Here is a 72,089-nt window from a genome sequence, read left to right as displayed (position 1 = left end):
ACTCATATTCCAGTGTTACTGGGAAATGTCACAAGGGAAGAAATAGAGTACTGATAAGAAAAAGGGGAGGAGGCCCCCTACAATTTTTTGTTTATTTGTTTCTGTAACAGCCCAGCCCTCTCTCTCTTACATACAACTTTAAGATGCATTTCCCATTGGCAAGTTCAGGCAACAGCATTCCAGCACTGTGGTTCACAGTTTAGAGAGCACTATATCAGAGTGTGCTTCAGGAATAAGAACATAAGAATGGCCATACTGGGTCAGACAAATGGGCCATCTAGTCCAAAATCCTGTGTTCTGACAGTGGCCAATGCCAGCTGCTTCAAAGGGAATGAACAGTACAGGGCAACTTATGATACTGATTAATCTTCTAGTTTTCAGGCCAAAGAGTCCATGTGGGAGGGGGTGGATGATTTTTTCTTGTATTTGGGATTTATTCTGATTGTGACTGTAATTTCTCATTTTTTATTTTGAAGTTTTTATTTCAATAAACATGAACAAACAGTTCATGAGTTCAACAACAATAACAGCAACAGTTCAACAATAAACATGAGTGCAAACAGGAGAATTTCTGAAATAACCAGCTAGAGGGAAAGAAAAACAGTAAACAGCCGAGTGAGATGAAGGAAAAATATTTCGGGGTAGCTATGAAGTTATATTATGTATTTACTTGAAAACTGAACAAACATCTACCAGTTTTCATGACTAAAATGGCTTAAATTAAGGAAATAATAAGGAGTCCAGTGGCACCTTAAAGACTAACAGATTTATTTGGGCATAAGCTTTCATGGGCTAGAACCCACTTCATCGGATGCATGGGTTCTAGCCCACAAAAGCTTATGCCCAAATAAAACTGTTAGTCTTTAAGGTGCCACTGGACTCCTTGTTGTTTTTGTGGATACAGACTAACACGGCTACCCCCAATACTTAAATTAAGGTAGTTTCATTGAATAAATGCTATTAAACTTTTATGTATTCTGCCTCTGAAAATAATATTTTAAGGTGGGAGGAAAAATATGTTAAATAAGTAATCCTGTGGGAATAGCATTTACATTACTGTAATTAAATGCAATCATAATGTTGGAAATTATGCACAGAGAGGTTGAGGGCTGATTTAATACTCAGGGCAGGGAGCATAGAATGTAATTTATGAATTAAGGGTGTTTGCAGTGATAACTTACTGAAAGGAAAGAGGTAAAAGGGATAACGGAATGGGGAGATAGGAACAAAGTTTACAGAGGAAAGGCTGGGAAAAGGCAGTTAGGAAGAGGGAAAATGGGGTGGGATGAAGAAAGAAAGAGGAAAAAAGCAGCAGAAGGAAGGAAAGTGAAGCAGTGGAAAAGCAAGAAGGGAAGGAGGGCAAGGCACTGAGGCAGCAAGGTGCTTAAATACATGCCTAACTTTAAGCATATGTGGGGGAAAGGGGAGTAGGAAGGCGAAGGGGTATTGCCAGATCTGTGAATGAGAGATGCGCAGGATTTCTGTGTATGAAGTTGGGAACAATCTATCAATGGAAGGACATTGTTACTCAGGATTCCTGTCTATAATGGGTCATTTATTGCACAAAATAAATCATGTGTTTTGGGAAAGGAAAAGACAGAATTAATCGGGGGTGGGGGTTGATTATGTGGAAATGTTGAACACATAGGGACATGGTGGTGGGTGTGCAGGGAGAACCCAAAGGTTCACCAGGGATGGAGAGACACAGAAGGAGGGGACCCAAAGAGAGGGGGGGAAACCAAAAACCTTCCCAACTCTCATGATACAGATGAACAGGAGAGAGGTATGGAGGCTCTCTGAGGGATAGAGTGGGGAAGATGCCCCACGACTCCCACCACAACCCTCCTGCTGCAGCTTCCCACATCCTGCCTTCCTCTTAGCATTGTTGCAAGAACTTCTGCATTTAAAATGGTAGTAACTTATGCAAACACCAGTTTTTCATGGGTGTAACTCATTGGATGTTTTCCTGATTTACACTAGGGTGTCTGAAGGGTGACTTGGGCTCAATCTTCCATGGATGTGTGATGGGAGATGCATGAAGACACAAGGTCTTATTGTTTTGGTGCAGATTTAGGGCAAATAACGTCCCTGTCTCATTGACTGTGGAAGATCTTCTGGCAGTGGAAAATGATGCATCATAGTAAGGTAGCACCTGATTTAGGGGAATGCACAGTGGGTATGCAGCTCTGGTGAGATGCAGGGGTTTGCTTTGCAATGGCTCACTGCACACCATGAGGGCAGGTGAGGGTAGAGCATGTGTGGGAGAAGGCAGGGCTGGAAAATATGCTGTTCTGGAGCATGTATGGGGGTGCTTTGAGAGCCATGGGAGCTCCTGCAGCTAGCTAAGACTGTACAGCAGGTCCCTGCACACTCCATGGCATAGGATCAGAGGGTTCCTTTCCCCACTTATCCTCCTAGCCCCAGCTCAAATGCTTGAGTTGGTCACTGGAAAATGGATTTGCCACCTTAACAAAATGTAACTCGCCATGCTGGCAAGTAGAGAATTCCAAATAAACACCAAGTGGACATTTTTGTTGTTGTTGCCATAAATGTTGAGTCGTGAAATGTTTTTAAATGTTCTAAAAAGCTACATATTGCACCTGAAATTTCAAACTGTTCCATCTCTAAGGAAGCTGCTGCTTAATCTGTTTTCAAAATCACATAAATGTGCCTATGGGCTTGCGCAGTACTGGATGCGTTCCTGATTGATTTGCATATGCACCTGACTAGATAGGTGTCTAGCTAACCATGTGCCTGGGCAGGCAGAAGATGTGGGTGTACACTTCTAGAAGTGTGTGCACCACACAGGACTGCATATCTATGCATGGCAATGTGTGCCTACAGATTGACTGAAAATACAATGTCCAAGAGACTAAGATAGATTAACAGGCTAAAAGCAATGAGCTCTGTTTATCCGCAGAACAGGTGCAGCATGGGAAATGGCAGTGTAAGATTCCTTATACCGACTCCTTGTGCAGAAACCACAACTTGGGGTCTGGGCATGTCAGTAATTCATTCTCTGTATTCCTTCGGTCCTTGGCTTCTATGCCAAACAGAGCTAATCATGTTGGTGGATTCAGTGAAGTGGAGTCCTGCCAAATAGGAAATAGATTGAAATCAACCCATTTTACATATGATATCCTCCAGCCATCAGATGATAATGACTTTCTGTCACTACCCAGGTTTAGTGGATTCACACCAGCAACTTAGAGGAGAAGAGCTCTAGACCTCATTATCAATGCCCTGAGCAACTCAGTCTACCACTGTTAAATTGTTTTCAAGATGAGTTTTGGCTTCAGAGCAAAATTCAAGTTTCCCCCTCTCTGAGCTGTATTGATTTATGGCACTAGATATTCAATTCTTTACTTGTGACTCAGAAACTGAATTTCCATAAATAAAAAGGGTTAGTGAAATATTGAAATAGATGGCTGTCTGAAAAATGCTTGCAACTCATTTTTCTTTATAAAAAAAACAAAAGCTCAGCTTGGCTTGCATTTATAGTGGAATGAAGAGAATCTGTAGCCATGTGAAATGGGGTTTCAGGAAAGGTTTTAAGGACCAATTACCTTAAAATAATGTGGCTTTCCTTTAAATGCAGGGATATCAATAACAGACTGTTGTTGTTCTTGAAGCCAATGATACTGGGGTAATGTAGCTACAGTGGTGCCTTTCAGCTTTTTGTTCAGCTATAAAAAGCAGCAGGGGCATCAAATATTGAAGAGCACCTCAGGCATCTCTCTGAATTTATGTATGTTTGCTCAAGGTCTGCAACATTGTAAATGCTACTGGGATTTCACTCAGGTAAAAGCCTTCAGCACATTGATGTAGGTCAAATTTGGGGGCAGCTTTTTACTAAGTCGTCCTAAGGGATTACTGGTAGAGAAACACTAGAGGGGACAAGTCCAGTTTTTTTATTTTTTTTTAATGCAGAGATCTCATCACTTTTCCATACCTCCAGGACATCTCAAAATAAGCATTCTGGGGGTAGGGGTGGGGATATCACTGAAGCAGAGTTTTAGGTGCTTAAGTTTTAGAAAGACTTAAGGATGTTAAACAAACAGTAACGTAGGGAGTCACATCATCATCTTCTGAGGACATCTGTAACACTGAATTGCTTTAGGGTATTCTCTCTTCACAGAGGGTTTTGCCATGATATTAATTTAACAGACTTTTCAGGAACTTTGCCCCCAAAGTCCTTTTTTGAAATCTTCAAAGCGCTCTGCAACTCAAACCAGATTTAAAGAAATAGACAAGAGTCTGATTTGAGAGGTAAGGGTTCATTGGGGTGAGTTTATATTTAACCACGTGCCTTCCGTTAGAATGCTAGAATTTTCCAGGTTGCCTGCTGAGTGAATGCTTCAATTGCGGGTGTGTGCGAGTGCACATTTTAACAAGCAGATTTAAACAAGAGGAGATGCTGCATAATATATCAGCCCATACAAAGAAACCTGTTACGGTTTTGAGCAAATACCAGCATATTGCATGATGAGCAAGTTAAAAACGTACAAAAATAAAAAAGTTACAAACCCAAGCAAATAAAGTTTAAGGTGCACTTCCACAACAAGACACAGTCACACTCAAATAACAACTGCATACCTCGCTCTCCTCCATTATGTTGGTAACCTTGTAGTAGTCTCAGAAAGAAGCAGAAAGTATTGTATTTTATTTTTTATAGTTAGATTCAGAAAGTGTATTTTCTTTTTCGTTGTAAAAGTGTATTCATTTGGATATCTTTACTTCTGATGACTCCATCTGCCACCTGTTAAAAAAAGGATGCATAAGCACCCTTTAAACATCCAACTCTGTAAAAAGCAACAAAGCATTTGTCTTTTTGAAAATGGCTTCCCCTATGACCACTAGGACCAAATAAACCTCGTTTTTTGGATTACTGAACGAAAACTGAATTTGTAATGGAATGCACTGGGAAGTTACATTTAACAGAGCCAGTAGCGTTGCAAACTCTTTAGCTACCTTTGATGATGACTGTTCTGTGTAATGAAATGGGTGCAAATCTGAGACTTTGTTTCTGATGCCTCTACTGATGTGTGGTATGTAGTAGATGGTGGTTGTGCAACTAATGAAGTCTTCATCTCTGGATGGAAGAGTAGAGGTTACGCAGAGATAGACAGGAAACTGGTTTGTTTCCTTTGCATTAGATCTGGTGGAATGGAGAGTCAGCTATTTTCAATGGATCTATGATGATTTACACCAGCCGAGGCTCTGACCTGTTTTGTGCAACCTACCTTAGCTGATACACCGTGTAGTGTTTGTATATATGGTTATATTGTGCACATACATCTGTCCTCAGTCTACAAATCGTTAAAGTGAAATTATAGTTAGAAAAGTGACTAAAAAGGGCATTGTGAAAATTCTATACTTATTCTTGTGCTGACTTCCCTATCAGGTACTGTGTGCTTAGTTTACAATGCTTGCAAAGTCTTAATTTTTGTAATGCATCAGCCTAACAAATTCAACTGGAGCCCTGAAGCTCAAATGGTTTTCTGTTTCTTACATCAAAACTTCTGCAATCATAATTGAACTGAAAGTTTCCCGGATGATTCACAAGACAGTCTAGACTCCAGTTCACAGTTGTATACCTTTGTTGGCTCTCCAATACTAAGAGGAGTAAATAGGGTCAAAATTTTCACACCTGGATGCCAGAAGTTAGGTTGCTAAACGCAAGTGACCTGATGTTCAGAATTGTTGAGCACCCACAAATCCCATTGAAAGAGGCACGTGGCTATCTCACCGTACACTGTCATTTTATCTCACGTGTATTTTAAGGTCATGGTTGTTGCAATCAAGATCTCTTCTGAACAAGGCATACTAATGTTCCTTACTTTTACTCATAAAGCCATATATATATACACACACACACACACACACACAATGATTCATAGTTTAGTTCTAGTCAAAAAATAACAGATTTGTCTCTGTGCAATACCTACATGTCCTGTAAATGTCCCTCTCTCAGGCACTGCCTCCTTTGTTAGCTTTTTTTTTTGTATCGGGAAGAGGGCAGGGGCTGCTTTTGAAGGGTTAGTGACATCGTATTATCATTTGATAAATGGTGTTACACTGACTTTTTGTGCTAGTGAGTGGCAAACAGAAACTTCATTTACCGCTCGTCACATCTGTACATAGAAATCATTTTGCAACTGTGGTATATGTCACTCTGCACAATGGGGACAAATGATGCTTAGAAATAGAGAAATTGAAATTGAAGAAATTTTTTAATTATTCTTTTGCTTCCTTATTCAACAAGTCCCTAATTTAAATAAGGCTAAAATCACATTGCAGCAGTGCACCAATACTCTGTTTTAAATACATTTTGGCTATTAATGGACTTGAAGTTTACATTGGCTGTTTCTGTTACCTTTACAGCATAAAATCATAAGTAATCGTTCTTTGCCCTTCCCTGCCTTTCAATCAAGCATCTCAAAGCACTTGACAAACATTAATTACACCTGGGAGCAAGCAGCTGTGGTAGTTAGTATTATGATGTCTAAGTAGGAAACCTGTTGTTGTCTCAAGCTCTGTGTGCAGCCACTGTTGCATTTTTTTACATTTACCATACTGGCATTTCGCGAGCAGTTAATGACCAGATAAGTACCAGTGGGAATGCAGGAGTTCATTCTCAACGTTTAGCTGAGGTTTTAATGAAAAAATGTCACATTCAGGAAGAATCCTGGGTAATGATTGGCTGAAAACAGCCATGTGATCAGTCTGTAGAAAGTGCATAATCCTAAAGTATGAAACAATGTTAACCAGTTAAATTTCATATCAAAATGATTGCAAACAATTGGCTGCAAACTTAGAACCTAACACTGCTCATAGTTTTATGTAGCTCTATTGATTTATTTGGAGCTATTCCTCATTAATCATAGTGCCAAACAAAATCAGGCTGTAAACTTTTTCTGGAGCTCCAGTTTCATCGCCTCCTTAGATCATTAGTTTAAAAATAACAGCACTTTCTGAGGTTTACATAGCTAGATGGATGTCTAAGCTAGGTGCTTGAATGACTGTAATAATGTGTATATGCAATAATATATACATTGTCTCTCAAAGTAAATTAGACCTCAATCAGACTTTAGCTTAAAAGGTTAAATCACTTACCCCAGCCTACACAGCGAAAGGGAGAAATAGAATAGAATCCAGGATGCTTCAATTCTTGACCTCTTCCTACTTATTCCAAAATTATTAAAATCTAGCACCGTTATAAATAAAATTAAATATGTATTTTACATTAGCAATGTGACCTCTGTTATTTCAGTAATGTGCCATTCCCTTGACAAAAGTATTCTCTATAAAGACAAAGACTGAATGAAGATAATCCTCACCCTTCAAAATTTCTGTGTGACAGCTTTTGTTTGACTGGACTCTTCGGTTTGGATTGCCAAATGGCAGAAGACACAAATACTACATTTGCCTGGCTCCAAGAGACTGAATACAAAAATGAAGCTGAAGATTATGCACTGCATGTCCTAGAAAGTAATTTGTCTTTTGCTGGCGCACTTTCGGGAAGAAGTGGTTTCTGGAGTAAGGCAGAGCATGGAGAAGTTTGGTTTAAAATATGCATCTGTTTCTACAGATCCAGATTGTGTAACTTGGTGAACATCACACTAAGGACACTGCAGTTATTGTACATTTTGTTTTTTAAATGAAGTGTTCTAAGTAAATTTTTAAGGTTGTACATGAGTGCTTTGTCGTCATATGCTTAACGTTTATGTACTTAAGTCTGGTTTATGTACTTAAGTCTGATTTTAGTTGACCAGGGCTCTGACACTAAGTGATAGAGTAGAGAATTGGGTCCCTGGGGTGGGATTTTTCAAAAGCAAAATTCCCAGTTACATCAATACTAGTCACTGCTGATGTCCACTATTCATTTTCTGTGTTGAATACACACACTATAAATGAGAAAACTGTTTAACATCCCAAACCTAGAGGAAAGGACAGTGCTGTAGAAAGCTCAGACAAATGGGTTTGAATAACAATTTCCAGTGATTCTAATAGATATTAACTGCATTATAATGCCTGAAGATGCTTTACATATTGTAACCACCACATGGCAGAATATCAGAGTAAGTGCTGTGGTATACAGTCCGCTGTAAGGGTACATCAACATTGGAGCTAGGGCTGTAATTTCCAGTCATACATATACTAGCTTTGATAGGGACAGCATGCTAAAATAGTAGTGTTAGCCATGGTGGTGCAGGTGGAGGAACAGGCTTGCCAACTCAAGTACAATCCCACCAGTACTCTAGGCATATATTCAAGTTGCTCAGGCTGCCCCGCTGCCCATGCTGCCCCACTTCTATGTTTAGCGCACTTGCTCGATGAAAGCTAGCATGCGTATGGCCACCTGAGCTGGGAATTATACCCTCAGCTCACCTGTAGACATATCCTAGATGTCTGGTTGTGCGCTCTGTGTATTATGAGCTCGAAGGCAAACGCTGTAGGTGCTGCAAACACTAGGCTCGACAGGCTCTAGGTCTCAGTGGATTCCTATAAATACACACTTTGAGTAATCGAGGACTGCTTTACTACAGCTTCCAGAAACATAAAGTGCAAACACCATAGGCCCAACTGCTTTTAACAGTTACAAGGAAAAGATCAACACAGATCATAACCCATCCCTAAGGACAGACGACACTAAACTGGGAGGAGCGGTAGATACGCTGGAAGGTAGGGAAAGGATACAGAGGGACCTAGACAAATTGGAGGATGGGGCCAAAAGAAATCTGATGAGGTTCAACAAGGACAAGTGCAGAGTCCTGCACTTAGGACGGAAGAATCCCATGCACCGCTACAGGCTGGGGACCAGCAGAGGAGCTAAGCAGCAGTTTTGCAGAAAAGGACCTAGGGGTTACAGTGGACGAGAAGCTGGATATGAGTCAACAGTGTGCTCTTGTTGCCAAGAAGGCTAATGGCATTTTGGGCTGTATAAGTAGGAGCATTGCCAGCAGATCGAGGGATGTGATCATTCCCCTCTATTTGGCATTGGTGAGGCCTCATCTGGAGTACTGTGTCCAGTTTTGGGCCCCACACTGCAAGAAGAATGTGGAAAAATTGGAAAGAGTCCAGTGAAGGGCAACAAAAATGATTAGGGGACTGGAACACATGACTTATGAGGAGAGGCTGAGGGAACTGGGATTTTTTAGTCTGCAGAAGTGAAGAATGAGGTGGGATTTGATAGTTGCTTTCAACTACCTGAAAGGGGGTTCCAAAGAGGATGGCTCTAGACTGTTCTCAGTGGTAGCAGATGACAGAACGAGGGGTAATGGTCTCACGTTGCAGTGGGGAGGTTTAGGTTGGAAATTAGGAAAAACTTTTTCACTAGGAGGGTGGTGAAGCACTGAAATGGGTTACCTAGGGAGGAGGTGGAATCTCCTTCCTTAAAGGTTTTTAAGGTCTGGTTTGACAAAGCCCTGGCTGGGATGATTTATTTGGGAATTGGTCCTACTTTCAGCAGGGGGTTGGACTAGGTGACCTCCTGAGGTCCCTTCCAACCCTGATATTCTATGATTCTATGACAGCCCAGTACAGGGAGCTAATGGCAAGCATCTAACTATCCTCTTGCCACCAACCCACTCCACTGTATCCTCTTGCTGCAGCTACTGCGAGCCATTGGGGATGGGGAGATGCCTTCCAAGTTCTTAGACTGCCTTGTCTTTGCACCACAGTCAGCTTCTCTAGTCTCTGCCCCTCCTCCCATGCAGCCTCTGGTTCTCTCCTGCACCTGCTCCCTTCTGACCTCAAGGAGTACTTCCCTTTCCTGTACTCTGGGGATTATGCAATCCTCTACTGGCCATCAGACTTGGGCATAGCACAGTGCAGGTTCATTATAAGACAAGTGCTTCTTACTTCATAGGATCCCAAAACTCTTGGAGACCTGGGTTAGGCAGAATCTGGCTGGGGGAGCCCAGGACTGGTACTGAACCTCTCACTTTCTGTCTCTGCCAGCATGCCCACCCCTGTTCCTTCTGCCACCATTGACACAGCCTCCCCATGCCTCTTTGCAGCAGCCAGGGGTGCCCCCGGAATTTTTTCACATGGTGCATACATGTATCACATGAGCCAGGGAGATCCCACAAATCACCCCTGTGGAGCCATCCCCACAGCAGCCACTGGCCCCAGCACCTCACCCACCAAGTCCGCGCATGCTCAGCTCCTGTTGGGTTGGAGAGCAAGCCTGCCACACACACACCTCGCAGTGGGAGCTCCTGGAGACAGAGGCGCGACCGGGCCAACCTGAGTGACACTGCAACCCCCATGCACCAGGTTCCAATGCCACTCGGTGTGGGAGCCTATCAAACCGGGGGCTTGGGGCAAAGTGCCCCTTTTGTTCCCCTCCCCACTCTGAGCATCCCTACTGCCAACGGTACATAGCGTGTACACAGCCGCAGGCACCATTTGTCACAGCTGCAGCTTCATGTGCCAGATAGCTAAAGAAAACGGGTCAGGAGAAAGTGCTGTGCAACTAATAACACCACAGGATCAAAGGCATTGTATTACGTGAACACCTGTAATCTATTCCTGACTAAAGTACCAGCGCAATACATAAAGGCCTTTTCAAATGATGTTGGCAGTGCTGTTGTAGCCGTGCTGATCCCAGGATATTAGCAAGACAAGATGAGGTAATATCTTTTACTGGCGCCAACCTATGGCTCTTGAAAGGAACCCGACAGACAACTATATACAAGAAACCCAGGGATCACCACATTTCCCTTTACAGAGCCAGGAACCACCCCAAACACACCAAGAAATCTGTAATCTACAGCCAGGCCCTCAGATACTACGGAATATACTTCGAGGAGAAAGTCTGGTATACATAACTTACCACACTCAAAACCACCTTCCCCAAATAAGTACACTCCGCCAGAGAAATAGATTGCATATTTGGGCCACCCAAATACCCTGAGAGAAACTGCTTCAATGTAGGGGCGGTGGTGGGGAGGACCACCAACCACACATGCCTAGTTGTCATCTAGCATCCCACACTTACTACCCCAAACAATCACAATGTATACTCAGTGTGGGGACCACAGCCTGAAAGAAATCTTTCCCAGACCCCGCTCTTCTGGCCTTTAAACAACCATCCAACCTTGCCAAGCTGAACATCAGAAGCAAACTACCCACAGACTAGGATGTACCAACACAAAGCTGTTATGCTTATACAAAGCACATGAGATCTTTTTATAGGGGAAAAGGCAACACCCCACATTTATTGAGAATACAGCAGTTAGCATATACTTTTCAGTCACACACACACACACCATGTACACAGTCCCGCCAGTCAATGTTTATAGTTACCAGTCCAGAGTCTGGATCAATTTAGTGGCCAGCCAGATTGGTCACAGAGGGGAGCCGGGCTCTGTCGGTCGTGATCTGATGCTCCTGGAGTTGTTGGCAAGACGAACCCAAAGCCCCATGGCAAAGCACCCTGTTCTTATAGTCTTTTTTTCTCCGTTGAAGTCTGTGGATTTTGCTGTGTCAGTTTATGACTGGCTACTCCTCAGTGAGTGTTATCTTTTGATGGTCCAAAACATCTCCAGGAGGGTCATTCTGTCTGGTTTCAATTTAATCAATTATCTTGTGTTTTAGGATGCCAGCCTTCACCTCAGGGTCGTCAGTCTGCCCCTCCTCAACCATGGATGTGCTTTGATGGTTCTCTGGTGTCTCTGAGTCTATTCACTCCTCCTCCCTTGGCCATCTGGCTTCAGAAATGGCCTTCACATCTTATCTTTCCCTGACGCATACATTCCTCATTCACACAAACAGTTCTTTGCAGAGACCTTCAAAAGGTAACAAATAGCAGTGTTTTATATTGAACAAGAAAGGCATCATAAATTAGACCTTACTAAATCTTGTAACTGTCCTTTCCCACACTGTGGTCTGGGCCTCCGAAATTAACATAGACACAGACAAAATCCTGTCTGTTACTTACAAGGCATGAAAAGAAAATGGCTAATACTAGTATCCACTATCCTATTCATTTATTCAAATACCTTAATTCTTACTAAAAAACATACAATGTATATAGCCAAAACATAATCAATTATATAACACAGTACCCATGGTACAACAAAGCGGCACCAGACCCTGCCAGAACAACAGATGCAAATGCTACAATGATCAATATCCCCACAACTTACCTGTCAAGATCCCTGGGTCCTACACATGCCTATCACAACATGTGGTATATCTCTAGTCCACTAAATGCCCCTATAACAACTATGTGGATGAAACGAGACAATCACTGTGCTCTAGAATGAGCTCACATAGAAAAATGATAAAAGACCAAAACACCCTGTCACCTGTGGGTGAACACTTTTCACAAAACAGTTACTCCATATCTGACCCCCTCAGTCCTTCTCCTCAAAGGAAACCTGCCCCACACCTTCAAAAGACGAGCCTGGGAGCTTAAATTCATAACTTTGCTAGACACTAGAAATCATGGCCTCAATGAAGACACAGAATTTGTGGTGCCTTACAGCAGTCAGTAACCCACTCACCCCCCCCCCCCCCCCCCCCCCCCACACACTTTGTCCAAGGACTCCAGGGATTTTAACTGCCCACTTCACCTTGAATGGTCTCTTGCGACATGTGTTAACCCCTTATGCTTAACAATCTGTTCCACCTTGTGACATTCTGAGTACGTTTGCCAGACCTGATGAAGTGCTCTGTGAAGCTTGTCTCTCTCACCAACAGCAGTTGGTCCACTAAGGGTATGTCTACACTATGAAATTAGGTTGAATTTATAGAAGTCGTTTTTTTAGAAATTGGTTTTATATATTCGAGTGTGTGTGTCCCCACAGCAAATGCTCTAAGTGTATTAAGTGCATTAACTCGGCAGAGTGCTTCCACAGTACCGACGCTAGAGTCGACTTCTGGAGTGTTGCACTGTGGGTAGCTATCCCACAGTTCCCGCAGTCTCCGCTGCCCATTGGAATTCTGGGTTGAGATCCCAATGCCTGATGGGGCTAAAACATTGTCGCTGGTGGTTCTGGGTACATATCGTCAGGCCCCCGTTCCCTCCCTCCCTCTGTGAAAGCAAGGGCAGACAATTGTTTCGCGCCTTTTTTCCTGAGTTACCTGTGCAGACGCCATACCACGGCAAGCATGGAGCCCGCTCAGGTAACTGTCACTGTATGTCTCCTGGGTGCTGGCAGACCCGGTACTGCATTGCTACACAGCAGCAGCAACCCATTGCCTTGTGGCAGCAGACGGTGCAATAGGACTGGTAGCCATCATCGTCATGTCCAAGGTGCTCCTGGTCGCCTCTGTGAGGTCGATCAGGAGCGCCTGGGCAGACATGGGCGCAGGGACTAAATTTGGAGTGACTTGATCAGGTCATTCTCTTTAGTCCTGCAGTCAGTCCTATTGAACCATCTTATGGTGAGCAGGCAGGTGATACGGATTGCTAGCAATCGTACTGTACCATCTTCTGCCAGGCAGGCAAGAGATGAGGATGGCTAGCAGTCCTATTGTACCATCTTCTGCCGAGCAGCCATGAGATGTGGATGGCATGCAGTCCTTCTGCACCGTCTGCTGCCAGCCAAAGATGTAAAAGATAGATGGAGTGGATCAAAACAAGAAATAGACCAGATTTGTTTTGTACTCATTTGCAAACTCCCCCCCCCGCCCCCCGTCTAGGGGACTCATTCCTCTAGGTCACACTGCAGTCACTCACAGAGAAGGTGCAGCGAGGTAAATCTAGCCATGTATCAATCAGAGGCCAGACTAACCTCCTTGTTCCAATAAGAACAATAACTTACGTGCACCATTTCTTATTGGAACCCTCCGTGAAGTCCTGCCTGAAATACTCCTTGATGTAAAGCCACCCCCTTTGTTGATTTTAGCTCCCTGTAAGCCAACCCTGTAAACTGTGTCGTCAGTCGCCCCTCCCTGTGTCAGAGCAACGGCAAACAATCGTGCATCTGAGTTGAGAGTGCTGTCCAGAGCAGTCACAATGGAGCACTCTGGGATAGCTCCCGGAGGCCAATACCGTCGAATTGTGTCCACAGTACCCCAAATTCGACCCAGCAAGGCCGATTTAAGCGCTAATCCACTTGTCGGGGTGGAGTAAGGAAATCAATTTTAAGAGCCCTTTAAGTCGAAATAAAGGGCTTCATTGTGTGGACAGGTGTAGGTTTACATCGATTTAACACTGCTAAATTCGACCTAAAGTCCTAGTGTAGACCAGGGATAAGAGATATTAGCTTACCCACCTTGTTTTTTCAAATGATGCAATGGATCCAGCTCTGAAGGGTTTTTACCTATTCAAATAATAAAAGCACTTAAATATCTCAATGCATAATCCTGCAAATCCTAATTTAAATGAACAATTGGAACACAAATTGGGGTGGGGGGAGGGGTCATCAAAGGGACTCATCATGTGAGTAAGAACTACTCTCATGAGTAAAGATTTTCAAGTGTGAGCTCTCATGTTTGTTGGAGAGACATAAGTTATTAAATCAGAACCATTTACCACAGTAACTGTTTTTTATAAATATACCTCTCCTAGGATGATATGCTCATTGCTGGGATGGGCACCATAATCTCCTCCTACATCTATCAACACAGAAAGAGGCTCTGGGTAAGCTCTGTGTGGTAATAGGCAGACTGAAAAAATGACACTCCATTTACTTCTTATACATCTTCTGATGTGTATCTTTTCTTTTTTAAGTGCTCATATGTCCCCTCAGTACTGTAGTGTCTGAGCACCTCACCATCTATGCCGGTATCCTCACAGGGATGCTGTGGTTAATAGTGTTAGCCCCATTTTACAGATGGGAAATTGAGGCACAAAGAACAGGAGTGACTTACTCAAGGTCGTGCAACTAACGAATTTGCCAGCTACACACTATAGCTTCCTCTCACCTCTCTGCTCTCGTATGCTCCATTGTATGGAGGATGGTTATAGGTACCATAGCAAAGAAAAAACGTTAATCCTCAAGATGTGTGCACCAACATCTTCGGCACCCCACATTACCTTGTCACTGTTGCTTTTCTCCTTCTCTCCCCTAATCTCCCCCATATGTTTGTTCACATCTTTCATGCATCTTGACTCTGTAGGCTTGGCAAAAGTGTTATGGTAATTACTGAAGTGCAGTAAATATGAAGCTGCTGTGGGACATCTTTTATTTATCTGTAATGCGTAATTTATCAGGCCACAGAAATAATAATAAAATAAATGCAGCGGATGAGTTATGAACATTATTAGTGTACGTTGAATATGCAACTCCGATGTGTGTAAGCCTTCTGCCAGATGGTATTGGCAGCAACAAGGGGTTTAATATGCAGGGGTTCCTTTTAACCAGGGCCGGCCTTACAGGTGGGCGACCGCCCTGGGCGCTGTGGTCAAGGGGCTGCAGAAGGGCTGTGCCCACCCGGAAGGCAGGGGGGAGGGGATAAACAGGGCTGCAATGTGGGAGCCACACACTCACACACCTCCCCACTCCACCATCCTGGCAGCATGACACCTGCAGCACCATCGTGGTTCCACCTGCTGCTGTTCTGCCTGCTGAGTGGCCTCATTTCCCCTAAGGCTGGCCCTGCTCTTTTCCCTAAGACCAGGGCCTGCTCTTAACAGAACCAACTCCTGCCCCCACCCAGAGATCAGGGAAAACTAACCATCACCTCTGGGTACCTTTAAGAGTACATCTACATGGGGATAAAAACCAACAGCTGCCCCGGGTCAGCTGACTCGAGCTCACGGGGTTTAGGCACCAGGGCTGAAAAATTGCTGTGTAGACATTTGGACTCAGGCAACACTGTCCCTCCACCAGGTCTAAACTTCAGCCCCTGGACTAGTGATTTCAGCTCCAGTAATCACTGAGATGAAAGGACGTTTTTTTTTTTCATAGATATTTAGGTCAGAAGGGACCATTATGATCATCTAGTCTGTCCTCCTGCACAACGCAGGCCACAGAATTTCACCCACCACTCCTGCAAAAACCTTCACACCTATATCTGTGCTATTGAAGTCCTCAAATCGTAGTTTAAAGACTTCAAGGAGCAGAGAATCCTCCAGCAAGTGACCCGGGCCCCATGCTACAGAGGAAGGCAGAAAAACCTCCAGGGCTTCTTCCAATCTGCCCTGGAGGAAAATTCGTTCCCGACCCCAAATATGGTGATCAGCTAAACCCTGAGCATATGGGCAAGATTCACCAGCCAGATATACAGAAAATTCTTTCCTGGGTAACTCAGATCCCACCCCATCTAATATCCCATCACAGGCCATTGGGCCTATTTACCATGAATATTTAATTACCAAAACCATGTTATCCCATCATACCGTCTCCTCCATAAACTTATCAAGTTTAATCTTAAAGCTAGATAGATCTTTTGCCCCCACTGCTTCCCTTGGTTAGACTTCACTCCTCTGATGGTTAGAAACCTTCGTCTAATTTCAAGTCTAAACTTCCTGGTGGCCAGTTTATATCCATTTGTTCTTGTGTCCACATTGGTACTGAGCTTAAATAATTCCTCTCCCTCTCCAGTATTTATCCCTCTGACATATTTATAGAGAGCAATCATATCTCCCCTCAACCTTCTTTTAGTTAGGCTAAACAAGCCAAGCTCCTTGAGTCTCCTTTCATAAGACAAGTTTTCCATTCCTTGGATCATCCTAGTAGCCCTTCTCTGTACCTGTTCCAGTTTGAATTCATCCTTCTTAAACATGGGAGACCAGAACTGCACACAGTATTCCAGGTGAGGTCTCACCAGTGCCTTGTATAATGGTACTAAAACCTCCTTATTCCTACTGGAAATACCTCTCCTGATGCATCCCAAGACCGCATTAGCTTTTTTCACAGCCATATCACATTGGCGGCTCATAGTAATCCTATGATCAACCAATACTCCAAGGTCCTTCTCCTCCTCCGTTACTTCTAACTGATGCGTCCCCAGCTTATAACTAAAATTCTTGTTATTAATCCCTAAATGCATGACCTTACACTTCTCACTATTAAATTTCATCCTATTATTATTACTCCAGTTTACAAGGTCATCCAGATCCTCCTGTAGGATATCCCTGTCCTTCTCTAAATTAGCAGTACCTCCCAGCTTTGTATAATCCGCAATCTTTATTAGCACACTCCCACTTTTTGTGCCAAGGTCAGTAATAAAAAGATTAAATAAGATTGGTCCCAAAACCGATCCTTGAGGAACTCCACTGGTAACCTCCCTCCAGCCTGACAGTTCACCTTTCAGTAGGACCCGCTGTAGTCTCCCCTTTAACCAATTGCTTATCCTCCTTTCAATTTTCCTATTGATCCCCATCTTATCCAATTTAACTAATGATTCCCCACGGTATCAAACGCCTTACTGAAATCTAGGTAAATTAGATCCACTGCATTTCCTTTGTCTAAAAAATCTGTTACTTTCTCAAAGCAGGAGATCAGGTTGGTTTGGCATGATCTACCTTTTGTAAAACCATGTTGTATTTTGTCCCATTTACCATTGACTTCAATGTCCTTAACTACCTTCTCCTTCAAAATTTTTTCCAAGACCTTTCATACTACAGATGTCAAACTAACAGGCCTATAGTTACCCAGATCACTTTTTTTTCCCTTTCTTAAAAATAGGAACTATGTTAGCAATTCTCCAATCATACGGTACAACCCCTGAGTTTACAGATTCATTAAAAATTCTTGCTAATGGGCTTGCAATTTCATGTGCCAATTCCTTTAACATTCTTGGATGAAGATTATCTGGGCCCCCTGATTTAGTCCCATTAAGCTGTTTGAGTTTCGCTTTTACCTCAGATATGGTAATATCTACCTCCATATCCTCATTCCCATTTGTCATGCTACCAATACCCCTAAGATCCTCATTAGCCTTATTAAAGACTGAGGCAAAATATTTGTTTAGATATTGGGCCAAATTGGGTTCTTAATTGAGTCTGATCCGCTCTGTCTTTAAACACTGAAGAGACAGGTCACGCAGTATGGTGGACTCTTTAAATAGCAGCCACACCCCCACATAAGTGTATATGTTCCCACCCCCTCTGACTTCCACTTGGACATGGCATTACTACACCCTGCTTAGCGAGTGAGGCTGAATTTAGGGTTACCCTGCTCAATCAGGGTATATTACGTATAGTTCAGCCCTTTAGTCAGACGATAAGGATAACAACATTTCATTGCCCCTGCAGCCAAGACTAAAGTGAATTTTAACCCCAAACAGCCAAGATCGATCACTTTCTCAAAGCAGCTCTATCCCCGATCACCTAGGAAAAGTATGTGTGTCTATGCAACTACAGTCACCTCCCTGAGGTCTTCCTCTGCCCCAGTTCATCCATAGCTGGCAGGGGAGAGCTCATTCACACCCTGGCTCACACATGTCAGTTTTAGGTAACTGCCTAACCATAACCACCCTGGAAGTAAGGCACTGGAACCCTCTATAAGGGTAAAAGTGACCATAAATTACATGAGGACAATCTTTAGCTATATTCCTCCTAAGCTGTTACCATCCATATGGATGTTGTATCCCTCTTTGGATTTTTAGTGTGTTCCTTAAATTACTGTTCATGAGACTGATTCTCTTTTTCAGGTCTTTCTGTGTTTGAAAAGTTATAAGGGATCTGTTTCATAGGGGCAACTACATATGCTTTGTCATATATAAGTGAATTGTTCAGCCTCACTTGCATATAATCTTCATAGTTTTTTCTTTTTAATGTCATGGCTAAAAGAGTGATATTCAGGTATGAATTTAAATGTTTCCCTAGATACTTTGTCTTTTCGTAGTGACTATGATTCTTTAATAAATCTGAAATCCTATGTTCTCATTAATTAACAAAAAAAGTGATTAAACAAATTTGTTTGAAGGAGTAGGTTTATATCTATAGATGGCACACTCTTATTTTCCACAGTTTCCCTGCAAAGCAGAAAACCAGAATCTGAATATACTAGCGGTGAATAGATTTCAGAGTAGCAGCCGCGTTAGTTTGTATCCGCAAAAAGAACAGGAGTACTTGTGGCACCTTAGAGACAAACCAATTTATTTGAGCATAAGCTTTCGTGGTCTACAAGCTTATGCTCAAATAAATTGGTTAGTCTCTAAGGTGCCACAAGTACTCCTGTTCTTTTAGTGGTGAATAGTTTCTTATCAACTGCCTTAGGAACCACAAAAAGAACATGAACGTCAGGGAAGGGAAAATAAATCTTTTATGTACTTCTGCTGAAATTGATGGTATTACATAGGGGTGAATTTAGTAGCCCATTGCTTATCTTTGCACAGGCAAAACTCCATTGTGGGCTTGGGGATGATGGAACAGAGAACAAACAGGGTTAAAGATGATCATGTTTCTTGTGTCTGCCGTGGTCTGTCTTTTGCTGTCCTCTTCTAATCTGTGCTGTGAGACACTGAGCCTGAAATGAAGCAAAATTAAAGTGTTTCATTATGACTAGGGAAAGCCCGTTCACTTACTGTATCAGCATGGCCTATTGCTTCTAAAGATCACAAGTGCCAAGAATTATTATGAATACTTGAGGTCGTGTCTGTCAGACTTTGGAATCAGAATGGTACCTTTCGTAGCAATGAATAAAGCTGATGTAATAGTTCATACATGTATATTCTGCTTTTTAGGAACAGGAGAGATACAAACTTAGGGTCTAGTCTTGCAAACAGTTACTACTGGGAGCAGACTTCTCATGGTAGTAGAGCTTATTCACAATAGAAAATAGTTGTAGGATATTGTGCCTTTAAGATATGGGTAAATGAAGACTGCCGGTGGTAGTTTCTATTATTAATTTTTTGTTGAAAAAGCTTAATTTGTGACCTGAGAAACAGTGAAGTGTGTCGCCATCCATTGCAATGCTCAGTTTTTATGCCACCACTTTTTAGTTAGCAGATTTTGAGGAGTATTTCGGGGAGACTTTAACGTTGGGCTCAGTCCTGTTCCCACTGAATTTCATGGCAAAACTCCTACTGATTGTTCCCCAGAGCAGAACCGGGTCCATTGTATCACTGTCTAACTTGAAGAATAAGAGAAACCTATGTAAATACACACAGCACCTGTAACTCTGATACAAAGCAGAGTAAAGAGAGATCAGAATCTATACCCAGATATGGAGTACCCTTTGCTATAATTAGCAAATAGTAGAAACATGCAGTTCTTCGTCTTAAATTGCTACATCAGGACCTGGAATATTGTCTTGCATCTCTCTCTGTGCAGCTGTCTTCAAAAAGAGAGAACAGTGATTCTGAAAATGTTTGGCTCATATGGTCACCCATAGTACAAATAATAATGAACTAATAAAATAATAAGCTAAAATAGAGAATCCAGAAATGTATTAAACTTTTTTTTAAATTATTCTGGGTTTGATTCATTTTGATTTTCATGAGTTGGTTCCATTAGATTGAACTGAAGCTAATTTGTTCAACACTATTTAGAAAATCGCGCTAGAGCATGTTTCATTGGGTGTCTTTGCTGGTCCTTTCCTGTGTGCAAGTATTTAGTAATCTGATTGTTGTCAAGTACTATACGGCAAACTCCATCCAACTTTCCTGATTTAGGTTCCCCACCACCACCTTTAGTTCCCCCAGAAAGTACATAATCTGCTCCAAAGTCGATAGCTGGATAGATAAGCAAATGAGTGAATCTTTATTTTCCCCCTGACATATGCCACCTCTACAGATCTAATGCCAGCTGATAGAGTGATATGGTTATGCACCATAATCAAGTAGGTTATGCACAGACTTGATTAGCACCAAGAATATTTTAATAGACAAGTCAAAAGCAATCTGGAAATGTTTATTGATAAAAATAATTGGGAAGATAAATTCAAGCATGACTAGGGAGAACATATAAATATCAAAATTACGCTTCATTTAGTCAGTTTTAAATGAGTTCATTCCAAATATACTTCTGAAACTAATCAGAGCTGAGTAATGCCCAGATCAGGTTTACACGCATGACCTATGAATCCACAAGCATCTACAATAGGGTGACCAAACAGCAAGTATGAAAAATCGGGACAAGGGATGCGGCGGTAATAGGAACCTATAGAAGAAAAAGACCCAAAAATCGGGACTGTCCCTATAAAATAGGGACTTCTGGTCACCCTAATCTACAGTAAGTTTCATCCTCTAGTTAGGGGACTGTCATTTGAAAATGCCTGGAGAATGGGAAGTTGGCTGCCTGAAGTAAAGCCTGGTACATAGCTGACATAAACTTTTAGTGCTCCACTGCCTTTGTAAATCTACTCAACTGCATGACAATATAGTTTTGATCGTATTCATTTGCTGTCCAGGCTACTGCTAAATGAACACCAGTCTTACACAACACACTTTACAGAAGTTCCCAGGGGTAGCAGAAAGTGGACCATTGTGTGCTCCAGAAAACCATGCTCTACCCAAGAAAGTGAAAATCTACTTCTCAACCTCTGCTAAGCTCCATGTTAATACCTTTGTTGGATCACGTGCTGTTTGTTCCCCATTTAGGTATTCTTGCAGGCTGGCAGGGTACAGAATCCACATTTTACAGTCTCTCGCTCCCAGGATCCATTATTAGCCTCCCTCTTGTCACCGGGAGTGGGCAGGTATGTGAAAAGTTCCATTTATAGAGCTGCTTTCAGTTGTTGTTGCAAACTGCTTTACAGTAATTAATGAAGCTTCACAACACTCCTGACTGGTAGGTAAATATTGTTAAACCCATTCTACAACTGTGAAAACTGACAAATGACGAGGTTCAGAGACTTGATGAAGGTCATTTAAACAGCAAATCAGCAGCAGAACTAATCATACAACACAGCAACTAGAGTTTAAAGAACAGGAGACTAAAATTAAGGGTTTAATTCTGTATTTCGGCACCTAAATAAATGACCTGATTTTCAGAGGTGCTGCTGAGGTCCAGCTGCTCCCATTGATTTAAATGGGAGCTGTTGGGCACTCAGCACTTTTGAAAACTCAGGCAGGTGCCTAAATAAGACAGCAACTTTAGCCTCCTGGGCTGGGTTTTGGGGATTTGTGTGCCTCACTCCCCTAGGCTCCTTTGAAAATCCCAACCCTATTTTAAAAAAAATTCTTGCCTCAGAAGTCCTGTCTCCCCATCCCTTGTTCTAAGCTTTAGTCATCACTTTCTCTCTCAAAATCCACACAAACCTCTCAAACAACACATATCTCTAAAGTTCAGAAAAATGTTTAAACAGAATTCGTTCTCAAACAATTTCCTTTTTTTAGGGGAAAAAAACACTGGGGATTTTCATTATTGCCAAGTTCAGGACAAAACAAAGCAAAAATACAAGTCTTGTCACTTGAAATTTTTAGCTCCCCCCGCTTCCTTTTTCTTTTTCAAAGAACTGTCTGAAATGCCAGGGATGGCTGAAAGAATAAGTCAAGTAGACATCTGGAAAAAATATCTTTACTTCAGTGCCAAAATGGGGGAAACTACCTTAGCACTGGGTGGCATATGGATGCATTAATGGAAGTGTGATATAGCATGGTTTATACATAATTTATAAAATTGTTTTGGTCAATGACATTGCTGCCAACTTACCCTTTAAAACAGCAATATTTAAACAATTTGGGGCTGATTCTTCTCTCGCTTGCATTAGTGTAAATCAGGACTGACTTCACTGAAGACAATGAAGTGATACTGGTGAAAGTGAAAGGAGAATTACGCCAGTTGGTCACAGGAATGTATTAGTTAATGCATCCTGAGTAGAAGCTGGGAGGCATTTCACACTATAACAAACCCTTCATTAACTACAGATCTGGAGGCTGTTAATACTTCAGTAAAATATTTTCAGCTGTTTATCTCAGCAGTATTATTTCATTCTGAAAGGAAAAAAGTTATGGCTTTAGGTAAATATATTGTGATCTCCATCTGAATGTGATTACAAAGCGTCTTTAATGGATAAAGGTAAAATCGGAAAGTAAGTAATGACCTATTTAAAACCACTAATCAAAATGAAAGATAACTTGAGTCAAAAGAGAAGAGCACAAGTATTTGTTACATTGTCTGACTTATGAATTGAGTCCATGGATCTATAATTTTTTGCAATATGTCTCATCCAGGCATAGCTCTAGTGGTTCTAAGGACACATCTCTTCCCTCAACACAAGAACAAACATCAATTCAAACATCCATTGTTGAGGTAGTGGCTGACTATGATTTTTGTGCAGGAGCTCCTCATTTCCATTAACCCTCAGAGAGCTGACAGTTGGCAAATATCTATCTGGGTTTTCAGGAGCCTGGCTGGGGTCACTTGATGAGCAGTTGAGGAGAGTTTCCTGTAGCAGTGATATTAGACACACTGGACCTCTTGCAGTCTCAAACTGCTTCTCAGCTCTTGGCTGCCAGCACCTCTCCTTGACTCCCATGTTGCACAGCACACCACATACCTCTCCACTGTCAGTTATCAGTATGACCCACAAGCTGGTAATCAGCAGGGTGGAAAATGGGAGTGCACACCTGGGGCGAGAGAGACAACTGGCTACAAGCCAGAACAGGTGCTGATGGCAACAGGAACAGCAGCATGGGTGAGATGGGGGAGTGACATGCGTGCAGACACCATGGAGAGAGGCATTTATTGTACAAAACCCTATCCTGGGGTGAAGTCTCAAGGAGCCGAAAGGTGCCAGGAAGGTCATTTTAACAACAAAACCATAAAGCAAAACTCCTGTTGAAAGAAAGCACAGAACAGAACCAAAGAAAAGATGCAAACTGAGTTTAGCCTAAAGGATGAAGATTGATTAGAGCTTTCTAGGGTACAGTGTTGTTTTAGTAACAGACTACAATGTCCCTAGGCTGAGAGAAAGCACCCAAATGTGGGCCATTGGAAATTATTCTTGAGCTATTAAGTTGGACATATCTTTTCAAGGAGCACATGGCAACTTCCTCATCAGAGTGAGGAAGCGAGCGGTGAGCATAGCAGGGCACGTTAGTCAGCTTCATCTGGAGCTCAAGCTGTTGGTTTTGACCTATAGAGCCCTAAGGGAAGGGTGATATTTTCTAAAGCACCTATGTGACCTAGCAGCCTAAGTCCCATTCCCAAAAGTGAGTTAGGCAATTAGGACTGGGCAACTTAAGTCACTTCGGTGCCTTTTAAATATTTACCCCAAATGTAAATCACAAGTGAGGCAAGGCAAGGGAGCATCTGGGTATGTCTACATGGCAAAAAAAAAAGAACAAAAAACCCCCCACCCTGTGGTAGCGAGTCTATAGCCTGGGTCTACAGACTTGGGCTCGCACTACAGTGCTAAAAATAGCCATGGAGGGTATGTCTACTCAGGGATAAAAGCCCAGTGGCATGGCTGCAGCTGGCCTTGGTCAGCCCACTCAGGCTCACAGGGCTAAAATTTGCAGTGTAGATGTTCAGGCTCGGGATGGAGCTTGGGCTCTGAGACCTTCCATCCTTGTAGGGTCCCAGAGCTTGGGCTCCAGCCTGAGCCTAAATGTCTACACAGCAATTCTTCAGCCCCGCAGCCCAAGCCCTGCAAGCCCAAGTCAGCTGACCCAGGCCAGCCATGGGGTTTTTTATCCCCATGTAGACATATCCATAGACTCCCAGACTCGGGCTCTGAAGCCTGAGAAAGGGGGGAGGTTTCAGATCCCAAGCTCCAGTCTAATCACAAATGTCTACTCAGCTGCTTTTAGTGCCATAGCACAAACCCTGAAGCCTGGGTCTGTAGATCCAGGCTCTGGGACTCACTGCCATGTTTGTCTGTTTGTTTGTTTTTGCCATGTAGCTATACCCTCTAGGGTCAGCTGCTGGAACCCCTGGGTACAGCAAATAGTGGGCACACTCAAAATATTTACTTAGGTGCTAGAGAAATTATCAGTTCTAGCATTATTCTCTGTTTTAACTACAAGGAATATTTCTGAGACCTTTTCAAAATCTGGCCCTTAGGCACTTTAGAAAATGTTACCTAGCTGACCACTGTATTTACCTGTCAGTGTGTCCACGAACAGAGGAGTAAAGGGTGCTCCCCACCATTGAGCATCTGAAGAGACTCAATGTGAAGTTTCTAAGCTTTTGGGAGGAATCATTTAAATTGAAAAGAGAGAGAGAAAGAGATTAATTGAAAATATGTACAGATATGAGTCAGCGCTTATGCAACTGCTTAACAGCAGAGTCAGCAATACAGCTATGGCATAATCTTTGATACATTGTACAGTATATACCATTATCCATGGATAATTAGTAAATCTTTAGTTCCTAAAGAGCTTCTTTTTAACACTTTAATAGTTGTGACTATTTCATAGCGTAGAGAGTAACAATTACTTCTACACAATGAGAATAGAAAATATTACCTGTGGGACTTCAAACAGAAATTTAATTACAAACTAAACAAGCGTATCACTTCATACCTGAAAAAGATAACATTAGGTCTGGTCTACCCACACATTTTGTACTAATATAGCTATGTCTGCAAGGGGTATGATTTTTCACCAAAATAGTTATACCAGGACAACTCCTAGTGTCGGTAGAGTTATATAAGTACAAAGTTGCCTTATATCCATGCAGCTTTATCCCTCTTCCCATAAAGGAAAAAGTTATAATAGGCTAAGTACCATTGTACCAGTATAACCGTGTAACCAGGGAGATTGTAGTGTACGCTACTGGTACAGTTAAAAAGATACAACTTACGTTGTACACAAGACCTGAATGACATTGGAAAGCAGAATCAAATTGTCTCTGGTAACAAATCAGGGTTTCACTAGTGCAGCTTTTCTATATATTTAATACACTTTTGTCATTTGTGCTGCATTTATGGGGCTTAGAGGAGTTTTTAACATATGGATTTTTCCATTCTGCTGAATTTCAAATAACTATTGTTTGCCAAGGGTCAAAAGTGGAAGGAGAAACTTTATGCGGCTCTTGATCCTTGCCATCCAAAAGTTATATGGCACATCAGTTCTTGTTCATCCCACAACAGCATGCTAAACTGTGTGCTGGCAACTGTGTGAGCCTGTCATATATTGTGCATAGCCAGAGTAAGCATGTGGTCATATTTTTCCCTGCCTGATGCCTAGTTTCTCATCTGCCTGCAACTGTAACACTGGCAGTGAGGCAAAAGAGTTGGAAATGTATGGGTGCAAACATGTATTCCACTACATTCATTTTGTCTGTATGTGACTGAATATATTTTGAAGGTTTCTTTCTTGGCCAGAATTAATTCACTGATAGATTCTGTTCTAAGGGAAGGAAGGACAGACCCTAGCACACCTCCTGTCCGTTACTTTTTACCTCCAAAAAGGAGGTGAAGTTTGGAGGTGAAGAACTGGTAGGAAAGCTCCACAAACTTTTTCTTCATTTCTGGTATAATGACAAGATTCCAGAAGATTTGAGAAACACTAACATTGTTACAATCTTTAAGGAAGGAGATAACCCAGAGTGTGGAAACTATCGAGGCAGTGCCTTGCGATCTACAGCAGGGAAAATTCTTGCCTGTATCCCCTTAAACCGATTACTTTCCCTTGCTGAGGAAATATTGCTGGAACCTCAGTGAAGTTTTAGACCATCCCACGGGACAACTGACATGATCTGTGTTGCCCGCCAAATCTAGGAAAAGTCTAAGGAGCAAAATCAGGACCTGTACATGGCTTCCATCGATTTGACAAAAGCCTTTGATTCTGTCAATCGCAAAGCCCTGTGGAAGGTGCTGGCCAGATTTGGCTTCCCTCCAAAATTTAGTAAGGTCCTAAGGCTTCTCCATAATCAGATGACGGCCACGGTTCTCTGTAATGACCTTGAGACAGAACCTTTCATCATCAAAACTGGGGTTAAGCAAGGATACCTTATTGTCCCAACCCTGTTCTCCATCTATTTAGCAGTCATTTTGGTACTCGTTAAAGACCACCTCCCCAATGCAGTTGACATTCAATACAGAACGGATGGGCAGCTCTTTAATCTTCAACGTCTCTGCTCAAAGTCTAAAGTCCTCAGGGCATCCATTACTGAGCTTCAGTATGCTGATGATTGTGTCATCCTCATGCACACTGAGAATGACATTCAGTCCATGCTGGATTTTTTTGCACAAGCTTACCAAAGCCTAGGACTCTCACTCAATATTGAGAAGACTAAATTGCTCAATCCACCTTCTTCAGGCCTTGCACATGACCCACCACAAATCACCATCGAGGGACAGACTTTGGAGACTGTGGAGCACTTTTGCTACCTCTGTGCCAACTTTCTCAAAATACAAAAATTGACAGTGAGATCCAGCACAGGATCCGGTGTGCAAGTGCTTTCTTTGGGAGATTCCTCCAATGCATTTTCATGGGCTGTGACCTATGGCAGGACACCAAGATCCAGGTCTATAAGACAATTGTTCCTACACGCCTCTATGGATGTGAAACCTGGGTGACCTATCGACAGCACCTCAAGAGTTTGGAGAGGTACCACCAACGATGCATCCGGAAGATCCTTCGCGTCAAGTGGCAAGATCGCCGCACTAACACCAGCATCCTTGCTGAAGCCAATGTCACCAGCATTGAAGCAATGATCCTCATGCACCGACTTTGCTGGGCTGGACATTATGTGCAGATGCCAGAGTCTTGCCTCCCAAAACAAGTCCTCTACTCTCAGCTCACCCACGTTCAGAGATCCTGTGGTGGTCAGAGGAAATACTACAAAGACACACTGAAAGCATATCTTAAGAAAACTGAAGTGGACATCACAAGCTGGGAAGATCAAGCCACCAACCGCCCTCAATGGCACCACATCCTCCACCAGGCAGTAGCCTGCTTTGAGGAGAAGTGCCTTACCCTCGAAGCTGAAAAGAGAGAGATGATAGAAAAAGAAAGAACTTTCTCCCAGCAGGCTGCTGGCCTGCCACAAAATGTCTGTATCTACTGTGGGCGGATTTCCAGTACCAGGATCGGACTCCTGAGTCATCTCAGGACCCATATGTAAATCCAGGATAGAGATCATCTTCAAATCAAGGGATTCCCCAATCAATCACTTTTTACCTGAGATATATGTGTACGCATTGTGTTGTATGTGAACGAGCAAGCCACAACATTCAATAAATTGCAATTGAGTGTATTAGTTTTCAACTGGATTTTTAAATGATGGTATGACTGAGGCAGTGGAATGCAGACATAGTGTAGCTCACACATGTTTGTGCAATATATTTGCAGAAGAATGATGATTGCACTCAGGTGTGTGCATTATCACCAATACCACATCACACCCCTCTTGTCAGGAGTAACGTTTTGTATATACAGGCCACTTGTGACCTTCCTTTGAAAATTCTCAGTTGGCACATGCGCCACTGATGCCTGTTGCTGTATATGCTAAAGCCTGACGTAGTGCTCCAAACACTTTGAAAAGGTAGCCCCTGGTGATGGTTCCAGCTTTTAATATCCACTCTTTGATCAAGTCATGGTTTTTTTGTTTCTGGCTTTGTGGTATGAGGTTTTTTTTATGGGGCAAGGATGTGTGTGCATAGGGATTCTATTGACAATCAGACAGCAAACGTGAGCTGGAGGAAAATGGTCATATATAGCTAGTTCTTACTTGTATAACCTGTTTGTTGTCCAAAAAATTAATAGAATCTTATTTAAACCCTTCAACGTTTACTAGCACTGTAGTTCAACCTAATTCCAGTCTAAGCAAGTGTGCCTCTAGTTTCCAAGCAATAATGTCAGTATGACACAATAGAACAAAAGTGTAAGTCACTTCCACAGCAGTCTCCTTAGTTTAGATTGATTTAGTCAATACTTACACCATGCACTAAGAGGTATAACTAGGTTCAAAAAGAAATCTGGAGAATAGGTCCATCAATAGCTATTTGGTCAGGGACACAACATGCTCCAGATATCCCTAAACGTCCACCTGCCAGAAGCTGGGACGGGATGGATCACTCGAAATTGCCCTGTTCTGTACACTCGCTCTGAAGCATCCGGCACTGGCCACTGTCAGAGACAAGATAATAGGCTAAATAGACCATTGGTCTAACTCAGTATGGCCATTCTTATGTCCAAAAGGAATATTGAGAGGAAAAGGGCAGGAATAAAATTCTAGAAAGAGAAACTTTTTTTGTCTTCAGAGGATACTTCCGATGAGGGTGAAATGCCTAATTTTGATAATTCTGGCAGGACTATCAGACCCAACCACTTAAACTGAAATCTGGAGCAAGCAATAGCTCACTCAGACACTGGAGTTTCTGAGGTCTGGTTCTATGCATCTCACTGACTGAGCTGATGTGATATAACCAGGGCATGTTAGATGAAACTCACGTCATTAGAAGTGATGGCCCCCATCACTGGGTGCAGAATTATTAGGCACTGACAGAAAGTGCTATGAAGAACATCTAGTTGACTCAAAGCATCATAAATTCTTTGTCTCCCTTTTCTTTTCTTCTGGTGTGGGATTGAAAGCAGTTTTCTCTGGACCATTTAATTAGCCTGTCAGTATATGTTTGGAGGCCTGCTAATTCATGAGCCTATAAGACTGATTTACGGTGTGTGATGTCAGTACTCTCAGATGGAAGAAGAGAATGAAGAGAAGCTTCAAATCAAAATCACACCATAGCAGAACCATAGGAATATAAGGCTGGAAGGGACCTCTAGTCCTTCCCCCGCCATGCTGAGGCAAGATTGAGTCTATCTAGATCATCCCTGTCAAAATTAATACTGAGATGTTTCTTTGTATAAGTTTTTTTTATTGTACTGCCATGATAGTGTGACTTCTTTGTTTTGTACAGGACCAAAAGAAAAAAAAAGCCAAAAGATTGGAGAAAGAGTAGAAACACATGCCACTGCCCTGTGGTCATAGTACTACAGGTGTCTCCTGCTCTAGTTATAGGAAGAGATCACAGAATTATTGCAGAATTCTGAGTCAGTGAATTTTCATTGAGTCAAAGATATTAAGGTCAAAAGAGGCCATTACAATTATCTACCCTGACTTCTTGCATAACCCAGTCGATAGACTTTCAGCCAATAATTCTTGCCTGGAGAGCATAACTTCTGGTTGAGCTAAAGCATCTCTTTAGAAAACAAAACAAAACATATATTTTAGTAATCTTTTAATTGGGCCCACACTCTGCCTTGCAAAAAAAAAATTGCTATTCAAAAATCCCCATTAGCCAAGTTTTGCTTTTTAAAACTAGAAGCTTAAAGTTGGGCTCCAAAGAGGGAAATCTTCAAAACACCTAAAGGATTTAGGAACCACAGGTGCCAGCTTCCTCCTTGCCCTGAGGGTGCTCAGCAACACCCAGGCCACGCCCCCAATCCACCCCTTCCCCAAACCCCCCACCCCACTTCTTCCCCCCCAGTTCTGCCCTCTCCCCCAAGCATGCCCCATCCCTGCTCCTCCCCTCCTGCCCAGCACCTCCTGCATGCCGCGAAACAGATGATTGCGGCAGGCAGGACGCACTGGAACGGAGGGGGAGCAGTTGCTTGGCAAGGCTGCTGGAGGGGTAGGGAAGGAGCTGGCTGCCTGTGGGTGCTAAGCACCCACTAATTTTTTTCCGTGGAGCAGGCTTGGAGCACCCACAGAGTTGGCATCTGTGTTAGGAACCCAAGACCCACTGCAAGTCAATGGAACTTGCACCCTCAGTTCATTACACATCTAAAAATCAACCCAACATTCATATTTAGGGGTGGGATCTTAACACATGCGCACACACACACACACACACACACACACACACACACACACACACAGAGGCACCTAGCTCACATTAGTTTTCAATGGAAATTGGGTGTCTACCTCCTTTAGGCACTTCTGAAAATCCCACATTAGGCTCCTAAGTGACCAGATTTTCGAAAGTGTTGAGTACCCTAGAGCTCCCATTGAACTCAATAGGTGTTGGAAAACCAGACCCCTTATTTAGAAGCCAACTTCAAGGTCCTATGTTTGATTACTGTTTTCCCTGTAAACGGCACTTGCAATAAGTACTTTGTAAATGTGTTTTAACCTTTTGCAATGTGGAGAGCCCAGATGTCTGTGGCTTCTTCCTCATCTACCTTTCCAGTTAGCAAAAGAAACTGTGCCAATAACTTCTGGAGGTGCTCCACTCCTGCAGCTGTGTTCTACATGCAGGGAATGCAGGAGATTATTTTCCTACGGTTAGTTTGTTGGCTCCCAGACACTATTCCAGCAAACTGAAGTTTTAGTCTTCCTTTGACATTCCCAGCTCCCTGCCAATCTCAGGACAAGAGAAGAAGAGACCGGGACCCTCCTACCACTTCCAGCTGAGCTCCCAGGTTTTAGGGTTACAAGTCCTCCTTTGCTTTTTGCGGATACAGACTAACACGGCTGCTACTCTGAAACCTGTCATTTTCCAAGGAGCCGTCATTATGCCCAAGCAACTGCTTTGCATGCTATCCCTTGCACACAAATAACAATGTATGAATTCCTACTCCCAGCTAGGCCTGTGGTGTAATGTGCTTTGAGATCTACTGATGAGAAAAGCTAAATATTATTATTACAAAAAGCATGGGTGGCTTGCCTACAGAAATGTTTGTGTGCAACAGATAGGCATCGATACAGCAAGAGAGGCCACATTTTGAAAATCTGACTCTTAACATCAACAGGATTAATTTCCTAGTGTCACAGTTGTATAATTCCTTTTATGAAGTGATACCCCTTTCACCAGCTGGGACAGAGTCAAAAATCCTGAGAGCTCAGGACAGTGCATTTGGCACTTAAACACCAGAGCAATAAGCACTTTAGAAATAGTAGTGGAAGATTAGATTAAGGAAAAAATACAGCTGCATGGAGAGTTTTAAAAAAGTGAATAGGAGGTGAGCACACTTAGAAACTTGAAGGAGGCACTCACCACCTCACGTTACCAGGCCTTTTATCAGAGTTTAACAGAAAATTTACTGGTTTCAGAGTAGCAGCCATGTTAGTCTCTAAGGTGCCACAAGTACTCCTTTTCTTTTTGCGAATACAGACTAACAAATTTATTTGAGCATAAGCTTTCATGAGCATCCGATGAAGTGAGCCGTAGTGCACGAAAACTTATGCTCAAATAAATTTGTTAGTCTCTAAGGTGCCACAAGTACTCCTTTTCTTTTTCGAAAATTTACTGTGTATTTAGTACACCCAGATTATCTGCACCTGAGTACAAACATAATGGACTTTTGGTGACCTTATCAGACTTTTGTATATTTCCTCTTACTTATTACATATCTAGCACTATGCATGTGCATGGTGTTATCTCTGTATCCTTGACTGTGCTGTTTTACCCCATATCCATGCCATTGTACTACATCCCTACATTAAGTGTATTTACAAGATCCCTCCAGTGCTCAGATCTAAACTATGTAAAGAGGACCAATATTGTGTAGAACTCCTCCTCAGCATGTCTACATATAGCAGACAGGATGAAAGAATACATACAATTTAATGTGTCAAAATGCATTCGGTACTTATTTAACAATAAGTTATCAAGGAATCGAAGGATAGGGTCCTGGAGTTGGGGGCTCTTTTTTTAGGGTTTACTATATGTATTATAAAATCTGGTGCTGTCTATAATCTTCCCTCAGCTCACTCCTCCTCTCCTGTTTTCAGAAATATTTCTTCACTACTGAGCACCATTGAAAGAACCATGTACGACCTCCCACAGAGTAATGGGGCCCACTTATTTTATATACACACACATACACACACAGGTTCCGCGAAAGGGTAGTTATCTTACCCAGATAATCTGTCAGTGATCTGGAAATATAATGGCCTTTTCCAGCTACCTTTAATTCCACATTAACAAACTGTATGGAATAACTAGAAGTGTTCCTGTATCTCAGTGGCATTCAAAGCTAGGGATGGGTTCTGACCCTTATTGAAAGAGGGAGTCCGATTTTATCCAGGATCTTTTACAAAATGGTGAAGTGCACCCTAATACAGAGCCCATTGTGCTCTTGGATGTTTCTTTAACAGATCTGCTCTAGGAATTATTTTGGGGGGGTTCTATGGCCTGTGTTTATAGGAGGTCAGACTAGATGACCACAATGGTTCCTTCTGGCCTACCAATTCTCTCTTTTACATTGGGTTGGAGGGAGTTCTATTTTTCTCCCTCCCTAGGGGGCTTAATATTTTCCATGCAGTCCCAGTACATCCAGGAAATGTGCTCATCCATAGGGATGCTTCTGGTACATTCTGATGGAAACTGTGGCCCGAGCACTTACAGAATCCAGCGGGAGACCTGAGGAAAAACAAGGCTTCTTCCTTGGGAATAAATACTTGAATATACTATAACATTTTCTGAAAAATTCATATCAAATAATAGAGTTGAAAACTGGGAGCCCAGCTTTTAGCATCACGTGTGTAGGACCATTTCACAAGGATTTAACTTCTATTTATGGTGTTAGGCACAGAAGTTCTGCTCAATTTTATGCCACAGCAACTTTACCCAGTACGGGTGTTCAGCTTTTGTTAATATTCTGAACCAGTCTGTCCACGTAAAAACCCATTCCATAAAATATGTATGCCCCTTTAATGTCTGGTTAGCGTTACATGTACAGCAGCCAAGAAGATGCTGCACTTCAATTATTTAGAACCCCCCTTCTCCCATACTGTACAAGTCACTATTTTCCCCCATAAGTTTGCCCAACTCAGAAAGGGACAAGAGGTTGTGAAGACACACCACAATGCTTCACTGTGAAATATGCCACTGAAACAAAACGTAATTGAAAAGGTAGACAAGTAAATCAAATGAATCAATTGCAGCAGCCTGAAGATGATCCTATCAGGTCCTCAGTGCCAATTTTGGAAGTCAGCAGTGCTGCACATTAGGAATACAGTGTATTGTGACATTACTCAGGGTACAATCTGGACTGTTGAACTATATCTCCTTAATTCTCTAGCCTGGGGTGCCTTTTACACTGCTATGCTGTCAGAATATCCATTCCCGGCTTGCTCAGCTTTCAGCATGCAAATTCACTCCCAGCTAAAACCATGAGCACTCTGACCAGTCACTCATGAATTACATACAGTATGACACCTGGAAGTTCGTAGTCCCAGCCTTGTTCCCCCAGAAATGTGTGTCTTGTTCAGTAGTGTGCTGGACAGTACAATGCAAGCTCAGAGAAAGTCCATCATTTCCGATGAAAAAGATAATGCACTAGTTTTGTTATCCCAAATGGAGTTTCCCCACACACTTTAATCCAAATACACTGGTTAAGATAAGATAAAATAAGTTTATTAACTACAGAAAGATAGATTTTAAGTGATTACAAGTGATGATGCATGAAAGTCAGGATTTGGGTACAAAAAATAAAAAAAGAGTAATACACATGCTAATACCTAATTTAACAAGCTAAGTGAACCTAAAAGCAAAGGTTTTGTCTCACCATATGCTGCTGTAAATTTCATAGGCTGGCTCTCCTTTCAGCCTGGGACCACTCCCCCTAGTTCAAGTTCTTTCAGAGTCCTTGATGTTCCTCCTGCTTTATAATTCAGTTCTTTGTATTAGAAACATCCTTGCTGAGTCACGGTGACACACAATCCATTGTGGATGTGAGGTTTGAATTGTCCCTGTGAGGAAATGTAAATTTCTTGTTTACACCTTCCCCCTGCTGGAGGATGGCCACTTAAATGGGTAATGGCCTGTGAAAACCTGTCTGGGATGCTAGTATGTCTTTGTCTCTGAAAAAGGTATTATCCAGAATTACTCATATTTCAGTAATAATACAGTAGAATCTTATAACTTGGCATACAATGTTGCTACACATCTTAACAGGTTAATGGTATTCAGCAAATTCTGATTTTTCAAATGATATTTTGTACAAAATATGTATCAGTCTTGTAAAAGGGGTGACCATAATAGTATAGACTGTCACATATATATTTGGGCTTTGTAGAAGGGGGAAAGGCTGAAAGACTCATGGCTATTATAAACTCACTTCTGGGAACAACAGTGTGTGAGAGAGACACTAACCATTTCCTGATAACCATTAGTAATAATAAAAGTCAGATCCTCAGATGATGTATTCTGGCACAGTTCCATAGATTTTTAATGGAAGTATGCTGATTTACACAAGCGGAGGACCTGGCCCTTGGACCTTACATAGCACTGTGGATGCTTTAGATGGGCAGGAATCACTCTTCCACCACTAAAACACAATCACCTGTGGGGCAGGATCTGGCAGTTGTTTCACAGCTCATGGTAATGTTACAAAATAGTTTTGAGCAGGATATTAAGAAAAATATCACATGCCATTGAAACTGCTGTGGAAATTTAGATACAGAATATAATTATTTCCTGATTGGGATCACCAGCTGCACGGCCACCTTTTTCTATAGTCATGTTGCCAGTGACCAGTCTGCTTCAGCAAATATTTGCTTAGGCCCTCAGCCCAACTCTTCTCTCACACTCATTTTACAGATGTATAAATCCACTGAACTCCATCCTGTTTGTGGAAGTAGATCCAAGACCAGCGAGAAGGGTGTCCTATTAGACACATCATGTCGTCTTCCTCAGAAACAACCAGAACACAAAATCCTTCTCAAAAGTAACCAGATAACCATTTAATAGCCTCTAGAACACATCTCCTTACAAGGGGGAAAAACACTAAAAGAAACTGGTAATCACAGTACTAAATTATAACCGGATAGAATGCTCCTTGCTTGCTGAAATCTGGTAGTGCACATATTGCAAGCGCTGAATTAGACTTCTAGGAAAAATCTTAAAAGCATTGTTCTTTCTCTCTATAGAGTCAAGCTGTCCTTCGTGACCCATCTCTTAAGAATAAAGAGTGGTGTTTTGTCAGCTCTTCAGCTCCATCCAATGTAGAGGGTAATTCTTTTCTCTCTGGGTGGTAGATATAGGAAGATTTTTTTTCCCCGTAACAATTTACTTTTAATTAAAATGCGTATTTCTGGACAATCCAATTAGCTTGGAGTTTTTCTTGTGTTTTCAAACTAATTTCCTTCACACTTTTAGCACTTCTAAAAATATACACTGCCTTCTCTATTTCCATTAGCCATAAGGGTACGGACTCCAGGTCAGGGACAGTGTTAATTTTGTGCCATGTACAAAGCAACGTGTATGCTCTATGCTTAGCAAACAATTATAATAAGTCCCATTCCTTCATTTGATTTTTGGGAATGCAACAAGAATGTGGGTGTTATCGATGCAGTATGGAACACAATAAGCCCACCCCACACCAATGTATACTTTTCATTTGGAACCACACTTCTTTGTACTACTCCTTCCAACTCCTGCATTAAAGACTCTCAGCACTGAAACTGTTTCCTCTATCCATCATTCAGAACAGTAGCACAGGTAAGACTGACAAAGAATACAGAATTATTTTATAACCAGCTGGAGTTGGAAACCATTTCTAACTAAATTAAAGATTAGCCACTGGGAATCACTCCCATTATTTACAATCTCTAGCTAAATTAAAATGAGCTGTGGTTTTGCAAGGACCTTCAGCTAACCTGCCATTGCTCTCTTTCTGACTATAAAGCTCAGAATTTTCTTTAGATATGATGTGGGGGGGGGAGTTAATCTTGAACTAAAGAAGGATTTTTTTGTGCAGTGTGGAGGAAGCATCTGTTAAATTTATTAACTGAAGTCTACAGTTGTCAATTGAAATGATTGCAGAATATCTATCCTCGCAGCTGGAGAATGTTTACTTTAACAACTTCATCCCCAGAACCAGCTATGCAAATGTTGACTTATTCAGGAGAAAGGGAGACTTACAAAAATCTCAGAGAAAGTCCTCTCCACAGGAAAACCTCAGAAACCACACTTAAATTCTAATTACCTCATTTCACAGATCCTCTTCTGGGCCAGTGACCCTTCATAATTTCACCTGCCAGTCTACTCAGCACAGAAGGAAAAGAAAAGCTGTTATCAAAATACAACACTCCTTCAAAAACTAAGGATTTGTCTACATGGGGGAATTAATCTGGAATTAAGTAGGGTGTGACGTTTAAACAGAATAGCCACCCTTGATTAGCTCCCTGTGTACATGTCCTTATTCCAAAATAAGAGTACATTATCCTGAATTAGCTTAATCTACTTCCAAAATAGATTAAACTCATTCAGAATAAGGCACTTTTATCCCAGAATAAGAATGTCCACACATGGAGCTAATCAGGAATAGTTAATTAGGAACAGCTATTCTGGAATAACTCTCCATGCAGACAATCCTTACCTTGTAATTTACACACCAATTCCTGCACTCAGTATGATGCAGGCTGTTCTTTGGAGGCTGCTTCAGAGATTAAAGGTGTTGTTGCAGAGTTAAAACATGGGACTATTTCACCAAAAGATATACATAATTGTACAGACACATATACACAGAGTTTATATACAAGTGATGATAGGAATTTTCTTCAATTTCTTAAGATGTCTCCTAAAAGCAATCCACACAGCAGTGGATGTTGGGATACTGCAGTCATAAGAAATATTAATTTAGTGTCCTTCTCTATGATGGAGCACTTATAGCTGTTTCATAAAGTCCTTAAGGCTGAAGCTAGATTCCCTCCAGGATCCATGATGGATTTGAAAAACAAGGATGTGAAAACACTAGCTACAAGCTGACACCCATGTAAAAAACATTTTCTGGCCTTTGCCAGAATCAGCTCCTTAGGGGCAGCACACTGGGATATTTCCCAAAGAGAAAGTCTTAGATATATTACAATTACTTTTAGCAATGCTTCCCAAAAGGCAAAGGTTACTTGAACAGATGAGGGAGGGAGAGACACCTCATGCACAGAGACAGACTTTCATGTGTTTTTCTTTTTACCATTCCTCATATTCTGTCATATGCCTTCAGTGAAATTTTAGTAACATTTTTCCTCTGCTGGTGAGCTGTAACAATACAGTCCTTGGGACTCTGACATTGTAATTTGTTGCCATGACAATGACAGTGATATAATAAATTAAGCTACTGCAAGGTCTCTATGCCTCCAGACAGAGGCTGCAGGAGAGGGGGGGCATAGAAATTTGATTTAAAACTTATGAGAAAATGTCCCCCGTCCCTCCCCCAGCAGCAAATATAGAGTATCTGCTGCTCCCATTGAAATTAATGGCAGTTCTTCCATGTACATCAATAGGAGCAGCATAAGGCAGAGTTTGTCGTGGAGATTATTGTGCAGAAACAAGAGCCTGTGAGAAATAAAAGCTGCTTTGCAATCCCATATTAAAAATCCATTCTTGCTTTTTGGATTTTTTCTCTCCATGAAAATAAGAGTTAAACGTCTGAGCAGTGAGATTGGGTGGTAATCTCTAAAGTATAACACTTTGTTTTTTAAAAGGACGTGTTTGGCTATTTTCCTTGCTCAGGGAAGACAAACCCTCCTAAATAGGCTTTGCCAGTGATTACGGACCCAGTGGTCATGACACAGTGATATATAAGATGAGTGTCAAGTCAAACTGATCACTTAATGAGCGAAGGCCTTAAGACAGGATCCTTCAGCCCTCACTCACATGCATAGTCTTTAATCACCTGAATAGGTCCATTGAAATCAAGGATTAATATAAGTGAGAACTGATTCCATGGCTAAGGGTTGAGGATTGGGCCCTAAAAGAGACTAATTTTGATCTATGTCACCAACTATTTTCCTTTTCTATGATAGTAATAAAAGCCACATCTGTCATCGGTTATCTAGGTATGACAAATGGATGGTCTTGGTCCAAATATCAAGAGACAGCAATCTACATGCATGAATGATCGTCAGAATCAACACTAATGATCATTCTTCATAGCAGTTTCAGTGGAGAGACTGAAGGCTACATATCTAAGGAGACTACCATTTCATTCTTAGATGTGAGCCCCTCTCTCTCTCTCCAGTTCAGGATTCAGTCACACTGCCAGGGTGGGTAGAGAAACTTGCAAGAACAAGACTGGCTTCACCCTGCAAACTCAAACAGCAGCAACATTTTCAAAAGTGCTTAAGAGACATGTAGGCACTTCTGAAAAGTTTTCCATTGCTTGTGTTTGCAGGGCTAGCTAGTTTTGTGTCCCTGTAAGCTGAGCACATTTGATACAGAAAGAATTCAGGCCCAGATCCACAAAGGTACTTAGGCCCCTAAATCCCCGTTTTAGGCTTCACTGTGGTCTGCAGAACTTCTGTTCAGCTGCTTTCTCATCTTGTAAGCACCTAAACTCACTCAGCAGCTAAACTGTCAGGGTAAAAGTTCCCTAGGTGCCTATGTCTGACTCTGGCCATGCATACTGCTGCCTCTCTCTAGGCACCCAGATGCCGATCTTCTGCCTTAGCCCCAACACAATCCACAAACTGAGGAAAGCTAGGCAGAGGAGCACCTCTCTCACCTGCCGGGCCTGATCTGGTAAGAATGCTCAGAGGCTGCCTACTGCCTCAGACTCCATTCAAAATCTGCCCATGGAAGAGATGGTGGTGATGGTGCCCATCTTATAACTTTTAGCCCTGTGGTTAAAGCACGCACCTGGCATATGGGAAAGCCAGGTTTCATTCTCCCCTCTGTCTGATGGGGAGAAGGATTTGAACGGGAGTCTTGCCACCTCTCAGGAGAATGCCATAACCTTTGGAATGTGTGATATTCTCATGTGGGGTTCCCTGTCACTCCTGTTGAAGTTGTTCCACTTTGGATGAACATTTTAATAGCCAGAGAAAGAATCAGAATCACTCTATGGTCTGATAGTTAAGGCTCCCATCTAGGATGGGGGAGATCCAGGGTGCAGTCCCTGTGCTTCAATGGCTCTCTAATTAGTTATACAAAGTGGAACAGCTTCAGCGGGAGACACTGACTGAACCCACATCAGACCATCCCATAGCTCAATAGTTAGAACACTCCCCTGTAGAGGTGGCAGATCCCTGTTCAAATCCTCTCTCCCCCTCAAGCAGGAGGAATTGAACCTGGCTCTCCCACATCCCAGGTGAGTGGTTTAACCACTGGCTAAAAATTAAGGAGGGCATCACCACTGGCCACTTTGCATGGAATGGGGCAGGTGCCTAACTCACTCTCACAAGAAACAACTTAGGTGCCCAAGCTGTCTTATCTGCAGATGGCCGATTCCCAGTGGTGGATCATTAAGCAGGGCTAGGCTCCTCCCCTCAGCCTAGATTTAGGTGCTGAACTCTGTGAGAGAGGCAGGGCACTTTTCTCTTGGTAAATCAAGACTAAAGTATATTGTTTCTCAAATTATTGTGAAGTAAGTTTTAGAATCTTATCAGACAATTGAAACTCCTTTAAGTGTGGGCAAAACAATTTATTTAAGGGCAAGTCAAGTCTGTTTATTATTAATAATATCCAGGCAAAATAGGCAATCTTAATTAAATCCAATGGAATCAAAGAAAATATTTAAATCAGTTACTTAAAAAAGCCATTTACAGAATGGTTTTAAAAACAGGCTAATTATGAATATTAATAACCCTAAATCCAAGTAAAATCCCACTATCATTCTTTTCCCCCAGAGTTTAGCCCTGTCTCTTCTCCAGGAATACATGGTCTGACCACTTGGTGATTCACAGCAGAAACATTCAGTAAATTAAGTTACAACAGCCTTTCAATATTCCAATAAAATCTTTACAGGAGTTTTAAACCTAATTCCCTGGCAGTGTTAGTTAACTTTCTCTCAATCCATTTTGAAGTTTACGGGAGGTTTTACTTGAGCTGGTTTCTTGTGGAGACTTCTGTTTTCTTAGCTGTTTGAGGCAGCTTGCTTCTAGAGTGCTGTGTTTAAGCAAGGTAGCAGAGGGTGGGAGGGAAGTGATGCTTACTTCAGAGTCTTTAGGCCCTTCTCCTTCCTAGTGTCATGAAAGGAAAGAAAAACACCTCCTTCCAGCATGTTTAGATTCAGAATTTGTTGCTGTCACCCATTCATTGGCTTTATGCCTTCAGGGTTGGCTTAGTTGCCTGCTGAATATGAAGTTTGTTTAATGAATATGCCACATTTCTTTAATTGCCTTTGTTTTTTCTTGGGGGGCAGGAAAGCAAGAGCTAAATATAACTTTGAAAGTTCTTTTGTTCATCCATTCTCTGAGATATTCTTTCAATTGATTAGAGTTTGACAGGAAATGAAATTCTGTTTTCAAAGAGTCCAAACAGTCCTGTTCTTTATAGAAAAGTTCTTAGTTCTCAGAACAGTCTTTTAAAACTAAGTCAGTCTTACAAAGCCTTTAGCTTAAATAATTAAAAATCTTATAACAATTTTTGGAAAGATGAATCTTGTCTTTCAGAGTTGGTTTAGGGTAGCCTGAGCACTGCCAGTAATTAATCAATTTCCTATTAGTATACATATTCTATAATTAAATGGCTTCTTACACTAGTAATTAGTTTAGCATCAAATGACCTTGTGATATTTGTACATAAAACATCTTACTATTCACATAACAATGTTATCAGACAGTTACTATATGAAGACTTGCATTTAGATAAAAATATAAATTTTAAAAGACATTTATGCTATCTTCAGCATTTGAAAAAAACCAAAGTTTTCAAATTTCAGTGGACACATGAGTTGGAAGTAACCAATATCTTCTATAAAAGATTTCCCACCATAAATATTCTCCAAGTTTGAATAAGGAAGACGTTAGTGTGTTTACAAAAGAAATCAATTTCAATAATGATATTTCTAGAATCCTTTGGTGAGTTTAAACTAAGGTTTCTCTTTGCAAAGATGAGGGCTAAAACCACTTTGACGTGGTTTATAGGTTTGATAACACACCCTAGGCCTGCCTCTTCTTGGAGTTTTCTAAATAAAAATAAAAACATCCTCACATTTTGACACAACCAGAACTCTTTCTCAAACACAAATAATTTACAAAATCTGTTTAGACTAAGATATCCCAATTGGTATAGATATGATCTTTTACAAGAGGGATGATCCTATCCTTTGATAAGACTGTAATAGGTTTGGTTGCCTTTTGTCCAAATGGTTTCCCGATTTACTACCTACCATTTATAACTATATTGCAATTTGTAGTTGTCACAGATCAGTGTAACTGCACCTATATTTCCTCTCTGTAGTCTCTGGGCTCCCAGCCCCTCAGCTGTCACCTCTCTTGAGTGGAGACCTGTATCTCTCTCCCTCCTGACTGGGTTTGTTTCAGGCTTTACAGTTCCCAGCCGACACTGTGATATCCTCAGGAAGCCAGGCTGCCTAAACAGGCCAGTGTCTGCACTTTGCTTTCTCTACGAAGGGTACAAACAGCTTTTGCCAGATACCACAAAGAAAGCACGTTTCAGGTGAAAGAATTACGAGGAAACATAAAAACAACAACATTTCCTATGTGCTTGCTAAAAGCTTATCAGAGGTCACTCATCACTCTTATGGTGCCTCAGTAGGCCAAAGTCCTTCCAAGCGGTGATGAGTGGTGTTGTGTGTTACCTTCCTGTTCTGCTTCCTGAACTCAGTTTAAAAATCAGGCTACTTATCCAAAAGTCCTTTCCTTGTCTGTTGGTCTCTGGAGAATTCAGACTAAACTAGTATATACAAGCCTCTCCAGGTGATGATTCTGGAGGTGTTACAACATGAGTGAATTTGCCTAATCACCCACACTGTTCTTAGTTCTTGGAAAATCCATGGTCACCTCCACCTTAGAATTACATGCAATCCCTGTCCCACAATGATACATTAACTCAATATAGTAAGATCTCCTAAAAATATTTCAGGGAAATTGCCATATCTGCCCCAGTAATTACAAACTCATATAGAGTATTCTATACAAAGGACAGATCACAATAACTAACACTTACATACATCTTTAAAAACACACTATAAAAGAAAGTAGTATAGAACATTAAAGCAAAACAGGAGTTATAATGTTGGATTCCAAAATATGCGTAAACACACTTGAAGGTAATAAAGGCCATAAAGCCATGTTTAACTTTGACATTTGCTTGTCCTTTGAAGATAAGGTAGAAACCTCCTAAGACTCCTTTGGTCAGCTTCAATATTTCCTATAATTAAGCAAATAGATATGCATATGAGGTGCTTTCCTCCAAGCACATATATATGAAAGTAATGATAAATATATTGTGAGCTTCAGTAAAGGTACAGTCATTTTTAATGAGCTGGTATTAAAATTATAATAATTTTAATACAATTTTGCATCAATATTGAGATATCTCACTGACAGTGCCTAGGTGCCTAACTCAGGCTTTGTGGATCACACTGTTGTTCCAGTGATTTCTAGGTGCCTAGAAGTTAAGCACCACAATGCTGAGCACTGCAATCCCTAAGTCCTTTTGTGGACCTGGGCCTCAAAGCCAATAAACATGGAATCCAAAAAGCCTATTTTTGCAGCTACTTTTCAGAGTGATTTGCACCCAGATCAACCCCTGCTTTTCCCACTAAGTACTGCGAATACACAGATGTCCATGGGAAAAACATGGGTGTCTGTCAAGGTTCCTTCTTCACTCTGAACTCTAGGGTACAGATGTGGGGACCTGCACGAAAAACCCCCTAAGCTTATTTTTACCAGCTTAGGTTAAAACTTCCCCAAGGTACAAACTATTTTACCTTTTGCCCCGGACTCTATTGCTACCACCATCAAGCGTCTAACAGATATATAACCAGGAAAGAGCCCACTTGGAAACGTCTTTCCCCCCAAAAATCCTCCCAAACCCTACACCCTTTTTCCTGGGGAAGGATTGATAAAAATCCTCACCAATTTGCATAGATGAACACAGACCCAAACCCTTGATCTTAAGAACAATGAAAAAGCAATCAGGTTCTTAAAAGAAGAATTTTAATTAAAGTAAAAGAATCACCTCTGTAAAATCAGGATGGTAAATACCTTACAGGGTAATCAGATTCAAAACAGAGAATCCCTCTAGGTAAAACTTTAAGTTACAAAAAGACACAAAAACAGGACTATACATTCCATTCAGCACAACTTATTTTATCAGCCATTTAAACAAAACAGAATCTAACGCATATCTAACTAGATTGCTTATTAGCCCTTTATAGGAGTTCTGACCTGCATTCCTGCTCTGGTCCCGGCAAAAGCAGCACACAGACGAGAGAGCCTTTGTTTCTCCCCCTTACAGCTTTGAAAGTATCTTGTCTCCTCATTGGTCATTTTGGTCAGGTGTCAGCGAGGTTATCCTAGCTTCTTAACCCTTTACAGGTGAAAGGGTTTTTCCTCTGGCCAGGAGGGATTTAAAGTTGTTTACCTTTCTCTTTATATTTATGACAGTGTCCTACTACAGCGTTGGAACGATGACTCTCTGACTGAGCTACAACCTGAAGACAAGATACTCTTTGGCTGCATCTACGCAATGCTGGAACCAGAACTAGCTGCTCTACATTCCTGTCTTCAGGAGAATCTGGGCAATGGGTTTAGCCCCTGTTCTTTTTGCCAAAAAAGGGGGATCCTGCATCTATGCTTGGATTACAGGACCCTTGGTCAAGTAACTTTCAGAAACCTGTACCCCTCTTGCTCAACCTGGAGTTGTCTGACCATGTGCAAACATCCCAGGTATTCACTAAGCTTGACCTGCAAGGAGCCTATAACTGGTCAGGATAGGAGCAGGAATGGAAGATGGCTTTTCAAACCAGGCATGGCCATTATAAAAACTTGGTAATACCACTTGGTCTCACATGCCTGCCTTTGAAGTGATGCCACTACCTAGAAGGGCCCCAGCACCCAATAAAGTGTACATGGATCATAAAAATTTATATCTTCTCAAGGCTAACATACTAAACCACAAACAACTCCGGGCCCTGTCCTGCACATGTTTTAACTTACCACCCCAGAACAAGGCCACCAAGGGTCACTCAGGGTGACTCTTGTACAGAACCACCATGCATCCTTACGCCCTGCAATTTTCTGGACACCACCATTTCCCAAGCCCTCATCTTTAATCTGGTCAGTGAAGGGGGAGGAGCATCCTCCCGGGAATTCAAGATTGGAAGCAAGAGGTAACATCAGATATGGGATGGCTTACTCTCAGCATACGGTCACCTGTATGTTCTGCTAGGACGCCCACAACTGAAGGTACTGAGATTCAGCCACAACTCCTGATAGCAGGCTTCAGCCACCTCAAGACCCTTCTCTGGATTGCCTGCTCCTTCTGGTGTCCCTGGATGTGTGCAATTGTTCATTCCTACGTAGATTATTTCAAGGTATGCACTCATACCAAGTGGCTGCACACAAGATCGCTCGGCACTCTGCAAGCCACCTGATAGACCTCGGGATGCCATCACCTTCAATTTTATAGTGGAGCTCCCTGTATCTGACAGTTATTCCATCATCTTCACCATGGTCAAACAGTTAAACAACATGGCCCACTTTTCCCCCATTGCATACCTTCCCACCAGAGAAGAGATGGCTCAGCTCCTGGTGGTGCATTGTCTCCATGGACTCCCCAAACTGGTCACATCTGACTGAGGTCTGCAATTTGTTTTGCAATTCTGGTTCAATACCCTGTGGCTGCTTGGGGTCTGTGCCTACACATGCTCCGCCTATTACCCCAGATCATTGGCCAGTCCAAGACAGTGAATCAGGTCTTAGAACAGTGTCTATGGCACTTTAAAAATTGTCATCAGAATGGCTGGTTAGCTTTCCTGCACCAGGCAGAATTTGTTGCAATAATGCTGACCATGTCTCCAGCAGGCAGAGTCCATTCTATTTGAACTTTGGGTTCCATCCCTGTCTCCATCTGGCTATACCTGCCATCTCCACAAACCCTGCAGCCACGAGCTGGGTCTGGCACATCCACAAAGTCCAGGAAGAGCTTAAAATGCAACTTGAAAATGCATAAAGGGAGTACTAGTGATACATTGACCAGAAAGGCCCAATGTTTGCAGTTGGACAGAAGGTCTGGCTCTCAGCACAACACATGGACTGGTTTTGTTGCAAACTAGCCAGGTGATCAACCTAGTAACTGTCAGGCTCCGACTGTCCAGATCCAGCAGGGTTCACTCAGTGTTCCATGTATTGCTGCTGAAACCGCATGTCAATAACTCCTTTGCTCACTGACAACTGCCACTTCCTCCAGTACAGGCCCAAGGTCATGATGAATATGAGGTCCATGAGATTTTTGGATTCTAAAAATCAAACACACTTCCCTCTGCTACCTCATTGATTGGTAAGGTTACAGCCCCAAGGAGCGCTCCTGATGATGGTCATACAGGTCCATGCGCCTGACTTTGTAACAGCCTTCCATGCATTCCACCCAGTTAAATCTGGCCTGGTATGTATGTGGGGTGCCCCTGGAGAAAGAAGTCACATAAGGAATGGCAGGACTCAAACCCAGGTCAGCAGAGCCACCAAGCAACAGGCACCTCCACACCACTACTTGACAACAGCAATGCACAAACCACTGCAGATGTACACTACAGGAAGTCCCTCCCATGAGATCTGATTAGCAGTTGCCTTGGAGGCTCCTGATTGGCCCCTTGACCTCATATAAGATCATGGAGCATACCAGGAAATGTCTAGGTAAGAATGTGGATCCATGCTGAACTGTCACAACCAATTCTGCTCCCAAACCTCTGGCATCAGCTTTGACTTGGACTCGGACCCTCTCTCTGGACCTGAAATCTTGACACAAGTTCTAACCTCTGGTAATGACCTCAGCCCAGAAATCTGACCTTGAGCAGCTCATGCCCTGACACCTGTCCCAGGACCCTGACTGTCCTTCCTGAACAAGCTATACCCCTTTATACCAATATTCCACCCATGAGATTTATCCCATCAAGTCTCAGTGATGAGAATTAAGTCACAATTTAGCTTGTATACTGACACTTCCAGTTCTTCCTATTTATTCCCCATGATCCTGGTATTTGTGTATGGACATCTATGATTCCTCCCTTGTTGCTTCTGTGACCCTTGTCATGCTGTCTGGCATGGCTTACAACTGAGTGTGCCAAAATCAGGGCAGACTGTCAGAAAACAAGGCAGACACCCTAAATTGGTGGTATTTCCATAATTAGATTTCACCAAGCCAGTAACAAATGTGTACTCCTGGATCACTACATTAGTCTTACCAGGGAGTCACAGACAGTCCCCTTAGGCTCTCCAGCCCCTCTTTACAGCCCAGACAAACTCAACTTTGTGATGAAAGGTTATTAAAACCAAAAATCATCTCACCATAGGTTACTCCCAACCCAGGGGTTGATCACTTACCCCAGGTCAGTAGATACTCTGGATCTCACCCCAAAGACAATGCTAAGAAAAAGAAATGAGAGTTATTGAGACATTAAACCAGGTAAAATACATTAACTGGTGATTCCAAGTTTGTAGGTCCAAAGTGCTAGCAGAGATGTAATGATCTGCTAGCTTTCCATAAGTCTCTCAGGGTTACCCAACATAATTTTGGAGTTCTCTGTCCAATCGCTCAGTGTTTCACCATGTCAGAATCCATCAGTCCAGAGATGCAGGATCGCTTATAGCTGTTTTCCCCAGAAAGCAGTCTGGCAAAGGTCCCTTACAGCATGAGTCTATAGATTTCCCATTGTTGAATACAATGACCTGTGCTTTGCAGTTTGCATGCTTCTCCATTTACAGTTCTAAGGCTTCAATCCCATTTCATGGGCAATTAGATTACAGATATATGCATAATGCATTTAGTTACAGTAATCCAAATAATCATTCATTAGTTTTCATGAATAATGTGATAGCCAGAAACAATCCTTCATTAGTTTTCATGCAGTTTTACGCATTAAGTAAATTCTCATCCCAATACAATCACACACTTTGATCTGGGGTTATCTAATTACAGGGTCTACATATATAACAAATTGTAATGCAATAGCATTCAACTGGTTACAGATAAATGAAGACAATACTATCACATTGCCTTTGAACTATGCCAACACACAAGTGAAGTGGCCTGATCACTTTACAATGCCTTTTTGATTTCTATTAGCATGCGAATGAGTTAGTGTGCTGCCTTGGTCTGAGCGCGCAACCTGCAAGCCTCACAACCTTATTATAATTGCTCTCCTAACATGTAGCCCTCTATTAAGGTCACCCTTTCTTGTACCCACCTGTGGACTTTTGTCAGCCTCTTTGAACCTAGTTTAAAGCTCTTCTCAGTAGGTTGAAGAGTCAGTCTCTGAAGATGCTGTTCTCCTTCCTGGTCAGGTAGACCCCATCTTTTCCTGTTATACCCATTCCCATCTCCTCACTCCAGTCTTTGCTTGTATGCCAGTGCCATGTACTGAGCACCCTTGCCTTCAGCTCCCCACCCATCTCAGCACTGGTGCCTGTGACATCCACCAGACCTGTTCATCCCCATCCCAGTCTTAGCACTCTGGAAACATGCTTTGACATGGAGACAGAAATGGGGGGTATGGAAGTGGTTGGGTTTGCGGGGCAGAGAAGATGCTCCCTACATTCCCCCACTGTACAGTTCTGACCCCTTCCTTTCCACACTCCCCTGCACTGCTCTGGCCTCCCCTCTTATCTGAGAAGTAGCACCAACTGGGGGAAGGGTAAGCACCACTTCCATTTCCTGAAAGTATGTTACTGGAGGGGAAGATGCCCAACTTTCCCCTTTATGGCTCTGCTCTGTCAGCACTTTTGAGCTCCCAGCCAGCAAAGGTCCCTTTGGGAATGACCCATATTTGGAGAGGGATCACAGAAAACTACTTTTGGAAACCCCATTCTTCATCAAAGCTTTAGTCAAACTGGGCTTTAAAACCAGCATTGGGATGTTCTGTCTTCTAGGGGTGTGCTGACACCTTAGTAGCTGTGCCAGAGCACAGTCTTAAGGGATGAAGGTTGGCAAGAAGGCAGAGGTCCCACTCTGCACCCTTGCAGCCTCCACACTCTGAACTGCTCTAACGACTTCCCCACCCCATTTCACCCTCACTGCTGTAACACACTCCCCACATTCCCTAGCTCTGCTCTAGAAAAGAGATATCAGGAGCCCCTTGACCAAATGATCCAGCCATTTGCTTTCATCTGATCACACTCAGTTCCATTGTTCAGGAAAATGTAGCTCACGAAAGCTCATGCTCAAATACATTTGTTAGTCTCTAAGATGCCACAAGTCCTCTTTCTTTTTGCGGATACAGACTAACACGGCTGCTACTCTGAAACCTATAATAATTATGACTCATGCTCTTCTTATACCCTAACTACTTACTAGAGTCAGTCATCTTCCCTTTATTTCATTAATGCGGATTTCCATGACAATACTTTTGGTCATAGGAAACAATTTCCAAAAGCAGCCCCTGTAGAAAGTAAGGACCATGCAGAACACATGTTCTCTGAAAGCTGCCAAGGGTAAGGCACATGAATGTAGCTCAGGTTCAATGACCACGGCATGTCTGCTTGAGCCACCCCAGTCACAGTTACGACAGACTGTCTGCAAAATTTTGGCTTCATCAGAACCCTAATCTTTGCTGCAGGTATACAATTCATTCTCTTAGCTGCATCAGTTTAACTTGTTCTTACCTGGAGTTCCAAACTTCACTCCAATATCTTTTTGTATATTACTTCCTCAAAGGAGCAATGGGGCTGTGCATTAGCTGAGATCAATCCCAAGTGGGTAGCTTACAGTGATAGTATGAGCACAAAAAATTACAAGAACCAAGTGATTTTGTAAAAATGATTTTTATGAGGGGGTTTTTCTTAGGAACCTCTTGCACAAGTGACCCTACATTGAGCCAACCTACTGTACCCTTCACCCCCAAGAGGCACAGCAAATTGCAAGACTATCTGAATCAGCATATGGATTTTAGAGCGCTTAGAATAGTTGTCCTTTAAACCGTAAGTGATTTTCAACCTGGACCATAGCAGAGCCTCTGATATAATATATGCAAATACCATGGATGCCAGAGCACCTCCTCTGCTCTTTCAACTTCCCAAAGACCATCAAGAATCAAATGCACCATCTTTTGCTACTAAAACCACCAGTTCCTCCCTTATGAGCTAAAGTAGAAAACCCAGTACTAGAGAACTATCATATAAATAGCTCTGACAAAGTTCCATATATATTTATTTCAGTAGTGGGCAGTTATGCACATGCACAAACACACACCGACTTCAAGGTGCTCTTTAATATCTTCATTTTACTACACACTTTCACATTCTTTCATAGAACAAATTTGTTGCTCTCAGATCTCTATGGCAGTATTCAACTTTGATCTCCCACTCTCCCTAGATCTGTGTCTCTCTCCTTGATGTCAATGGGAGAGCTGTACATGGAGTGAAAGTATAATACCAAAGCAGAGCAGTATGCTATGTTGATCTAAGAGAAGAATTTTGCCTTTACTGTTTTAACCAAGTTACAAGTGAAGATATAGGTCTCGCAGCTTGTGCAGACAGATACTCTGCACAGATTTATAAGCCATTTTGCCATCGTCCTGTCCATTTCTCACATTCTATATTTCCATATATCATTCTGATTGCAGTCAAGTTTCTATCCGCACAGGATGCTGCTTGTATTCTTGGAAAGGATGGAAGAAATTTAATTTCCTAGAATTAAGGATAGAGGACACTGACAGGAGAGGAAAAAACTAAACACTTTCACATGGCAATATAACCGGCCCTGGAAGGAGAGAAAAATGATAACTAATATTTAGAAATCTCTAAAAATCCCTAAAATTGCTTCTCTTTATAAAATAATGTTCTACATTTAAAATCCAATATATCACTGTGTACCTAGATTAGAATCATATGCCTAATGCTATTATAGAGGAGGAATTCTGGCTATCTTCAAGTATTAAGCTTCCATTTCTAACGCTGAGTTGGCCTTAAAAAAAAAACCACCTAGGATTTAAATTAGGACTGTCAATTAATCTCAGTTAACTCACATAATTAACTAAAAAAAATTAATCATGATTAATCGCACTGTCAAACAATAGAATACCAATTGAAATTTAATAAATATTTTTGGATGTTTTCTACATTTTCAAATATATTGATTTCAGTTACAACACAGAATACAAAGTGTATAGTACTCACTTTATATTTATTTTTGATTACAAATATTTGCACTATAAAAAAGAAATCGTATTTTTCAATTCACCTCATACAAGTACTGTAGTGCAATCTCTTTATCATGAAAGTTGAACTTACAAGTGTAGAATTTTGTACAAAAAACTACATTCAAAAATAAAACCGTGTAAAGCTTTAGAGCCTACAAGTACATTCAGTCTTACTTCAGCCAATTGCTCAGACAAACAAGTTTGGTTAAAATTTGCAGGAGATAATGCTGCCCAATTCTTGTTTACAATGTCACCTGAAAGTGAGAACAGGCGTTCGCATGGCACTTTTATAACCGGCTTTGCAAGGTATTTATGTGTCAGATGCGCTGAACATTTGTATGCCCCTTCATTCTTCGGCCACCATTCCAGAGGACATGCTTCCTGCAGATGCTGCTCGTTAAAAAAAAGCGTTAATTACATTTGTGACTGAACTCCTTGGAGGAGAATTGCATGTCTCCTGTTCTGTTTTACCTGCATTCTGCCATATATTTCATGCCATAGCAGTCTTGGATGATGAGCCAGGAAGTTTTCATTTTAAGAACACTTTCACAGCAGATTTGACAAAACGCAAAGAAGGTACCAATGTGATTTCTAAAAATAGCTACAGTACTTAACCCAAGGTTTAAGAATCTGAAGTGCCTTCCAAAATCTGAGCGGGACGAGGTGTGGAGCATGCTTTCAGAAGACTTAAGAGCAACACTCCGATGCAGAAACTGCAGAAACTGCAGAACCCGAACCACCAAAAAAAGAAAATCAACCTTCTGCTGGTGGCATCTGACTCAGATGATGAAAATGAACGTGCATTTGTCTGCTCTGCTTTGGATTGTTAACGAGCAGAACCTGTCATCAGCATGGCTGCATGTCCACTCGAATGGTGGTTGAAGCATGAAGGAACATATGAATCTAGCGCATTTGGCACATAAATATCTTATGGTGCTGGCTACAACAGTACCATGTGAATGCCTATTCTCACTTTCAGGTGACATTGTAAACAAGAAGCGGGCAGCATCATCTCCTGCAAATTTTAACCAAATTTGTTTGTCTGAGCAATTGGCTGAAGTAAGACTGAATGGACTTGTAGGCTCTAAAGCTTTACATTGTTTTATTTTTGAATGCAGTTTTTGTACATAATCCTACATTTGTAAGTTCAACTTTCATGATAAAGAGATTGCACTACAGTACTTGTATGAGGTGAATTGAAAAATACGATTTCTTTTGTTTTTTTTTACAGTGCAAATACTTGTAATCAAAACTAAATATAAAATGAGCACTGTACACTTTGTATTCTGTGTGGTAATTGAAATCAATATATTTGAAAATGTAGAAAACATCCAAAAATATTTAAATAAATGGTATTCTATTATTGTTTAACAGTGCGATTAATCATGATTAATTATTTTAATGGCTTGACAGCCCTAATTTAAATCTCTCCTTGGTCTACTAGTGATTACTGTCCTGTGCCTGGGACAGGGTAACTTTAGGGGAAGAATTCCACAATTTGGAACGAAAGAAGGCTCTGGGAAGACTGTAAATTTCAGACATTGAAAGCTTCTGGGCACTTTCAGACAGGTCTCATTTTTAAATATAAAAACAATCTTAGTATTGCTGCATTTTATACCAGATGAAGGCTAATTAATATTAATATATCACAAACATACACAAGCCCTTATGAATAACACCTTACATATGAAATGGTGGTTTTGTGTACTTTTCAACAACATAGGTACCCGGTTTTGTTTTGCTCAGTCTTTTGTATAATTAATCTGATGTTTTGAAAGTCAATGTTAATATATGGGCTAAATCCTCAACCAGTATAAATTGATGTAACATAAGAATGGTCATACTGGGTCAGACCAACGGTCCACCTAGCCCAGTATCCTGTCTGACAGTGGCCAATGCCATGCCAGATACTTCAGAGGGAATGAACAGAACAGATAATCATCAAATGGTACATCCCCCCATCACCCATTCTCAGCTTCTGGCAAACAGAGGCTAGGGACATTTCAGAGCATGGTTTTGCATCCCTGTCCACCCTGGCTAATAGCCATTCATGGACCTATCCTCCATGAATTTATCAAGTTCTTTTTTGAACCCTGTTATAGTCTTGACATTCACAACGTTTTGTAAATTCCTTGTTTACAGCAGCTGAAGATCTGGCTGGCTGTTTACTATTCATCCCTGATAAACACTCTGAGAGTCAGGCATACTTTGTCATCAGGAGGTTTAGTTGGATTATTCAGTGGTTTTTTGTTTCATTTTGTTTTGGTTGGTTGTCTTCCCCCCCGCCCCTCACACACACTTTCAGGGCAATTTCCTGTGGCTGCCTTCATATAACTCCCTCCCCTGGTTAGTTTGTGAGTTTTCATTTCTTATGTTGATGTTATATCACTTAAGCCACACACATATACTCTGTGGAGTTTCTTTGATTCCAGAAATTTATCATTTCTATGGGTTTTGCAAGATAGTAATTGGGAGTGAAAATTAAACTTTTCTTTGGATTAAAATTCAACCAGCAAACAGCAGGGAAAGACTAATCTTACAAGGATAATGCTGCTCTACTGGAAACATTAGTGAGTGTTTGAACTGAAAAATCAATCTTACTGTTACCTTGGATGCATGGTGCACTGGCAAAACTAGGGACTGGGGTGTGCCATGTAAAGCAGTATAATATTGGTCATGTTACATGCTGAAATAAGGCAATGTGAAAAGTTCCTAAAGTTATAAAAATCTTGTTTATTAACAGTGCTTCTGGCCATCACCTGGGAGTGATACCTGGCTTCGAGTTAACCCAGGACTCTTAGGCTCTCATCTTGCAATAAGCAGGAGGACCCTTGCCCCCACACTGAGCCTCATTCAAGCCACTGGGATGCAGTTGTAGGATGAAGGCCTTAGATTGGATCAACAAGAGCTGAGAGAGTCACCACCTAAAGATAACCCCTTTAGCAACTATCTCACTGTTAAATGACTATATTACAGGTCACTGCCACAACAGTTTTTCAAACATTCCTACCACTATCCCCTGTGATGGGGAACTGTGTCCACTGATACTGAGGGGAACCCAGACCAGTTTCTAGCATTCCCTCCCCAACAATGACTTCGTCTGGGTTCCCTCCAAAATCAACAGAGATTGGCTGTTGATTTCACAGATCCCAAGGGCCACCTCTGGACAGCTGTGGGGAGGAATATATACAACCCATGTTTTTTGGTTAAAAAAATCACTGACACAATGGCCATGCTGCTTTCACAATGAAAAGGTTTGGAATGAAAAATGAAATGAGAGCTCATATTAGCCTTGACATAGCTAGACTTCCAAAAATGGCGGGGCGGGCAGAGTACAACGCTGGGCTACATGGACCACAAAAGCTAACTCTGACAGGATCAAACCCTACAGTGACTTTCTCACTTTGTCAGAATCTTCTGAGTCTGTCAGATTCCCAAAGCAATGAGCAGCATTTAACAGAGGAGACAATTGTCAGCTTGGGTGTGGAGTCGATGGATAATAAGGGCAGGGCTATTTCTGCTTTGTGTATCATACGCTTCCCACGCCTGTCTTGAGAGGAAAAGTGAGGTCTGCTAAAAGAAGACAGTCTAAAGCCATAATGACCCCTCTCTACAGTTAGCTCTGTTCACTCTGAATTTTCAGGCCAGATTGTGACTGGCCCTTAGCAAGTTTGCAAGGGTGGGGGAGGGAAATGAGGTGCCTTCCCTGCTGCCTGCCCCTGAGCTGGGCTAGTGCTAGTGTAGCTTGGGAGCACAAGCACTGTACACATCTAGTGCTGTCAGTATGGCAAGCTTCCACAAAAGCAATGAAGTGAGTCAAGGCCATGGCCCCACCTCTCTGCACACCAGCTAGTAGAGGGGAGTGCATGCTTCACTCTGTCTCAGAGTGGCAGAAGTGCTGTAATGTGTGCCCCCGAGAAGAAATCCTGACTGAACTCCACTCCTCCAGAGGCTCCAAGTGCCGTGTGGCCTGGCTGTGGCTTTAAAACAATCTAACCCTCTGTGTAAAAACGATGCACATGGAATGATTTTAGAAACCCCAAACATCTGATTTACCTCTGTGATCACAGTGTGGGTTATCCAACGCCAGCCAACATACAAAGTAACTGAAAACACTTGGGTCAGAAGGGATCGTACTGTGGTACTACTACGAATGAATAATTAAAGAAATCTAAATTGCAGGACTTCAGACAAAAACTTGTACAGTCTTTAAAGACCTATAAGTAAGGCCCTACTTGAATTGTGGGATGATTGTCAAATAATTGAGGCTGAGTTACAGACAAGACATAGAAAATTGTAGAAAAGTAATAATAGACCTTAGGTAATTGTGGTAATTTATAAAAGCCAGAGAAGAACTATTTGTTTAAGAAAAATTTGCTGGAATAATATAAATACCCAAGTATTATGTTATACCTGCTAATTTTTTTTGATAACCAGACATTTTGCTGCAACTATATTACAGTCATTAATGCGTGGGGCTGACAGCCACAGCCATAGCTGCTATCTGCCTGGGTAAATGGGGTTCTACTGTACTAATAGGGTAACGTGTGTGCTGCAAACTTCAAAATGTATGCAAAATTGTGGACTGTGCAACGTAAGCTAATTAAAATCAAAATTGCAGTGAAAGCCTAATATTGTGTGATCCACAATTTTGCAAATTAGGTAGGCCATTACCTATAAAAACCAGTATCCACACTTAGCTGAGTTTTTTTAAAGTCAGCAATGGGTTAATGGAAACTTTAGCTTCTTCGATAAAGCTGCCTAAAAATCAAAATGGATATATACAGGAAATGGAAGGAGGGACATGTCACTAAGGAAGTATACATGGGAATAATTTGAATGTGCCGGGACAAAAATCAGGAAAGCCAAGGCAAGGAATGAATTACAGCTTGCAAGAAATGTTAGACAACAAGAAGGGGTTCTACAAATATGTCTGACAAAAAAAGAAAGGTCAGAGATGGTGTGTGTCCGTGCTCAATGGAGAAGGTAGGGTGACCAGACAGGAAATGTGAAAAATTAGGACAGGGGTGGGGTGGGGGGGTGTAATAGGAGACTATATAAGAAAAAGACCCAAAAATTGGGACTGTCCCTATAAAATCAGGACATCCAGTCACCCTAGGAGAAGGTGAGCTGGTAACAGAAGATGATAGAAAGGCAGAGCTGCTCAATGCCTACTTTGCCTCAGTCCTCTCAGAAAAAAACAACATGACTAGACAACTAGTGAAGTTACCATAGACAAAGGGGAAGGGATGCAGATCAGGATAAGTAAAGAACATGTCAGAGATCTTCTGACCAGTTTGAATGAATTCAAGTCAGTGGGGCTTGATGCTATTTACCCCAGGATGCTGAAGGAATTAGCTGAAGAAATCTCAGAGCCATGGGCAATAATATTTGCAAACTCATGGATGACAGGAGAGGTCCCAGAAGACTGGAGAAAAGGGCACTTTGTTAACCTCTTTAAAAAGGGGAAAAAAGAGGAGCTGGAACTAGTTCAGTCAGCTGGACCTCAGTACTGAGAAACTACTAGAGCAATGTATAAAACATTCAATTTGCAAATACCTGGATGAAGGGGTTGCACCAAGCATGGATTTGCCAAGAACAAATCATGCCAAACCAGCTTGATTTCCTTTGACAGCGTAACTGGTTTGGTGGATAGGGGGAATGCAGTGGACATAATATACCTGGACTTCAGCAAGGCTTTTGACACATAGTCCCACATGATATTCTCATAAGTAAGCTGGAGAAATGCGGGCTCAGTGGAACTACCATTAAGTGGATACATAATTGGTTGAACAACCACAAACAGTAACTATTAATGGAATGATGTCTGATTGGAGGGAGGTCTGAAGTGGAGTTCCACAGGGATCTGTTCTGGGTTCAGTATTTAACATCTTTATTTATGACCTGGCTGTAGGAATAGAGAGTATACTGATCAAATTTTCAGACGACACATAGCTAGGGGGAGTTGCAAACACTTGGGAGGATAAAACTAAAATTCAGAGAGGTCTTGATAAATTGGAGAACTGGACTATAGACAACAAAATGAAATTCAACAAAGACAAATGTAAGCTGCTACACTTAGGGAAGAAAAAACAAATGCACAAATACAGAATAGCTGGCTTGGCAGCAGCACTGCTGAGACGGATCTGGGAGCTGTGGTGGATCATAACCTCAACATGAGTCAATGTGATGCTGTTGCAGAAAAAGCCAGTGCAATTTTGGGTTGCATTAACAGAGGCATAGCATGAAAGTCATGGGAGGTGATAGTGCCACTCTACTCAGTGTTGGTTAGGCCTGCGCTGGAGTACTGTGTCCAATTTTGGTCACCAATGTATAGCATGGATGTGGAGAAACTGGAAAGGATCCAGAGGTGAGTGACAAAGATGATCAAAGGGATGGAATGCAAGCCATCTGAGCAAAGGCTGAAGGAAGGGGGTATGTTTAGTTTGGAAAAGAGGCGATTGAAGGGGGACATGATGGTGGTCTTTAAAGGCTGCCATAAAAAGATGGAGAAAAGTTGTTCTCTCTTGCCACAGAGGCAATGGATTCAAATTACAGCATAGCAGATTTAGATTAAATCTCAGGATAAACTTCCAAACTGTAAGAACAGTAGGACAATGGAACAGACTGCCTAGTGAAGTTGTGGAAGCTCCTTTGCTGGAGGTTTTCAAAAGGAGGCTGGAGAGGCATCTGTCTTTGATAATTTGGCCACAACGAATCCTGCATTTTGGCAGGGGGTTAGACTAGATGACCCTTGGTCCATTTTAACCCTATGGTTCTATGGTTTGATGATATATTGTTAATGGCAAAGGATGATGTCCTAGCATTTATATAGATGGAAACTTTCAAAATGTTTTAAAAATGCATCCCGACTGCCAGCCTTTGTCATGTTATCATTACAAAGCAAGAGAGATCAAAGGTAGGAAGCACTGTGAGTCCAAATAAAATACCACAATATTCTGCAGTAATAACTCAAACTGTTGTCATGCATCTATTGCACACTGTAGGGCTTTGGAGCACGGCTCCAGAATAAAATAAAGATTCCTTGTCCTTTGTTTTATATCTATTCTGTTGCCAGTAATGCTGCAAACTGACTAGCCATATACAAATGTTTTCTTTTAGAGTTTGTGAAAGATCCCCAAGTTGTTTTCTGAGACTACAGATGTATGACTCTCAAGTCAGAAACAACTGGTTGAGTGTTTTATCACTTCCAATGCCCCTTCCACCTCTAAGGGCTTGTCTATACTACCTGTGTCTAATAGAGACGCAATAGATCGAATGCTGAGCACTCTCCTGTTGACTCCAGTACTCCACCAGAATGAGGAGCACAAGTGGAGTCGATGGGGGAGCATCAGCTGTTGACTTACCACAGTGACGACACCGCGGTAAGTAGATCTAAATACATCGACTTCAGCTACGCTATTCACGTAGCTGAAGTTGCGTATCTTAGATCAACCCCATTCGGTAGTGTAGACAAGCCCTAACTTAACACTTCAGGTGTCACTTTTATCATTAACACTTCAAATGCCCCTTTCACTCAGTAAGTACTTGGCAAAAAGAGGTGTCTCTAAATACATGGGATTTAAGCCTCCTTCAAAAGGCCTAGACAACAAATAATGTAGTGGGCCAAATTCTTCCCTAACATACCCCCTTAAAATTCCATTGAGGTCAGGGCAGAACTAAATTAATTCCATCTCCACTTACACCAAGTTGATGCAAATCTGGAGGTTGGGTGGTTGTTAGTTACAAATTCTATAACAAAAAAACCACTGTATTATAAAGCCTACCACTAATAAAGTGGCAGAAGGGGACATCTGTAACATATTTTAACAAAACAAGTCTAGTTCTTTATCATTAATTTTTTCAATGAGACTTCATGGACTACATTTTCAGAAGTGTCTAGCTGTTTTAGGTACCAAAATTAAGCCATCTTAAAGGGGTCTGATTTTCTGAGGGCAGGATGCTCAGAACTTTCTAAAAACCAGTCCTCCTTACAGTATCTCAAATTGGGCATCCAAAAACAGAGGCACCACAAATGACGAATCACTTTGGAAAAATGAAGTCCATGTGTAAAACTTTCAAAAGTGCCAAAGTCACTTAGGAGCCCAAGTCCCATTGCAAGTCATTGATTTAGGTGCTTTTAAAAACAGGACTTAGGTGCTTTTGACACTTTTTACCCCATCTTTTATTTTCCCAAACAAAGGCTATCAGACATAATATTTCATAGGCTGATGGGGAGGCACGATGTCAAGCGTGAGCAGACCTGGGCTCTGTTTCCAATCTTGTTGCTGTCAAAAAGAAGCCTGTCAGAGGCTCTGTTCCCAGACTCAGAGCACCCAGCAGCATTTTATTTCCTGCTCTAGTGTTAAAGGATGGACAGGTTGCCAACCTTCCACAAGACCTATGGATACAAAAGGGCAGGGGCCTTCCTTGCCAACTCTGTCAAAGAGCCATCAGCCAATCTGGAATGTCCTGGAATGGGAGAACAGGCCAGTCTTTACATCTGAGAAGTTAGTGGAGCACGTGAGGTAAAAGAAACTGCACTTTTTTAGAGGAGATGCCTAACGGTAACTGCAGGGGAGGTCAAAGTCTGCTGTGGGGAAGGGTTTGCATGGAAAATGGAAGATGAACAGAGGTGGTTTTGGTGTGGGGAGGAGATTCCTAAGAGCCTGTTGTAGGGTATAGGCAGCTCCCCAGATCCTATACTGGAAAGGGATCTTTTTGGGGACCAGAGGAGGAAATCACTGGCTTTGCATGAAAGCCATGAGGGCAGAGATAAGGGGAGGATACTGCTTCTCTAGGTCAGGGAGGATGGAGTAGGAGACCCAGAAGTTCCTGGTTTCCAAGCCCTGTGAAAAAATTCTAGTGAAGAAGTGGGCTTTGCCTGCGCTGTAGAAGCCACAAGCAGAGGAAGCATTTTACATCTTAAAAGAACACCTTTTATCACTCAAGACAATTATCTCTGATGTGAATCAAGTAGTCTGTCTGATCGTCAAGTACTGCCCACCTTTAGTGCTGCTGCCTCTCTTTATCAGAGCCTTTTCCTTTTACTGTGAAAGCCTTTGTGAATCCAGCCAGCAAAAACATTAAATATTTTATGCCTTTTCTGTAATAAAAAAAGTCTGCATCTGTCTTAAAATGCTTATTTAAAGGGCTCATGATCAAACTACAGTAGCTGCAAGCTCAAAGAATTTGCTCAACGGTGGGACATCTGATGGGTGTCCTGATTTTCACAATGGGTCTCTCAATATATTCAGCACTGTGTTTGTTTAAATATTCACACTTGTTTGCTTATAAGCAAGCTTTTAATGTATTTAATTTTGGAGAGTACTCAAACTCAGTCACTCTCTCCTGGCTCCCTCAGGACTTGTGGTATGCCATTAATGCGTCCTCCTAAGGTATTTTTAGCAGCTCCATGCTGTCATTCTGCAAGATATATTACCCAGAGGTAAGTTAATTGTTAGTTGGTATAAAATTTATGATGTGCTGTGAAGTGTCACATGAAGTGTTGCATGGAGCAGCAAAATAAAAAAGCAGAGAGAACAAGTAACTGCTAAGCCTTCAGGCATTACATATACATTTATGAGATCCTCTACAATTCACTTCTCCAGCTTGTTTTCCTAAAGTTGCCATGGGTTTATTTTCAACTAAAATACAAAATAGTACCTCTAACATTCATTTGTTTAAAGTGGACTTCACTCTGTGATTAGTAAAGTACTAATAATGATGCCTACATTTACAAACATGTCCTTCATGGCAAACCCGGACCCATGGTAATGGCTCAGAGCTATCTCAACACTGTTGTAAAAACCTTCTGTGTTCAATTCCACACACCCCAATTTAGTAGGAGCCACATTAAGCCTTTTATTTGACCAAAGTTACTAAGTTTTCCTACTCACTGCCTGGAAGTGTTGCCTGAAGTATTACAGGGATTCCTTTGTAAGAGGGAAATGTCTCTCTGTAGAAGATTTCAACAGTCGCTAGATGTTTTCATGATGTCCATACTTAACTCTTCCACAGTATTTTACATGAAGAAAGTGCTATACTAACATTAACTAATTAAGCCGTATAACACCTCTTATAAAGAAATAACTGCCTCAGTTGGCCCATTTATAAAATAGACATAGCATAGGTAAAAATGACTTACCTAGAGGTAACACTGTGCTTACAACTCAAGAGTTCTTGACTGTCTAACCTTTGCGTATTCCTATTTACCAAAGCTACTCTTATATAGTGACTGTTTGCAAGTGCTGACTTTGATGGTGAGCACTCCCTCTACCAATTTCTAATGTACCCAATTACTGTGGTAATTACTGAGATTCAGCTCATAGTTATTGCACTATATAAATCAGAACTGCAGAGATGCAGCCATCTTGGTTCAGTGGAAGCTCACAAGGAATGGATTAAGAGGAAGCATTCTTCCATGGAACCCTGTGCTGAGGAGTCTCCTACCCCTTCACAGACTGGATTAAATTGAGGTGAGCAGAAGGGTGAAAGAGAGAGAAGTTTGCATTTCCTGTTTCAGAAAAACAAAAGTTCTCTTATCTTTTGAGGTGGAGGCCCATTGACTCAGAGAATCACTGCAACCTTGGCTTTCACAGGCCCCTAGTGATGCCTTTCGGATTGCCTGTAATACAGAACGAAGTGGTAGCCATTATAATAATGAACAAAGGACAAGCTATCTTAGAGTACCATTCCACTATCTGGTTTGCTTTTAGGGCTGAGTTCAGAGAGGTTCAGAATCAACTGAACAGTTTTTCCTAGAGATGAACTCTTCCTTGTTCTGTGGGTCTGGGGTGTATAGAATTGTTTTCATGACAGGATGTTGCAACAGAACTGTCTAAATAGTGTCTGGCAAAATTAGCTCCCCACGTTCAGGTTTGCTGCAGAAGGTTACATTATGTTCTGATTTACTCCCAAACAGTTTGCCAAGCACTATTTTGTTTACAAACCACCAGGGCTCAATTACAGAAAACTGCCATTTTACAGAAATCATTTTCAGGGTCTTACTCTTTCCTGAGGATTTAAAGCATGGAAATTTGGGCCCTGACATACATTATAAGCACAAAGATATAGATGAAGCATGGAGAACAAGGAGGAGCTGTCTTCGTAAAGCAAGGGTCCTAGAACACAGGCAGGGCTGGTCTTGGAAAATGCCACCACACCACAAAATTACTTTATTGAGGTAGTTAACAGGAACCTGGAAAATTGAGCAGGAGCAGTGCCATCTGTGGGCCACGCCTAACATATACCATTTCCCTCATCATGATTAATGAATCACCACTCCGTAGCCCACATTGATCATCACTCTATATTCAAACAGCCAATGCACAGCAGTGTTACTGTCAGGCCACTGGTTCGTGATGAAAGATACTGAAGGGCCAACCGTTCTCAGCAAGAAATTTGTCTAAATTAGCATTTTCCTGCATTCCCTAGATTGTGATTTTTACTAATTTGTTCACCACTTGAAATGTTTGACGAAAGTTGTGCATGAACAAATTCCATCCTCTGGATTTGCTACAAGTTTGCTTGTTTGCTACAAGTATCAATAGTGAAGCTGTCTAATTTGTCATCTAAGTCACATGGCATTGTGTCTGTTCCCTGACAGCTTTTTCAAGATGGCCTTGTGAGTGCTTCTGTTGTGAATATTTGCACAGATATATATTTGTATGAATATTCGAGGGATTTTCTCATGGGACATTCTTGCAAATGTAAAGATATGTCACTTGCATTGATGTTTGTGGGAAACTAATAAATAAGGTTGTAAATTAGTAGAGCTGGTCAAAAAAGTGATTCTATTTTCCATGACAAATTTCAAAGAACATAAATTGTTCATTTTAATTGAAATTTGAAGAATTTTTTGGGTTAACACCCCCCCCAAACCAGAGTTTTTGACAATGAAAATTGTAAAGCTGATTTTGTTTTCAGATTTCAACCCCCTCAGCCCCCAATGACTTGTGTTTTCAGTAAAAATAAATAAATAAAAACAGATTTATTTGCAGAAAAGAGGACTGGAGGGGGATGAACCAATTTGAGAAAAAAAGATGTAGATCTAGAGAAATAAGAAAAAAGGTGCTTACCCAGGAAAAGGTAGTAAGGAACAGGCACAAGAATGTCTATGATCTGTTGGGAAAGGAAGGGGTAATTCAGGCAGAGTATTTTGTTTTTAGGTATTGTCTGAAAAAAGGCTGCAAACCACTGGGGGTGGAATAATACAGGTATGCCCAAGGGATTTGTTTCTATGGCTGATTTTATAAACTGTGAACTGATAGCAGGAGCAAAATCATAAAGAAAGAGCCATTTGGAAAGAGGTGCCTTGGGAACTACAAACACATATCCTGTTGTTTGCTAACAGGATTTATGAGCAGAATTCCCCATTTGCAATGTTACAGACTATGTCCTGAAAAGATTAGAATATATCCAGTGTTGCTTTCTTTAATCTGCTCATTTTTATTCCTTTATTTTTCTGTACTACTCAAGGTATCATCATATTCCCAGCAAGAGGGAACGTTTGCCGGGGGTGCAGCACTTGCCGGCTGCATTGGTATGGGAATTAAACTGTGTAATTTCATCCCCTGAGAGCCAAATTCTGCTCTCAGTTGCACTGCACACAGGAGTAACTCTGAATTCCAGAGTCACTCTGGATTTACACTGGTACAACTAAGAAAAAAAAGTAAGGCATGAGAAGCTACTGTGAGTGGCAGCATTCGAAGAGTCCTGACTTTTCACTAGCAATTAAAAAAAAAATCTTTTCTAGCACACTTAAATGTGCAGGGTAATTATGAGCAAGGAAACAGGCGTTTCTTACATTCCCTGAAGACTGTGGGCTTATTATTCTCTAATGTAAATTGGTGTAAATCAGGAGTAACCCCACTGAAGTCAATGAAGCTATCGTGGTGTAAAACCAGTGTGCTAAGAGAATCCAACTCTGTGTCTAATCATGTTTTGCTTCATCCTAATGAGATAAAAGAAATTCTTCCTGCCATCTGATTTGAGTTCTGTTAAGGGAGATAAATAGGTGCCAACACCCCTTTCTACAAAATGTCTATCTTAAGATACATGTCTTTGATGATGGGTTTGCATAGGTGTTGCCACAACCAAAAGTAAAACATTCAATTATTGAAATGTAACTTTTTCATCACTTTGGAAAGAAAATTTAGCTCAAATGATTTGTTTAGTAGCTTATCCTACTAATAATTTTTAAATAAATTACAAGACCCCTGTCCATAGCTCTAGGTGCTGTACAATAACTGAAGAAAACAACTTACAAATCCGATTCAAAATACAAACAGAAGGGTGAAATTCTCTCCTGTGCCAAGAGCTAGCACAAGGCCAATGCAAATCTCAAAATAAGCTTAAATGGCTTCATGCTGGCCCTACCCACAGAAGTAAATTTTACCCCAAGTGAAACTTTAAGCCCAATCAAAATCATTCACACTGAAAATCACCACCTCTGAAACTAAATAATAAAATTATTTTGCTATCTGAGAGAAAAAAGGGAGGAGCACCCACACCTGTTTGTCAACTGGGAAACAAAAACAAAAGCCCCTGCTAGTACCACTGGAAGTGAAGTCTGCAGGGAGATATTCAGACAGAAGCTGTCTTTGGCACAAGAGTTACAGCCAGTGTCACATGAGCTCAGAGGAAGAAGCCATGCTCCAAACTGGAAGCATCCCTTCACATCTCCTTTTATCTGTAATCATGATGGACCTGTCTGAAATGTGATCCATATCTATTCAGGGGATAATAAAAAAAATTAAAAGTCCCTTTCGAAATTACATCAAATTTGTATCTACTGTAGTTGATTATGTGTAACTATTCCTGACAGTTTAGTGGAATAATCTGGATTGTGCTTCATCCAGAGATGCAGATATTTTGGTCTAGTCATCTTGAATATTACATTCCAGTTCATCACTGCCTTGAATCTTGTGTAGTCATTTCCATGAGTGTGAGGTAGATGTAAAATAGTACCATTCTGGTCTGATAGCATTTGACATCCCCTTGGCACTGGTATAAATGACTGTACAAGGCACAGGGCAACTGAGAATCAAGCAACTGAGCATCTTAGAAAATAATATCACTAGATACCAGAGACCAAGTCAAGGCTATGAAACTGGTGTCTGTAGTTGTTTCATCTTATTTGCTTCGGAATTCAATATTAGTCGCTTGTATCTCCATTTGTGTTTGTTTTTCCACAGAAGCTGTTAAGAGGAGAGAGAGAGATTATGCTTCAGAGGAGATGGGGAGAATTTCTTTATCTGCATCTATTGAATTAGTTATATTTTGGTTCTATTCAGTGTATATTGGTCATTTTTAAAATAAATTTGAGGTTCTTATAAATCCATGCTAAGTATATAAATATTAGATCTTTCAGTTGGTTCCAAACCTAACTAGAGCTGCTAGAAAATTAACATTCTAGGTCAGGACTCAGAATATGTCTTGTGGATGGGGGGAAGTGGTAAAGGTTTTGATACAGTCTCGCATGGCCTTCTCATAAACAAACTAGGGAAATACAACCTGGATGGAGCTACTATAAGGTGGGTGCAAAACTGGTTGGAAAACCGTTCCCAGTGAGTAGTTAACAGTGGTTCACAGTCATGTTGGAAGGACATAACAAGGGTGGTCCCGCAGGGATGAGTTCTGGGTCCGGTTCTGTTCAATGTCTTCGTCAGTTATTTAGATAATGCCATAGAGAGTACACTTATAAAGTTTGCAGACGATACCAAGATGGGAGGGGTTGCAAGTGCTTTGGAGGATAGGATTAAAATTCAAAATGATCTGGACAAACTGGAGAAATGGTCTGCAGTAAATAGGATGAAATTCAATAAGGACAAATTTAGGAAGGAACAATCAGTTGCACACATACAAAATGGGAAATGATTGCCTCGGAAGGAGTTCTGCGGAAAGGGATCTGGGGGTCATAGTGGACCACAAGCTAAATATGAGTCAACAGTGTAACGCTGTTGCAAAAAAAAGCAAACATCATTCTGAATGTATTAGCAGGAGTTTTGTAAGCAAGACACGAGAAGTAATTCTTCTGCGCTACTCTGCGCTGATTAGGCCTCAGCTGGAGTATTGTGTCCAGTTCTGGGTTTCACATTCCAGGAAAGATGTAGACAAATTAGAGAGAGTCCAGAGAAGAGCGACAAAATTATTCAAGGTCAAGAAAACTTGACCTATGAGGGAAGATTGAAAAAATGGGTTTGTTTAGTCTGGAAAAGAGAAGACTGAGGATATAACTGTTTTCAAGTACATAAAAGTTTGTTACGAGGAGGAGGGAGAAAAATTGTTCTTAACCTCTGAGGATAGGACAAGAAGCAATGGGCTTAAATTGCAGCAAGGGAGGTTTAGGTTGGACATTGGGAAAAGCTTCTTGTCAGGGTGGTTAAGCACTGGAATAAATTGCCTAGGGAGGTTGTGGAGTCTCCATCATTGGAGATTTTTAAGAGCAGGTTAGACAAACACTGTCAGGAATGGTCTAGATCAGTGGTGGGCAACCTGCAGCCCGTGGGAATGGTGAACCGCTGCTACTGGGAGCTGCAGGTGGCCGTGCCTGTGGATGGTCAACGTAAACACTGTCTCGCAGCCCACCAGTGGATTACCCCGACGGGCCGCGGGCAGCTCGCAGGCTGCCCACCACTAGTCTAAATAATACTTAGTCCTGCCATGAGTGCAGGGGCCTGAACTAGATGACATCTTGAGGTCCCTTCCAGTCCTATGATTCTATGATAATACATGGGCTTAATTCCATGCTCTGGCATGGATTTCCTATGTGACCTTGGGCAAGTCACTTAGCACTAGCTCTACAAAGGGGTTTAGGCACCTACTGCCATTTCAGGCACATAAGTCCAAAATTTCAATCCTCAAAACCTCTTGTTCATCAACTCCATAGATACCTAAATTCCCTTGGCAACTAAATTTCTACTGGCAAATATCCTATAGCGACTAAATTTCTACCACCTGACTAAACTTTTGCACATGTGCAAAGCTCCCTAAATCCTGATGCTGCAGGGCTGCTCGGTGCCTAGCTCATGCCTCAGTTGCAGCTGGATTCACAGACTAGACATTCCCTTGCCTATCATGCCTGCAGGACCCAATCTAGTAGGTGAGCTCTGAAAATGCTTAACTCCATGTGAAAGATAACAACAATAGTACCCCACTTTCCTTTCCCCTATGTACAATAGCCAGTGATTAAAGTACTCACCCAGGATGTGGGAAACCCAAATTCAAATCCCCATTCTGCCTGATGTGGAGCAGGGACGTGAATCCAGGTCTCCTAGCAGAGTGCTCTAACCCAGGGGCTATTCTGGTGTGGGTCTCCTTCAATCTCTCCAGTTGAAGCTGTTCCACATTGTATAAATAATTAAGTAGTCATTGGAGTAGGGGTATTCTACCCAGAGGCTATAGTAAATCATCACTGGGCCAGTGAATGAAGTATTTCATACAAAGTGGAATGAAAACTACACCTGTTTCCCCCCCTCCGTGATCCCTTAAGGGCACATGATCTAGGCTCCAGGCTCCATAGCCGTCACTTCTCTTGGGTAGATACACATGTCTCTCTCCCTCCTGATCAGGGTTTTTCCAGGCTGCACAGTGCCCTGACTACACTGTGATATCCCCATCAAGCCAGGCTGCCTATACAGGCCATTGTCTGAACTTTGCTTTCTCTCTGAAGGATATGAACAGCTGAATAGGGCTGTATTAAGGGGCAGGCAACCCAGGCAACTGCCTGGAGTGCAGGGCTCGGGGTGTGCCAGGCTCAGGGGGCTGTTTTTTGTTATGAGTGACAAAAGGAAAAATAGAATGTTTGAAGTAACACGTTTCAGGTATTCCGTATGTGGATTCGTTTTTCACTAACCGCCTAGAATGTTCTGGACTTTTGTAGAATCTCCAGACTTTGTGAGAACTACATTTTCCTCAAACCTCCTAGAATGTTGTCAGCCGTGCCCTTGTGGCTGTATAAGGGGCAGGGCATCGCCAGTCAGTCAGTGAGATACAAGAATGAATTTAAGTGAAGTGAAAGCCCAGAGGCGATATTGTGAACCTTGTTTTATTGTGAATGTGTACTTGTATTTTAATGAGTTCAGACTCATTTAAGGATGCTGCAGAAAACTGCCATGTCTGTCCAAAATACAATGGAGAGCTATATATCCTACTCATCCCCCCTACAGACTGCTTGTACAATCCTCTGCATGCTGACAAGGAACATGTTCAGTGGCAAACTATATCAATTCTATGCCGATGAGTGCAATGTTACATACCTGAGTCTCAGTGCCGAGCACTTTTGCTGCCAGAGGAAAAGCCAATCTCCAACAGGACTTGTGTGCTCAGAGAGACTCTCTACATTATGAAGCTGTTGCGCTATCTAATTTTATGGGACAGAGGAGGAGGAGAGATCTGCAGCTCAAATGAAACAAAGATGGCAGCATTAATCACAGCTGTGGTGCAGCATGAACATTAGGTATTAATAGAAACATGTAAACCATGAGAAATAAAGAGCTTTCAAGTCAGGTCTTGATGGCTGTGTTCAGACCATTAGAAGGAGATTAATAGGATGTGAGATGCATTACCGATCAAAGGTCTGCACGCAGCTCTGAAAACTAATGTGTATTTGCCATAAGAGTAAACAGTCTCCACTGTAAAATTAAATACATAAGACTATGACAAAGCAGGGCACATGACTCACCACCTCAGCGCTGCCTGCTGACTGTCTTGGGGATTAGCTCTCAGCCCTTCCAATCTGCCTTCGACTAGTAGTGTCACACCTGCCATCTTCTCTCTTTGGACCTGCATCGCGCCCCAGACCACGGTATCCTCTTCTGGGCACAGTCCTCTGGCTGTGCCCCCATTCCGGTATCTCCCCACTTCTGGGGGACCAGCAGTCCTTAGTCCCTCCACTTACCTCAGCAGCCAACTGCAGTCCAAGGTCCAGCCCCTCACCTCAGTCTGGATGCCAGCCACTCTCCTCATTGGCAAGTGGGGCACAAGGGCGGGGAACAACCCAGGCCTGCCCACTACTCTGGGTCCCAACCCAGGGACCCTATAGCCAGCAGCCACCTACTACCCTCTTCCAACCTGCTGCCTATTTTCCCTAGGCCACTTCCCCCATAGCCCTAGCACCCTCTCAGCCCTTGTAGCAAGGCCCCAGCCTGGCAATGTTCAGCCAGCAGCTCACCCTTGCACTCTGCTGCCCCTGCCCACTACTCTATCTATGGTGCTTCTTCAGACAACCAGTCCTCCTCTCTTGCCTTCCAGGGAGAGATTCCATCTGCACTGCTGAGTAGTCCTTTATATATGGCCTTCACCAGCCCTGACTGGCTGCTCCAGCAAGCCTTCCCCCTATTGGTGGGCTCAATAAGCCCTTTCCTGATTCGTGGGTTCTGCGCAGCCTCCCTGGTGCTGCTTTTAACCCCTTCTTCTCTCTGTGTGGCAGCCATCCCACCACAAGGACCCTTAAAAACACATGCTGGGAGGCCTGATTCTTAAAATCAGCCTCCCCACTTTTACCTGTGGATTATGGAGTTAGATGTCTGCCTGCTTCCTATTTTGTCCACAATTATTTGTAGGCAAAAAAAGAGAGAAGGCAAATTAAGGCCCATAGTGTGTTTGAAGTACAATAATGTGATTCTTAGCTTGGAGACTTGGCTTGCAACAGCTTTTCTACAACAGATAGAAACATAATTGGCTGGCACAAACAAAAAAATATCTAGAGCCAGAACAACAATATAACAATTGTTTATAGCCATTGGGTGAACTTGATACAGTTTAGTGGCTCAAATACCATTGAAAACTGCAAACGCTTATTTGAAACTAGCCCACACTTCTTTGTCTGTCACATTAGGCCTGGAAATCTCACTAAAACATGCTCTGTTTTTAGATTTCTGGTATTATGTTGTGCCATGCAGATTAGATATGCAGTGTATTGACCTTTCTGTTTTCTGTCCTGTGTGATTCCAGGATATGTAGATGGAAAATCGAAACAGGTAAACAATTTCAGGCATCAGACTGAGGTCTAGGTTTGGTCTGAGTTAGTTCATATTTTATCTGAACCAGCTTTGCCCATCCCATTACCATACAAGGACCTAATGAATTACGGCCAATTTTTCAAAAACTTTATTTCGTGCATACATACAATTATTACACTCAACCTGTTGCTTGCTCAAACAGAAATTTTTTGTTGCAAACACAAATGTGGGATCTGGGTGTGCATATGTTGCACACACAAAACAAAGGCCATTTGAAAAGCTGTTGCTAAACATGAAAAGCAGTGGTTAAACACCAAGCAATGATTATTGCAGCCGGTTGGCAATGTCAGGACATGGTACAATATATCATGGTATGGTGCCAACATCCTAGGGAAGTAAAGCTTTCCTTTCACTCCTTGCCTCAGAGAACTATGCACAACTTCCATAAATAGGACAAGCAAGAGTACAAGGGCCTCGCAAAGAAAAGTGACATGAGACAGGGTCACCTTGCAAAAGTCTGCAGAAGGAACTCAAAGTCATGATCTTATATCATGACAGTCTGAGGAACAATATTCATAAGTACTTGACATTTCAATTATGGTGAACACTAGGAAGGCCTGAGTGATTAAAAATAAAAGTAAATGGAGTCAAGCACTGCATCCATTCTCTCTATATGAGACCTTAAGCCAGTGCATCAGTGCACAAGACTGAGTAAGAGACGAGAGGTTTATGAGATATAGTTTCAGAAAGATGCACCTGAGTGAAGTCCCTCTGCAGCTTCTATTCTGGTTTATAAACTCAGACATCTTTCAGTTTAACTTTTAAAAATCATATAAATTAAAGATTGAAAAGACCTGTTTATTCATCTAGTTCTCACTCATTTTTCACAGAACACAAAATGGCTTCACCATGACCATCAAAGGCCCACAATCCTTTGTGGCAACAAGGATTATTCAGCTGGGGTCATACAGCAAGAACCCATGTCTGGGTTTGGTTGTGGGAGACTGATGTTTCGTGGGATAATGGTTCGGGTCTTCTTCCTTCTCCTCCCTGCCTTCACAGCTCTCACTGCTGCAGGTAGCACTGGTTCAAGAGGCAGTTTACTCTTAACCTGCTCTTGTCCAATCCCTCTAGGTTCTAGGGTAGGATTATTCTGTCTCTTCCCCACCACCCCTCCCTGAACCAAACTTGTGGAATGTAACCTAGCAGACATTTGCTCACTACCTGCTTGTGGGTCATACCATGCAGTTTGAGACTTATTGCTCTAGTTCATCCACCCGCAGGTTCCCTACAGCGTAATCTTTCTCCAAGACTTTATCCAGTTTAGTTTTATTTGTCCCTGGCAGATTAATACTCCATCACTTCCCTTGGGAGACTACTCCACTGTCTAGCAATTCACCATCAGACAATCAACTATACAAACTGCGTTTTACAAGCCGCTGCTAGTTTTGGTTCTTCTCAGAAACAATCTCTCTGTTCCTAGATTGCTTTGAGATGAGGAAAATAAGGAAGAGATTATGGTGATCTGTATAAAAATATCTTCCTGGGATTCCCCTCAGAGGGTAGCCGGACTTCCATCTGGGAAAAATATGTTGTAATTAGAGCTGTGCAAAATGTTCCTGCCAGTACATAAAAGCACCACCAAAAAAAAAATAGCCAGGGGGTTTCATTCAAAACACAAAAATTCAGACTAGGATGAGTTGATTATGAGTTTGTTACCAAACTGACCCCTGGGCTATTGGGTCTGAAGGGGAGAAACCCTGAAGAAGTGAGTAAATGCTTGTATCATCCTCATGAGGTGAGCATACTGCATTATATGCAGCTTGAATATCCTGAAACATTGGATGGGAATGTGGAATCTGAACCCAGCTCAGAACTTCAGTTAGCCTCTCTCTTTCTAATGGGTTGCATGAAAACCTGGGATTAGAAACACCCCAGTACTTTGCAGGATTAAAAACCTATATCCAGTGCTGGCACTTGGGTCCATCTCAAGTTGCAATAAAGCAGAGTATGTTGCATAAGAAAAGTGATAAAGATGTGAAAATACATTAATTGAAATATGTCATATTTGAGATGGTCCATCCCTTTCATGACTCAAGCTTAATGACTTCTGTCCTCAAGATACTCATTACCACTATTATCTTAAAGACAGGAGTTCCTTTCAAGTGTCATAGGGCAAAATGGCTCCCTTTTTGTCAAAAAAGGAACCTCTGAAAGATTGGTCTTGTTTTGGCAACTGAGGTTATTCAACTGAGCCATCTTAAAGGGCTTTTTACACTTGAAGCCAAAGTTGTTTTGCTAAGCTCTGAAAGGGTTGCTACATCTGTTGGT

This window comes from Chelonia mydas, chromosome 3 (assembly GCF_015237465.2).
Source record: "Chelonia mydas isolate rCheMyd1 chromosome 3, rCheMyd1.pri.v2, whole genome shotgun sequence".
In the NCBI taxonomy this organism is placed as follows: Eukaryota; Metazoa; Chordata; order Testudines; family Cheloniidae; genus Chelonia; species Chelonia mydas.
The sequence above is the reverse complement of the archived record's forward strand: the minus strand, read 5'-3'. Positions refer to the sequence as shown.